This window comes from Gossypium arboreum, chromosome 5 (assembly GCF_025698485.1).
Source record: "Gossypium arboreum isolate Shixiya-1 chromosome 5, ASM2569848v2, whole genome shotgun sequence".
Taxonomy (NCBI): Eukaryota; Viridiplantae; Streptophyta; class Magnoliopsida; order Malvales; family Malvaceae; genus Gossypium; species Gossypium arboreum.
In genome coordinates, this window is record NC_069074.1 from 43,490,097 (window position 1) to 43,562,185 (window position 72,089).

The 72,089-nt window shown below is 35.0% G+C and overlaps 1 non-coding gene across 1 annotated transcript; it reads right to left on the minus strand.

Annotated features, from left to right (window-relative positions):
- Positions 1-32,797: 32,797 nt before the first annotated feature.
- Positions 32,798-32,903, minus strand: LOC128293371 (small nucleolar RNA R71). The gene has a single exon (XR_008283555.1). It is a non-coding gene; the product is annotated as a small nucleolar RNA R71 (small nucleolar RNA).
- Between the last annotated feature and the right edge of the window lie 39,186 nt (positions 32,904-72,089).

Genomic DNA, 72,089 nt, shown 5'->3' on the forward strand with positions numbered 1-72,089 from the left:
AATACTTGTAAATTATTTGAAATGAAAGTATAATTGAGCAAATTGTACTACTGATTTCGAATGCCTAATTGATGAGAATTATTGAATACCGAGTTCCGTTTGAACCGTAGAAAGTCGTAGGATATGAGTGACATATTACTAGGGTTACTGATTTGGTCGAGATCCTACACGTGTTGCGGACTCACCACAGCTCGTATGAGCTGACTGATATATCAGCTCGTAAAACCTTACTGTTTCAGCTTAATAGAGCTTACTGTCCATCAGCTTAGGAGGAGCTTATTGATCATATCTTGAAAGAGCGGAAATGATAATAGATGATTGCATGTACTTATGTGACTAACTTGTTGATGAATGTTTTTGTTTAGGTATTTGGTAATTGAATTGAGTATACCTTATTTATTGTCTTGATTATGTATAAATGGTAAGTTTAATTCTGAATTATACGGGCTTACTAAGCTATAAAGCTTACTCTGTTTCATTTTCGTGTTTTATAGAGGTTCGATAGCTTGCTCGTTTCGGATAAAGTCGGAGATACGCATCACACTATCCAGTTGCTGATTAGTACCTTTGAACTCATAGATATATGTAAATATGGCACGTATAGGCTAGTTATAAAGATGATAGTTATGGTTACTTGAGCTAGTGATTTTGATACATGTTGTGGTATAAGATAAAACCATGTGATTTGGCTTAACTTGGTATAATGCTATGGTTGTGTAAAAATATTCAATATGGTATGTTTTGGCAAGTAGTAAATGATATGGAAATATACAAATGTTGTCTTGATATGTGATAGGCGTAAGAATGGAAAATGCTTGATTATAATTTAGGTATTTGAATACCATGTTTGTTTGGTTATATTGTTTGAGTATTGAATTTAAAAATGATTGTAGTTGAATTAGTATAATATGTGTATGAGATATTATGGATTAGCTGCCTATTAAGTTATAGATTGTTGCAAATTATGCTTGTGCAGGTATTTAAAAATAGGGTGGCAAATTGGCTTAGTAAATAGCCTGTTTTTGTCCACATGGGTAGAGGCACGAGCGTGTGTCCCAGTCGTATGTGACACACAGTTATGTTAGACGGCCGTGTGTCCTCTGGTGTTGAAATTAAAATCAAGTTAGTATGCTCCACACGGCCTCACACACGAGCGTGTGACTTGGCTGTGTGACATAAGTCAGTATACTCTACAGGTTTGACACGGCCTAGCACACGGTCTGGCACACGAACGTGTATGGCCATTTTTAGGGCACATGGGCTATCCACAGAGGCATGTGTGTTGGCCGTGTGACCCAATTCAGAGAGTTACACGGGGTCAGACACGGGCTGAGACACGACCATAAGCTTCCGTTTTGAATGTCCACACAGCCTGTGATACGGGTATGTCTGGTGGCCACATGAGACACACGGCCTGGCCACATGGGTGTATGTCCCTTATTTTAAGAAAAATTTTCAAAGTTTTGTGAAAGTTTCTTAAGATACCAGTTTAGTCCCGAATCATAAGGGACAAATTGATTGAGATTGAGTGATGAATGCTTGAATTGAGAAAATGTTTGCTAAATGGATGATTAATTGTTTTGTAAGTCCCATAATGCTCCGTAACCCTATTTTGGCGATGAATATGGGTGAGAGGTGTTACAATCACTTATTCGATTAAATTTCAGAGTTTTTGACCGACTCATGATGCTGCTCACACAAGCTGTAGAGAATCCTCAACACATGTAGGATCTCAAGCCATCGCTACGATCTGTATCACTGGTACATTGTACCTGCTAAATAATCATCGGCTCACGATGCTACTCACACAAGTTGTAGAGAATCCACAACACATGCAGTATCTCAGCCATCGTTACGACTTGTATCACCAGCTTAAGGCTTGATAGTTAATATCCATATTCATTCATCATGTATGCTCCAATCAATCCATAGTTAAGTATAACATTGGATATATTCATAACAAACATAAAATATATATAGTTATAATATAGAAATAATGAAACAAAACTTATAGGACTAATTTGCAATAACTACTCAAGTACAAGGACTATTCCGCAACTTTTTCTTTTCTGCGATTGCCAACACGTTCTTGATATGAAATAATTATCGAAACCTTTTTTGAAAATCGATTTTTTATTTTAAAAAGAAAAAGGGAGTCGCCACCAATCTTTTTTAATTAGGTGTGATTGAATCACCTAAAGGCTTTGTCATTTTAATAAAATGTTAGATTTATTAAAATTATTTTCGGTCTACAAAAATCCAAGAAATGGATTCGGGAGTCGGTTACGTATGAGGAAGGATTACCACCCTCATAACACCCAAAATTGGTACCTAATTGATTACTTGATGTCTTATTGTCGAGAATTGAAAATTCAAAGAAAATTTAAGATACGATCCCCTTCTTGCATGATTGCAAACTAAATTGAATTTTATAAAAAGAGACTTCTTATTTCGAGTCAATCAAGAAATGTATCATGTCCCGTAAGTTAGGGCACGATATCTCGAATCCTCGAAAATAAGGATTCTCATTATTTGATTATTACCTAAGTCTTATATATTTTGAATTTTAAAAAGGATGCTCGTTTATCTTGTTTCAAGGAGAAAGTCATACCCGTAAGTTAGGGCACTATTTCTCGATTTCCTAAACAAAAAACATTGCCTTTATTTAAAAAATTCATTTTTTATGCATCGGGTAAAAAAGAATATAATGTTTAATGCAACATGCGATTAATTTATTCAAGTGTTGGTACAAAAATAAATGAATATTTAAACATGTTGCATAATATGGAAATGGCAAAAATAATATAGAATAGCTTACATGGTCAAAAATGATAACAAAATAATAATCGGTGGTAGTTGGAATAATGACAATAATAGTAAAATAATAAGTGGAACATTAGTAATGACAAAAATTGGTATAATAATGAAAAAGTATGATAATGCTATGATCATGGTTGTGTAATATTAGTGATGACAAAATAAAATATTAATTAGCAAAAATAATCATTTAACAATAATGTCAACATTAAAAAATCAAAAATAAAAACTAAAATGAACTAAAATGAGATGATTAAGAAACGTAAAGATAAAAATGCAAGTTATGTAAATTAAAGGAGAAAATATAAATAAGGAATTAAAAATGCTGAAATTTAAATAAATAAATAAAGGCAAGATTAAATAAAAAGATTAAATCAAAACCATAATAAAATTTTAGGGATAAAATAATAAAAACAGTACATAAAGAGATAGAATTAAATAAAGAGGATTAAATTGAAATTTAAACGAACTTAAAGTATAAATTGTGAAATAAATAAGAAAAGAGAAGTAAAGGACTAAATTGAAAATATAACAAAATTAACGCCTAAATTACAAGGAAACATAATATAAAGGATTAAATTAAAATGGAATACAATATTTTAAGGATTTAGAGGGCAATGAATCCAATCTGTGTCATTCCCATTGGTTGATAGTAGGTCAATGGACCAAATTGCAAGGGAATTAAAATAACGGGGTAAAAATGAAATAAAATAAAAAATGTGCAAGACTAATTTAAAAACATGATAAAAAGCGGAATGACCGATGTAGCAACTAGCCCCTCCCTTTAAAAACACACGGATCTTGGGTGGATCCAGATCGGGTCATTGGGTTATGCGTTAAAACAATGCCGTTTTGGGAATTTTGAAGCCAAACCAAAACAACGTCATTTTAGGGGGCCTATTTAAGTTTAAAAAAAAAACCTAAAAAAATCATTTTAACAACACCTTTTTTTTAAAAAAAAAAAAACTCATCCTACTTTCTCTCAACTCCCCTTTTCTGATCAGCCAGGGGACGTCGCAAGCCCACCGTGGCCACCGGTCATCAGTGACGGTGATTGTCACCTTCGGTGGCTGGAAAACCCAAAAGCCCCTCTTTTGAACCATTTTTTCCTGGAGAACAAAGTTTTGGGGTCAAAACACCGAGAGCCTTTTTGGTTTTTCCCCCTTTCGACGCCGCTTTAGACAAATCCCTAGGGATTTGGGAACCTATCGAGCCAGAAGGGACCACCTCAGACGGTGATGCTGCGAGATATGTAAAAATCTAGCCTTTTTTTTTTATTCTTTTTCTGTTTATATTTTCGCTAAATTAAAAAAAAACAACTAGCTTTTTGTTAAACTCTTTTTTTTTTTGTATTTGGTTTCTTCCCTTCTTAAATATTACAAGGGTTTGACTTTTATGGCCATTTTAATTACAATATTTCATTTTTTTTGTTTCTGCTTTACTTTCTACTTTCTGCTTTTCGCTTCTGTGGTTTTGCTGATCTTTTTTTTTTTTTCCTATTTTGCAGGTGGTGGTGGCAAGGTCAATGGCGCTAGAGAGCCATGCATTTGCCATTTTGGTGCAATGGTGGCAGAGGAGGCGTCAAGTTTCGAGTGGTGGGCCTATCGACGTTGCATGAGGAGCAGCGCTAAAGGGATTAAGGTTTTGCTATTAGTTTAAGATAGTGGACCATTAGGCTTTAGATTTTTGGGCTTTTAAGGTTTTTTTTTTGTATTTGTAAATGGACTTTTAATGGATTCTTTATTTATTTGTTTATTATTTGGTTGGGCCGGACAACATTGGGCTACTACAGCTGCCCCTCTTTGCTCATTGCCATGTGACAGGAATGGAATAAAGACTTTAAAGGAGGACCAATTTTGTTTGATCCTACTGAATCTCGACTTTTTTAGTGCTTCTCTTTTTCAAGTAACCCATTCTTTCAATTCATTGGTTACTCTACTTCATAGTATCTACTTCACTACAACTTTAGGAAGGCAGAATTTAGTGTTGTAGTTTTATCTTGCTCCAGTGTAACTTCAAGGAGATAAGGTTTGTTGTTATAGTTTCAATCCAACCCACTGCAACTTCAAGTGTATAAGATTTGTAGCTTCGTCTTGCTCCATTGCAACTTTAGGGAGATAAGCTTCACCATTATAGTTTCATTTCGACTCACTGTCACTTCAGAGAGATAAGATTTGCTATGATAACTTCAATCCAACCCATTGCAACTTTAGGGGTATAGGACTTGTAGTTTTATCTTGCTCCGCTGCAACTTCAGGGAGATAAGATTCCCCATGGTAACTTCAATCTAACCCACTGCAACTTTAGGGGTATAGGATTTGTAGCTTTTTCTTGCCCTACTGCAACTTCATAGAGATAAGAATCGTTATGGTAACTTCAATCTGATCCACTACAACTTTAAGGATACAGGATTTGTAGCTTTATCTTGCTCCACTCCAACTTCAAAGAGATAAGATTCACTATGGTAACTTCAATCTGACCCACTGCAACTTCAGGGGTATAGGATTTGTCACTTTATCTTTCTCCACTGCAACTTCAGGGAGGTAAGATTCACTATGGTAACTTCAATCTGACCCACTGCAACTTCAGGGGTATAGGATTAGCTATGGCAACTTCAATCTGACCTACTGTAACTTTAGGGGTATAGGATTTGTAGCTTCATCTTGCTCCACTGTAACTTTAAGGAGATAAGATTAGCTATGGTAACTTCAATCTGACCAACTACAACTTCAGGGAGATAAGATTTGTAGCTTCATCTTGCTCCACTGCAACTTCAAGGAGATAAGATTTGCCCTCGTAGTTTCATTCTGACCCACTGCAACTTCAAAGGTATAAGAATTGTAGCTTTAATCCAATCCACTGCGAGGGATATAGGATTTGTAGCTTCATCTTACTCTACAGCAACTTCAGGGATATAAGATTCACTATGGTAGGTTCAATCCAACCCATTACAACTTCAAGGGTATAGGATCTGTGGTTTCACTGATCTGTTACACTGTTCTCTGGGGAACATTACATGGAGAATCCATTTCATAAGCATATATTTATGCCAAACGATTATGATGTTATGATCAGAATGAATCAAATGCTCTTAACTAGATATATATGAATGATATTTGTATGAATACAAAATGTCATTTTCGAGAATGATCCCTTCTTTAGTGCTTAGCTTGACATTGCTCGTTGCTCGTCAAGGTTCTATCACTGATGTGTTCCTAAGCCTTCTTTTTCAGATCTAGTATTTTGACAGGAAACCCGAAGAGGTGATCATTATTTGGACTATTCGTTCCAAGATATTTCCAACCCTTAAATTTGGTTATTTCTGACTAGTGGTCCTGTTTCAAGTCCTTGTACTATTTAGAAATTTTCAGAGCGATATGTAGAAATCCTTTTATATTTTGACATTGTTAGTCCACCAACCGTTATTTCAATGCAAAATTCTTGAACAAGGTTGTAAAAAAGTATGCGGTTTGGCGAGTTGTCGAATGCGTGGTTCCCCGCGTATGTCGTTGACTCTCCCCGAGCACGTATGTGCTTGTGCTCCCTTAGAGAACTGGTTTTCTGGAAAACCATTTTTCAAGTTTGCTTTTCTTTCTTCTAAGAGCAGTCTATCTGATCAAATAAGGGCGGAGTTCCGTGTTCCAGAAATAGCGCTGTTAGTTACAGCGGATCGAGTCTAAGGCTCTGTGACTAACAGCGTCTTTATGGATAAGACTGAAATTTATTTGGGGTAAAGCCCTTAATAAAAAGATTACTCAAAGTGGGAAACGTTGCAGAAAAACAAGTGAGTAAAAATGAGACTGGGTGCCCCAGATATCGCAATATGAGCTTTTTCGCACAAACTTCTTGAGGACCGTTTTGAGCCTGATATGTGTCTAGGAGGTCTAGAGTATTTCGTTGATGCTTCAATCTGTAAAGTTTTTCCTTCTTGGTACCTTTGAGGGGAAACAACTATTATATGGCCATTCTTGGGCCCAATGTTGAGCCACCCTTTTTGAATTTTCAACTCATTTTGGTCTCAAGATGCCTATTACGGGTTTTCGTCTTGGCCTCTCCTTTTTTTAGGTGAAATACCTCTTGACTGAATCTGAATTCATAGGGTTGGGCAAATCTTTGCCATCCATCTCGGTGAAAATCAATGCTCCTTCAGAAAAGACCATTTTTTATCACATAAGGTCCTTCTCAATTCGACATCCATTTTCTTCTAAAGTCCTTTTATATGGGAAGGATCTTTTTCAACACCATGTTCCCCTCATGGAATTCTCTAGGACGAACCTTTTTGTCATAAGCCTACATCATTTTTTTTGTACATCTAACCATGACGAATATCTTTTAGCCTCTTCTCTTCGATTAAGCTCAACTGATCATATCGAGCTTAGATCCATTCTACTTCATCTAACTTCAACTCTGATAAAACTCAGAGAGAAGGAATCTCGACTTCAATATGCAAAACTACCTCTATTCTATAAACCAAAGAGAAAGGCATTGCCCCAGATGTTCGATAAGCATAAAGGGCAAATGGTAACTTCTTATGCCAATCTTTATACGTCTCTGTTATTTTCCCCCATGATCTTTTTAATGTTCTTATTGGCATTCATTTTTTGGCATTATGGTGACGAGTTGTGATGTTCAATCTTGAATTGACTACAGATGTGACACCCCTATCCCGTAACCGTTGTTGGAATAGGAAAGGGGTATTACCAGACTTGTAACTCATGTCAGAACAGTAAAATTTTTAACTTTTTCTTGAAATAAAGATCATTCATTTAGATGAATGCTAAATACGACCAGGATAAAATTAAACTTCTATAAGTACACATTCAAAAGATGCCATTTTCGCATGGCTTATATACATTAACCAGAATATTATTCCGCTACTAGTTTATTCTATACATGCCATAAAATAATCCAAAACATAGCAGTACCAAACAGTGGATAGTGATAGTGTGACGAGTTGTTGACGATCCCCGAGCAAAGGCCAAATTTGATAATCTATAAAACAGAGAAACGTAACAACAGAGTAAGCTTTCAAGGCTTAGTAAGCTTTCAAGGCTTAGTAAGTCTTAAGTAAAACAATTAACTTTGCTGGATTAAATACATTTATAACTTACACAAAATCCAAGTGAAATCTCGATGGGCTTAATAAGCCTACACAAGTACACAATACATACCTGGCCAACTTAATGTGCTGATCATCCGTAATTGTTGATTTATTACTAAGTCGCTTAAGATTAGGCCTTACACAAATCACGTTTTGAAATGTCAAGATATATCACCATTGTAATTCATTAACCTCATTCGAATATAAGCGTATAGCATCTACCTTAACTTCATGTCATAATAGCATTCGACTTTAACACATATTTATATATATATATAGATCCCTTTCAATAAACTTCCAACTAAATAAGAAAATACACACATGACTTACATTCTTCTCATGACAACCATTCGGCTAAACAACATATAAGTCACCACACATTCAATTTATAAAACTATCAACACATATTACATATACATTGCTTACGTTTATAAAATAGCCATTCGGATAACTTGCACACATTTATATTTTAGCCATTTTGGCCTCACCACCTATATATTTATCTTGTACATCAATTCAGCAATAGCTTATAAGCAACTCAATTAGTTTCATCAATGTTTACAACAAAATCACAGATTCACTACAAGCTGTTTTCTTGAGCAACAATCATTAAACTATTTGTAACTGGAGCTATGAAACTCCAAATGAAGCACCGTAAATTTTCCCCGAAAATAGACTCATATATCTTCTATCCATAAAATTTTCAGGATTTTTGGTTTGGCCAATCAAAACCAAAATTTTCTTAAAGTTTCCCCTATTTCACTGTTTGACTATACTGACAACTCCTCACTACGAATCAAATTTATCATTGTAAAGATTTCAAAATATGTTCTTGTTTATTTTATTTGAAACTAGACTCATTAAGGAGTCTACGAATATAAATTTTATCTTATAAAAATTTTTGTACTATTTATAATGATTTTCTAAAAACAGAACAGGGGATTTTAGATTCATTCTGACACTGTCACACACAACTTTAAATATCTCTCTATAGGAAATTCCTTTGCTTGCACTGTTTATTTTATAAGAAACTAGACTCATTGATCTTGGATTACATATTTTATTCAGTCTCTAATTCCACTCCAATAATTTATGGTGATTTTCAAAATTCACGCTACTGCTGCTGTCCTAAGCAGATTATTACAATTTGCTCTTAAATTTTCAAGTCCAAACACTTAAGAACTTACCATTTGAGTTTAAAACATATCATCATATATAAGTACTTCTTATTATCACATACAAATCATAATTTAGATATCACTTTTCTAATAACCAATCGGCTAAGGCTCATAGAAGTAACTTATTCCTTATCATTTTACTATAGGTAATTACACCAATTCATAGTCCCATCTTTACCCGTATTCCATATCATTCTTCATTATAACTAAAATTATATGCTAGAAACTTATTTATTTCAATATGTAATTCAAGTAGAACCATTAGGTCACATTTTATTTATTATGTTCATATAAATATATATCATCGTTTATCAAATCTTAAGCTAAGTTCCATTACTCAAAGACTTACTTTATGTCGGATGAAACAGTTCCAAACGACTACTCGATACACTTTGTTTTGCCCTTGCTTGATTCTCCTCCTTTGGGTTCTTGAGCTTAAATAAATAAATTAACTAGTTTAATTACCTTGCTAGTTATTTATATCCCATAACATTAATAGTTTCATATCAAAAGAATCATACGACAACATTTGATTTTTATTCACCTTATGCTTTTTACTAACTTTAAGCCATTCGGCTATTGATCACCTAAGATCCAATTACTATAATTAACCCAATAAATATTTCAATAAAACACACATAAATATTATATACACGGCAACCACCCTTGTTAATTACTCATATATATTTTAATAATTTTCGTTTCATCTTACAACCATTCTTGTTCAAAACATTAGAACCTTAACTAATACTTATAAATTGTCTCAAGGCCGAATGCATTCTTACTTCCAAAGTAACATAGTCTATGATATATTTTATTTCAAGGTACATATTCATAAATCAAATTCAACCATATAAACCAATATCACCCACTTGATCAATTATAGAGAATTAAAGTTAATATCACAATGTGTACCCTATATGGCCCATTATACATAATCAAATTTAACATCATCTATATATTTACTCATATGGCCGAATATACATACCCCCATATAATATCATTTTCATTTCATTTAACACTTAATTTCCACCACATAAACACTTGGCCGAATAATCCTAAACTAGCAAAACTCCACATTTGTTCATACCATCTTTTAAATTCACATATATCTATTTAGGTAGCTCATATTTTCCCCTTTCTAATATTTCTATCCAAACATCAAAACACCATCCTTTTAGCATTTATCCAATAATACCGTATGCACAATTTGTCACCAAAACTAAAGAAAAAATCAACATATGGGTTACAATAAGAGCTTGACTACTACTAGATTCTCATAAAAATCAATAGAAATAACATGAATTCCTACCTTATTTAACCTCCAAGATAGCCGAATGCCCTAGACAAATTCCTTCCTCTTTCCCCTTTTGTTTCGGCTTTGCAAGAAGGTAAGGAAGATGAACACACTCTTACCTTTATTTCTTATTTTATTCATCTTTTTCTTATAAATTTATTACATCATTTGCCAATTAAAATTGTTTTTAATTTGACTTAGTGGAATAGCATCATTTCATGGCTGGCCACTACATGCTTTAAGCGTAAATTGACATGCAAACCCAAGCTTTCTCACCTCATTGTTTTTGGATCCTTACAAATTACCTACTATCTTTTCTAAATTTTTCAACTAAGTCCTTTCAAGAAAAATTTACATTCCTAAGACTAAATTGAGACTTTTAATTTTTCCTACATACACTATCACACATAAATATATGCAATTAAAATTAAAATGAATTTTTGTGACTCGGTTTTGTGGTCCCGAAACCACATCTCGACTAGGGTCAAATTAGGGATGTCACAACAGACCTCCGCTATCGTGATGTTGTACAAATTTAATGCATTGTCAGATATGATCCTTTTTAGCTTTCCATATCGACATATGATCTCTTTCTTTAAGAATTTTCTAACTTCAAACTTTGTGAAATTAACATAAGAAGCGGCTTTTACCCATTTGGTGAAGTAATTGATGACCACAAAGATGAATCGATGTCCATTAGAAGCTTTTGGCAAGACTGGCCTAATGATATCCATGCCCCACATAAAGAAAGGTCATGCTGAAGTCATAACATGAAGAGGTGAAGGCGACACATGAATTTTGTCTTCATAAATTTGACATTTATGACATTTCTTGGCATAATTAATACAATCCCCCTCCATGGTGGCTAATAATAGCCGAATCTCATGATTTGTTTGGTCATTGTAAAACCATTAGAATATGTTCCACAAACACCCTCATGGATTTCTTCCAGGATTTTCTTGGCCTCAACATCATCTATACACCTTAGTAACACTTGATCCTTTCTTATTTTGTATAGAACCTCCCCATCTAGGACATACTCGTTGTCCAGCCTTCTTAGCATCCTTTTATCATTCTCGGTTGCTTGCTTAAGGTATTCATAGTTCTTTATGTATTGCAATATGTTGTGGTACCAAGGGTGATTGATGTATGCGTGATAAGTTTTATATTTATGATTGATCGTACTTGAAAACTAACTATTATCACGATGAAGGCAAGTGCACCTATCGAACAATAGTATAGTTTATAGCAAGACTTGAATGTCAAACCCACAGGAACTAAAAGTACTAGTATTAACTTTCTTTTTATTATCTAGCCTAAAAATAAGGGGATTTACTTAATCTAAACTAATTAACTAAACTAAGAATGCACGAGAAGAAAATTGGGGAAATACTTTTGGGAAAACTGATTGATTTGGACAATACCCAAGGAAAAATCCACCTAGACTTCACTTGTTACTTGATTCTGAATTAGACGATTTATTCACTTGACTTGATTCGTAGAAATCCCTAATTTATATTATTATCTCTCTCAAGACTAACAACGTCTAACCCTAGGTTGATTAATTGAAATCTCTTTCTAATTAAAACCCTTAGTATTGTATTAACTCGATCTATGGATTCCCTTATTAGGTCTGACCCTAATCCGACAAATTTATGTCGCCCTATGTCTAGGGGTGCAATCAACTCCACTTAATTATGCTAGATCTACTCTTAGAAATGGACTTTTGCTCCTCTGAATAAGCACATCAAAACTTGAATCAATATCCTGGAATATTAAAACAAGAATTAAGAACAAATCAAGTATTTATCATATAATTCAGAAAATAATAACAAGATCCATCTTAGGTTTCATTCCCCTTAGGTATTTAGAAGACTTAGTTCATAAGTGTAAAAGGAAACATCTCAGAAGAATAATAATAACAAAACATAAAGAAAACCCAAAAACCCCTGAAGGAAATTGAAGGGAGATCTATAGTCTTGAAGGAGAATCCGGCTTCTGAGATGGATCAATCGGCTTTCTTCGACTAATTCCTTGCCTCCTACTCCGTGTGTCCTTTCTAGGTACCTCCTGGGGTGTTTATATAGGCTTTAGAATGCTTCAAAACCCTCAAGAGTGGCCTTTTCCGAATAGGACTAGACTTGGGCTAGACTTGGGCTCGACAGAGACACGTCCGTGTGACACGCTCGTGTGAGGTGGCTTAGGCCGTGTTTAGAGTCTGCTAACTAGACACGGCTGTGTTGTCTGTGTGAGGAAGTCCAGGCCGTGTTGATTTCCCATGTTGACCCATTTTCTCCGTTTTTGGTCTATTTCTCGCTCTTTTTACTCTCCTATGCTCACCTAAGTATAAAACATGAAATTAAAGGATTAGGAGCATCGAATTCCACAAATCTAATGATAATTCATCCAAAAATATGCTAAGCATGAGATAAAAATATGTATAAATTACGACTTATCAAATACCCCCACACTTAAGCGTTTGCTTGTCCTCAAGCAAAATCCTCAACTCACAACCAAAATAAATTCTTCTCAACTTATAATTCTTATTAATAATGTCTCAAAATAATCCACAAGTAGTCATGCATTGAAAATTTAACTAAAAGAACATTAAAGTTTCAAATAGTCAAAGTCGAGCATTTTAATCATAAAAATTATAGGCATTCCCCTTTATCTAAGTAATTATCTTTGATTCCAAATTGACGATGGTTGACATCCTCACTAAAGGTTCACTCAAATCACTCGATGTGTTTAAGGTTCAAATTAAGCACTTATTAGTCAAATATGAAGTGTTGTTACCATAGGCTTGCATGAAAATCAAATCTCCACCACTATAGATGAGGTGATACACAAATCAAAAGGTCTTCGACGGGTTGTAACGGGGCTTTATGTTAAAGGTTTGGATAAAGGCTAAAAAGAAACGGTTAGAATCGAGATTAACTTGATGAATTACCTAATTGGAAAATCAACTAACATCAATTGAATAAACATGAGCTTCATCTCAGAATATGGAATTAAATACTTAAGCTCAAAAACAAAGAATTACTACTAATATGTATGTATATATATATTTTTTTAAGAACAAATCAATAAATGTAGAAAGTACATAATAAGAAATAATTCAGGGACTAAAAAGAGCGAACCTAGCTAGGTAATAATTCAAATTAAATCTCGATAAAAAGGGAATTAATAAACATGGGAAAAATTCTTAATGAATTAAAAAGGGTTAAGTTATGGGTTAAAATTTAGGTAAATTAAAAAAAAAAATAGTTTGTTAAGCTCAAAGGGGTTCACTAAAGGTCAATTGTGTAGGTAGGCTTTTTGTGAGGAAAAAAATGGGTTAAAACCTAAGTGCCTTTATCATTTTAGTATATCAAATCAATGGTGTGGTCTCGACATGTATAATCGATGTAAGTTCTAGAATAAAAAATTAATGTTGACACACTTATGATTAATAAAATCAGTGAGCAAGAAGAATATATGCTCTAAAAGGCTCAAAATCTCATAGAAATTATAGATATTTGATGTCAATCTTGTAAATTCAGAATTTCAAGATAATACCTCAAATCAGGGAAATAACCTAGTAATTTTAATTCTCAAAAGTTTCAACTAATCATACTCAATTCTCTAATGTCTTAAAGTTTAAACAATCAATGTACAGTTACCTATAATTTGATTTAGAACATATCAATAAGAATCATAAATCAATCAAAATTTACTCCAATAATGATATGAGAAAATTATTTGAGAACAAGATAAAAATTCAGGGATTTTTTGATAATCACATAAATAACCTCCCCACACTTATGATGTACATTGTCCTCAATGTACAAAGATATATAATATCAATATTAAGATAATATCAAAAGAAGGAGAGAAGCGAAACTGCCTTGAAATTGTGGATGAAATCCTTGAATTAGCGAGAGTGAGAATTGTAGGTAAAGCTTATGAAAGGCATAATTCTAAGGAAGTAAACACCACTGTGAAGGAGAATTAAGGGATAATTCGATAATAATCATAAGGATAAGCAGAGTTTGTAATATAACATAGAAGTCTTCAAAAATAAATAAAAGACAATGGAATTTTAAATGAAATAGAAATAAAAAGAAAAAGAAAAATAATAGTAAAATAAGTACGCCCATTTCCCTTATTTCGGCCCGTGTGTTTCGTGGTTTTTTTTTTGTATTTGTAAATAGACTTTTAATGGACTCTATTTATTTTTATTTATTTTCTTTTTTTTGTTGGGCTGGATGAAATTGGGCTACTACAATTTTAACTCATTCAATTTACTAAATCAACAACAAAATTCAATCATTTTATGCAATTTAGTCTTTTATTACCATTTTACAAAATTACCCTCAACTTTTCCCTTTTATTCAATTAGTCCCTAAGCCTTAAACAGGCAAATCAACCATTTTTAGCTAATTCTAAGCTTAGTTGAACCCTCTAGAGTCTTACCACAGCCCCTATTACTTTGACCATTTTAACAATTTAGTCCTATTACGTTAAAACCATCGAAAACTACTTTATAAAATAGTCCAATCTAAGAACAAAACTTAATAATCTTTCATAAACTTCAAAGAACAACTTAACTCATTAATGGAAACATTTATAATGTTTGATAATTTTAAAAATTAGTCCTCGGGTTAGCTAGGTTAAGCTAATATGAGCTCAAAAACATAGTAATTTCAAAAAACGGGATCAAAGATCACTTACATGCTTAAACCTTATCCTAGCCGAACTTAGCACTTTAGCAATGGCTGCTTCTTTTTCTAATTTTGATTGAAGCATGAAGAAAGTTATGATTTTGTTTTATTTTAGGTTATCTTTTACTTTAAGTCCTTTTTATAACTTAATTACCATTATACCCTTATTAAGTCTATTCAAGTATTAACAATTATATGTCCATAATCATCAACCACCACTCCTTATGGTCTAATTACTATATTAATCGACCATTACTCTATTCTATGACTAATTAGTACCTTTTAAAATATGAGCTAACTATCGCATTTGAAATGATATGTGATTTTGTGCAAGTATACAAGTTGGTTCAAGTAATAAAGTGATGAGTGAGTATCGTTCCCACGAGGATTGGATTGAGACACAAAAGTGGTCAAGTTATTATGATAACATGCTATTAATGTTATGGTAAAGCTATGATAAGTATGCAGTGGCAATTAGTGGAGTAATAATGTAAGCAATACGTGATATTAATGAATAACTGGAAATGCTATGGCAAAAGTGAAAGTAGAAATGTAATGGAAATAACTAGAGTGATTATCCAAATAGATTATAAATAAAGAAATAGACAACTAAATATGCTTTGACAAAGATACTATGACAAATAATAACGATAGAGAAATGTTGATTTGGAAAGGTTGTGATTACCTAGAATTGAACCTTACTGTCAATAATGCCTTGGAAAAATCATATCTACTTTACTGCACAGAAGAGTTCTAAAATGGCCTGCCTCTCGTGAGGAAAAAAACCTCAAGTTACCTTGCTTGTGTCTATAGGCTTTTTAGATATCTTGCATGGGTTCCTTCAATATGATCGCGACTCTATGTCTAGAGTCGATTACAAGTGTCAAACGAATACTTGCTCATTTCATTTAACTTTAATCCAACCAATCCAACCCTTTTTGGAATTAGACTTAGTTTTTAGCATGCAAACAACCTTCTATGTCTAGAGATCATTGCATTTTAGTTAAGAAATAAGAAAAATAAAATGAAATAGTAAAGTAAATGAGATATATACGACATTCATAAACAACTTAAGATTTCATTGAAAGTAATCCCAACCCTATGAGATTTAGTTAATGGGCTGGGGATTAAAATTCCAAACCAAAATATTATCCGACATCATGTTCAACTACTACAATTTAATATTTTGAAGAAAATAATGGAAGAACTTTGGGAAGCAGCTCTTGCTTGCCCAGTCCACACTTTGGCAGCACAATGTCCTTGTGATGGCTAAGAAGGATTGCCTTTGACTTCCTATTTTTTACGCAGTCGAACCCTTATTCACGCCTAAGGATCTCTCTCACTTTTTCTTCGTTGTTTGTGAGATCTCCTTCATTGGTTTTTATAGATAGATTAGGATAGGGTTGGCTAACAGCTCATGATTATCTTCTCCTCTTTTAGGGGGTTTATCTAGTACAAGTTTGAATTTGAATTTGAACTGCTGCGCGAAAAATGTTAACTTGGTATTCCCAGCATTGCCACGGCATTCGTGCTGGCAAACTGTCTGCACTTTGCCCTGACAAAACTTCACTCCTTTATTTCCTCGTTCTAAAACATGTTCCTGCCACACCAACACAAAAAACTCCACCACAAGCGATTAAAAGCACTTAGTTCTAGCACATTCCAAGTCCTAATGCAATATTAAAAATGCTAACTAAAATGTTCTAAAATGTAAAAAATGTACTTAAGTATAAGAAATTAGCTAGGTCTAAAGGTATGAAATATAACTCTTTTCAAGATTTATCACTAAAATTTATGTCTTTTACGATGTAGTCCTTTTTCCTTAATTAGCTATCCAAATGATAAAATTTCTTAACCAAATTTAAATATGGCACTAATGACCTCGTAAATATTTAATAATTAATATTTATGGACAAGCACATCAGATTTGTGGTTCCAAAATTACTATTTTTGACACCATTATAAAATGGGTTGTTACAAGGATCAAGTTAAATGTTCAAAGCTTCAACGAACCAGTGGAGTCATGATGTAGAATACAAGATGCTCAAATATTTAATTCAACAAGAGTTGAATTAAATCATGGATGACAATATATATAGGAACTTGTATGAGCAACATATGAGCACTCAAAGATCAAGACGATTGACCGGAGCCTCGATAAACAAATGGAATTATGAGGGAGGATGTAGAGAAAACAAGAATTCTTAAAAAGCACCTTATGATTATCATGACCAAGAAAATGATATACTCAATTATCCAGATGAGTTCTTTTGTGATTCGTATGAGATATCCTCACACGCAACAATTAGGTAACCTATATTCGAATAGTCGAAGGGAGAACACCATCAATGGAAGATTATGTTAAACTAAATATCGCTCATGATAGAACTACTCTAATGAAGATACAAAGAAATGACTCCATTGGAAGAAGTCATGTATTATGTTCCCAACCTTGATCATGTGGACCACGACACTGTCATCGATCACTTTGAATAAGGCAATAATAGTGATAAACATATTAATTTACATGATTCTTGTGTTTAATTTGGTTTATTTCTGAATTAATCCCTACTTAATTGGTGTCTTTATGATTTAATTTTGTCAGGGATGCAATTGGTCAAAAACGAGCAAAAAATGGTCAAATTGAAAAACATATCATTGAATCGAGGCCAAATCAAAAAGATGGAGAAAGCCAAGGATTCATTATATATTTTGACTTTGTAAAAAGCTAAAAATAGAAAGATTTTGTTTTGTTTTATTTTATTTTATTTTATTTTTATTATTTATTTTTATTTTATTTGATTTTATTAATTTAGGTTAAGATATTTTTTGTAAACCCCATGTATATAAATAGGGGCTTTTAGTTCTTAGAAAATCATCCATTAATTTGTATTCCTACTTCTACTTGGAATAGAATTGCTCTCTCTCTTGTATTTCCTTTTTCAATTTGGAGTTGGAATATCATTTTTTTCTCTTCAATTTGACATTTTATTTTGTAGCATTGTCTCCAATTTTTGTTTCTTTTCCATAATTGGGCCAATTGCTCTACAAGTCCTTTCCATTCATTTCTTCACCATAATCCCAAAATTTCTCTCCAAGCTCACAAAGCATGAACAATTTCATGCTTAACTAAATTCTTTCTTAGCTTTAGGCCGGTGTTCTTTCTTAGTAGTGGGAAGGTTTTGGAGCCCGTACCTGACACAAGTCACTGCCACGACACTTGTCGCGCCCACGATGTGAGTCAAGCTAGGGAGAAACTTGACACAGAGGCTCCAGTGGAGTCAGCACCACAAAATTCATTTACAGTACCACCTCCGTTTCCTGGACGACTTGTCCAATGTAAGAAGGAGCGAGATGAGAAAGAGATCCTCGACACTTTCCGAAAGATAGAAATCAACATACCTTTTCTTGACGTGATCAAGCAGATCCCACGATATGCCAAATTCTTGAAAGAATTATGCACAAGTAAAAGGAAACTCCTGGAAATGAAAAGGTAAGTGTCGGAGAGAATGTCTCCGCCGTTCTGCAACAGAAAATACCACCCAAATGTAAGGACCAATGAATGTTTTCCATATCCTGTAAAATAGGTAGTGTTGGTATTAAAAAAGCAATGTGTGACTTAGGCGCATCAATTAATGTTATGCCTTTGTCAATTTATAAACTACTTAACGTGGGTCCTTTAAAGGAAACAGGTGTGATAATCCAGCTTGCAGATAGATCTGTGGTACATCCAGAGGGAGTATTAGAGGACGTTCTTGTCAAGGTAAACGAGCTAATATTTCCTACAGACTTCTACATTATCGATATGGAGGATGACAATTCAGCCAATTCATCTAACATACTTCTCGAGAGTCTATTTTTGAGTACCGCTCAAACAAAGATTGATGTACGAAGTGGGATACTCACTATGGAGTTCGATGGAGATGTGGTGAAATTCAATGTCTATGAGGCCATGAATCGTCCTAGCCTGATTTCTAACATTTCTAACATTGATATAATTGATCCCTTAACTGAATTATGCTTAGAATATCATGATGAGGACGAATTATGAACCGTTCTATGTAGAATTCTGGACTTAGATGCCATTAAGGAACTGGAGGAATGGATAAACTTTGAAGATTCGGTTCATGAAACAGTGGCTCATATGGAGGCACAACAATGGAGGAACCCAGGTAAATTTCTTGAATTAACTCCATTATAGACTAAGCTCGTACCATCTGTTTTGTAAGCTCCAAAGTTGGAACTCAAACCGCTCCCAAGCCACTTGAAGTATGCTTTTCTCGGTGAAAGAAATACACTACCGGTGATAATCTCGAGTAAACTCTCGAGGGTAGAAGAAGAAAATTTGGTACGAGTCCATAGGGACTATAAAGAGGTAATCGAGTGGACAATAGCCGACATCAAGGGATTGAGTCCATCAACTTGCATGCACAAAATTCAGGTTGTCGATAATGTTATTCCCAAAAGAGAGCCTCAAAGGCGTCTCAACCAGCATATGATGGAAGTAGTGAGAAAAGAGGTCCAAAAGCTACTTGACGCCAGTCCACGTAGTCCCAAAAAAGATCGGTGTGACCGTAATTAAGAATTCGACAGGTGAGATGGTTCCCACTCGAGTCCAAAACGGCTGGAGAGTCTGTATTGATTACAGGAAGTTGAATTCCTTAACTCGAAAAGATCACTTTCCACTTCCTTTTATTGACTAGATGTTAGAATGATTAGCTGGAAAGTCTTACTATTGTTGTCTTGATGGTTACTCAGGTTTTTTTCAGATTCCAGTGGCACCGGAGGATCTGGAGAAGACGACGTTTACGTGCCCATTTGGCACATTCACTTACAGATAGATGCCGTTTGGACTCTGTAACACACCAGCCACTTTTCAGAGGTGCATGGTAAGCATATTTTTGGACTACGTTGAGAAAATAATTGAGGTGTTCATGGACGACTTCACTGTATATGGTGAGTCCTTCGAGGTATGTCTGACTAATCTTGCAAAAATTTTGAAAAGATGCTTAGAATTTAATCTTGTTCTAAATTATGAGAAATGTCATTTTATGGTAGACAAGGGATTAGTTCTAGGTCATATTATTTCTGCTGAGGCAATTTCTGTCGATAAAGCAAAAATCGACATCATTAACTCACTACCATACCCCATAACTATGAGGGAGATTCGATCTTTCCTTGGTCATGCAGGTTTCTACAGATGGTTCATTAAGGACTTTTCAAAACTTGCGCAACCTCTCTACCACCTATTACAGAAAGACAAGGAATTCGAGTTTGATCAATCGTGCAGAGAAGAGTTTGACACACTTAAACATAAGCTCGTTTTGGCACCTATTGTTCAACCACCAAATTGGAGTTATCCTTTCGAGATAATGTGCGATGCTAGTGACCATAGCATGGGAGTAGTCCTTGGACAAAGGATCGAGAAGGAACCACACGTCATCTCCTATGCCTCTAAAACTTTGGTCGCTGCCCAAATCAATTATTCAACCACTGAAAAGGAGTTTCTAGCTATAGTCTTTGCCTTAGAAAAATTTCGTTCATATTTATTAGGAACTAAGATTGTGGTTTTTTCTGATCATGTAGCCCTCAAATATCTGATCGGGAAGAAGGAAGCAAAACCGAGACTTATAAGGTGGATACTACTTCTGCTAGAATTCAATCTCGAAATAAAAGATAAAAAAAGACGTGAAAATTTGGTGGCTGACCATCTGAGCCAAATTCCTCCATCAACGGAAGTAACACCACTTAAAGATGATTTTTCGGATGAAAACTTACTTGTTGCCCAGACGATTTTTCCTTGGTATGCAGACATGGTGAATTATCTTGCTATAGGTATGGTCTCTCCTAACCTTTAACGATTTGAAAAAGACAAGATCAAACATGAGTCTCGATACTATATTTGGGACGACCCCTATCTTTGGAAGTACTGTTCTGACAAGGTAATTCGTCGATGCATTCCTGAAACTGAGGTAACATCAATTTTATCCTTTTGTCATTCTTATGCATGCGGTGGACATTTTGGCCCCAAACAAACTGCGCATAAATACTTGAATGTGGACTATATTGGCCAAATATTTTTCGTGACGCATATCTGTTTTGTAAAACTTGTGAAAAGTGTCAAAAGGTAGGAAACTTGAGCCAAAAAAATGAAATGCCTCTAAACCCTGTACATGTCTGTGAAATTTTCGATATATGGGGAATTGATTTTATGGGCCCTTTTGTCTCATCGTTCTGTAATGTTTATATTTTACTTGCTGTTGACTATGTGTCAAAATGGATAGAAGCAAAAGCCACTCGTCGTGCTGATGCCAAAAAAGTAGTCGATTTTCTAAAAAGTTATATTTTTTCCAGGTTTGGCACACCATGAGCTTTGATCAGCGATCGAGGGATGCATTTTTGCAACAAAGTAATTAATACCTCTTGAAAAAATATGGAGTGGTGCAACGAGTCGCTACAGCTTATCACCCACAATCGAACGGTCAGGCGGAAGTGTCGAATCGAGAAATCAAGTTGATTCTAGAGAAGACCGTTAAGCCAAATAGAAAAGACTGGAGTTTGTGACTTAACGATGCATTGTGGGCATACCGAACAACTTATAAAGGACCCATAGGTATGTCTTCTTATCGACTAATTTTTGGTAAACCGTGTCATCTTCCTGTTGAGCTGGAACATAAGGCGTTTTGGGTGGTCAAACTATGCAACATGGAATTGGAAGCTGCAGGTAAGCATCGTAAATTAAATATCCATGAACTTGAGGAAATTCGACGAGAAGCGTATTAGAGTGCCCAAATTTACAAAGATAAGGTCAAAGCGTACCATGACCAAAAGATAAACCGCAAACAATTTATGGTAGGACAGAAAGTATTACTTTATGACCCTACGTTGAGAATTTTTACAGGTAAGCTTCGGACTAAGTGGTTAGGGCTTTTTATTGTTACTCACGTATTTTCGCATGGCGCAGTCGAGGTTAAAAGCGAAAAATCCAAAAAAAATTTCAAAGTCAACGGGCAGCGATTAAAGCATTTTTATGAAAACTTTCAAGTCCACTTGGTTAAGGAATTAGTATTCAAGGAGCCGACTGAATAAATTTCCAGGTCGTCGAGCTAACGATGTTAAAAAAGCGCTTTTTGGGAGGCAACCCAAATTTATCTTCATTTATTTTTATTTATTTATTTATTAGTTTAAGTAGAATTTAGGGTGTAAATAAGTAAATTTTTATTTAATTTAGTTCAAATTGATGTTTTTAGGAACTCTATGGAGGTCATGAATTTTCAAGACGACGAACAATGATGGTGGTGTGGGCATGACTTGCTAATTTGGTAATAGTGAAAAGAAAAAAAATCCTAACCCTCATAAATCCCAACCCAAGTCCAATTACCCACTTCCCTTAAACCCAATTACCAAATCACCCACCAATACCCACATCCATCAACCTAACCCAATTAAATCACTTACCCAAACAAACCAACCACACCCAATACTTACATAAACCCAATACCGAAAGGTTGGCCCAAAAACCAACACCTAACTCAATTACCCCACCCAACCTAAAATAAACCAAATAAAAAAATTAAAAATAAAATTAGAACACCCCAATCCCTAATTCCCCATCTTCTCCATCTTTTTCATCTTCTTCAAAACAAATACCTAAGCCCAACACCAAGCCATGCCGCCCCCGTCACACTCCTCATCGCCGACCACCACCGTCGCACCCCTTAGCCGACCTCACCCCATGCCTTCGCCGATCCAGCCGCTACTGCCGTCGAGAGAACCAACATCCCACCCCCATTTCCTTTTTTCTCTTTCGTAACCTTCTCCTAAACCCAACACCACCGTTCGCCAGCCCCCTTCTACGCCGAAGCACCGTCAAACAAGTCCCTACGCTGTCGTCACAACCCGTATCCGACCTTGCACTGTGCCACCATCGACGAACCACACCCACGCCGCACCTCCATTTTTATTTCATTTTTCCTCTTACCCTACACTGTCCAATGACTTGCCTACTGCCGAACCACGGCTGAATAGCAACTTTACTCCCACGTTGCACCATCATCGCTGACCGAGACCCCCAACGCCGTGTGCCGCTGCACATTCTTTTGGCTTTTTTTTCTTTGAAACGCCCACCCAGCACATTAACCGACACCAACATCGATAACCCCACCATCAACATTTAAAAAAAATCGACCAAAATCGCACTACCTACCGTCACTGTCGCCGTACGCGCCGTCGTCATTGAATGGCCGAAACCGTCTGAAACGTCTATTTTTTACGCTACGACCGGGACCATGGTTCAAACACGGAACCAAATGGCCAAAAACTTTTCAATCTCCCTCAATCGAAATCGACATCGATTTTCGGAACCTCCAGTCGTCGAGATAGCCGATGATGAACCTCCTCTACCTTCTCCTAGACGAACGGCCCTACCGATGAGAGCACGTTACCAATAACGTTCGACTCCGGTTGAACCAGAACACTCAGAAAGCAGCTCCGATAGTCCTGAAAGGTCGACCCCTAACCCTAAATCGACTTTACCTTTACTTACATATCATGCAGGTAATTCAGACGAGGCCCGAACGTCTAGCGACCATGTCGACCCATCTGCGAATGAACGTGCTTCCCTATGCCAAACACGATCGTCTGCTACTTGAAATCGTCGACAACAGGCACGTGAACCAACGACACCACCAGACAGCAGTACTGACGCTGCTAAAAATTTAAGTCCACCCGACTCTCCCAACGAATACGTTTGACCAACACGAAATGGTCAGCGTAATAGATGAGGTTGTGCAAACGTTATTCCCACCGAAGGACGATTGCGAGGTTTTTTGGATTTTTCGGCCATAGAGCATCACACACGATACGACGACATTCGATAACGTCCAATCTCGGTCTGTAAGCAAATCGATTCCACCACTCTTAATATGTTGATATTTATGATGCTGTGATTAATTATTTTGATGCTATTGGTTGGAGCTCCTTTACAAATATTTCTTGTCATGCATATTATGAGTTGATCTATGAGTTTTACACCACATTTAGCTTCAATATTAATGCATTACAGACAATTGAAACACAAAGCATTGTCTGTTCTCGTCTGCTTGGAAAGGACTTTCGAATATTGATATCTGATTTTAATATTGCCATGGGTTTCGTTGACCCTAACAATATTCAGTCCGATTCCTATCATACTGCTCTGTTAGACATTCTAAACAACTTTAATGCTCAAGATGCTTATTGTGTTTTAACCAATTCTAATCAACTTTATAATCCGAAAACCACAAAAGACTTATTGGTGCATGAACCTGCTTTAAGATTTATTCACCGATTCTTGGCATTTAGTTTTTCAGGATGAAACAATTCATCCTCTATTTTAACGAGAACTGAATTGTTTTTCTTGTGGTGTATGCATTCCGGTTATAAATTTAATTTAGGATATTGGTTTGCACGAAATTTTAATGCTGTTTTGCGTTGTAATTGTCCTCTAATACTTGGGTCGTATATTACGAACTTAACCTTTATACTTTTTCCTTCTGAAATCGATTTCTCATCCTTGACATGTGCGTATCATATGGATAGTCTAGATAAATATTGTTTGAATTCTATGGGTTTGCTTGCCGGCACCCCTACTGCGTGTTATTTTGTTCCTCCAAGTACACGGACTACTCGTGGGAATATGGTTTTTTGCCAACGCCCACATTTTGCTACTCGAGAACAAGAGGAAAAACCTCTGACTGTAGAAGCCCGTTTAAGCCGAATCGAAGCTCGATTTGGAACAATGGAAACCTAAGTTTCCACAATTCTCGACATCCTGCAGAATCGTTACTCTCAACATCAACCACGTCATTAACTATATGGGGGAGTGTTCTTTAACTTTTTCTTTTTTTATTTGGGCTGCTGACTTTTATTTCATATAATATATGCTTGAGGACAAGCATTAATTAAGCAGGGGGGATGGATGGTAAATATGCATGATTTTTGCTGCATGTCTCTCTTTTGCATGTGTTCAATCTTACGTTAAATTCATTCAATAGTTTTTTTAAACATTGAACCTTTAATCTCATACTTAGTTAATTGGAACAATTGGGAAAATTTTGAATTAAAATGTTCATATATATAGATTAGTCGATATTTGTGTTTTAAAGTTGATATATATAGCTAAGTTTTTCGTATAAATTGATTGTTTGGAAAATATATTCGCTTGTGCATGAATAAATAAGTAAATTAATAAAGGTTCAAGTTATGAGTGAAGTTTCAAAAATGTGACCGGATTGAGTAACCGGGGTAAGTTGCTTGGGTTGTCATCTTATCTTGCGTAAAAAGGTTCGAGTGACAAGTCGATAACTTATAAACATTCCGCTAACTGAGCCTTTACAAAAATAAATAAATAAATAAAATTTTAAGACTATTTAGGGTGCTTGGGTTGTCATCCTAGTTCGCGTAAAAAGGTTTGACCAGGTCAATAATTTTATTTTTCTAATGCGTAGTTAATTAATAAAAGCCTTGCAAATTATTGGATTCAAACTCAATTTAATGAAATTATTTAGTTCACATATTTCAACCTTATGACACTTGTTGATCAAACTTTATATCTTGAGCATTTATTTATTTTTGCCTAAGTTGTTTACATTGATTTTATATGCGGAAAGAGGCTCGATTTTTAATAAATTGTAGAACAAATTTAATGTTTGAAAGAACAAACATGCTTGAGGGCAAGCATGAGCTAAGTAGGGGGAGTTGATAAACATATTAATTTACATGATTCTTGTGTTTAATTTGGTTTATTTCTGAATTAATCCCTTCTTAATTGGTGTTTTTATGATTTAATTTTGTCAGGGATGCAATTGGTCAAAAACGAGCAAAAAGAGGTCAAATTGAAAGACATATCATTGAATCGGGGCCAAATCAAAAAGATGGAGAAAGCCAAGGATTTATTATATATTTTGACTTTGTAAAAAGCTAAAAATAGAAAGATTTTATTTTGTTTTATTTTATTTTATTTTATTTTATTTTATTATTTATTTTTATTTTATTTTATTTTATTAATTTAGGTTAAGCTATTTTTAGTAAACCCCATGTATATAAATAGGGGCTTTTAGTTCTTAGAAAATCATCCATTAATTTGTATTCCTACTTCTACTTGGAATAGAATTACTCTCTCTCTTGTATTTCCTTTTTCAATTTGGAATTGGAATATCATTTTTTTTCTCTTCAATTTGACGTTTTATTTTGTAGCATTGTCTCCAATTTTTGTTTCTTTTCCATAATTGGGCCAATTGCTCTACAAGTCCTTTCCATTCATTTCTTCACCATAATCCCCAAATTTCTCTCCAAGCTCACAAAGCATGAACAATTTCATGCTTAACTAAATTCTTTCTTAGCTTTAGGCCGGTGTTCTTTCCGGTCTAGAATTGTGAGATTCGTACTCACGCCTAAAATCCTTCCAATCTGTATTCACCTTTTTCCTAAGTATCGGGATAGTCCAATCATCCCTTAAAGTTGAATTTGATTTCAAGTCAAAGTGCACGTTGGGTTGGAGTCGTGTTTGCTTACAGTTGGAGATTCGAGTCGGCCGTGCTGTATTTGGATTTTTGAGAAAAAATCGAGGAAGAGGTGATCGGGTTTAAACGACCCACGCGCTTGAGGTCGTTAATTCGAGTTGGGTTCTTCAGAACGGAAGGCTGCAGGAATCTTGAATCGGGAACACGTGTATCTCGGTTAGATAATCGGTAAAGGTTGGTTTGCAGGTCGTACCATAACCAGCTACTAGAGGAAGAATTGGTGGTTAGGACGTTCTTAACTGCTATAATCATCTTATCGATTGGAGGAGAAGATTAATTTTCGAGGATCGATTCTTAACACGGAATTGACCGAGTCTAAGGCTAAGGCTTATTTTATCTGTTGCAAAATTTTGAATTTATTTTCAAATTTATTTAATTAATTGTTTATGCTGTTTCAGTTATCTACTTTCTAAACATTTCAAAAATCCCGATTTACTTTTATTTCTAATTTTTGCAGGTACGATTGGAGTCGTGGGCATGACTATTGCCACGACCTTCAACACGACAGACAATCTGATCATAAGCTATACACAGAAGTCGATTATCGCATCCAATCCTTGTGGACTCGACCCTACTACCACTCTACTACTAATTAGAGTTATTTTGTAGGAATTATATTTGGTGGTTCGACGCCCATCAAATAGTCAACAAGTGTTTGGATCTGGAGACCATAAAGATGAATTACAAATAATAGATGATGCCTTCAATCCAATTGACTTAGTTGTGCGTAGTAGTAGATGTTGAAGTAGAATTGACCACTAACATTGAGCTTAAACCAAGTCTGAATGAAAGTGTCGATGAGTCGAGACACTTTCCGGCCATACTAGAGGGGATGTCATCTAAAGTATTTGAGGAGTTCATATCATTCTCATTTGATGATAACGACAAAGATCAGGTTAACAGATCCTCATGCGACATTGAGGTAAAAATGCTCGAGGTAATAATACCTCAAAACAGGCTCAAATTTAACGTCAAATGGCTCATAATGTGAATGTCATGTCAATAAAAATAAGGCGATATTGATAGAACCTATTGAAACTACTGGTTTGAATACATCGAAAGTGGAACAAACATTGAATAAAGTGTCAAGAACCAGCTGAAGTTTTTTTCAGTGGTGATACAAATCGTCTCGATTTTGAAAAAAGAGCTTATCATTTGAATTTCTTCTTATTTTAAATTTTAATTTGATTGCTTTTAATTTGTTTATTTAAAATTCATATTTAGATCATTTTACGTATTTTACAAAGTGGTGGTTGAGCTTATGAAGGGGGAAAACTAACGAATCGATAAGTTGAAATTATGTGTATGGGAAAGGCCGAAATATATGGTGATGTCGTAATGAGGAAATGTGCTTTGTCACGACGAGCATCCCCCACATCTTAATGTGACCATCCAATGTCATGACGAGTTGGCCCAATGAGGTGCAAATAAATGCTGATGTCATGACAAGAATTATCACATCGTCACAATGAGGATCGCATATCACAATGTCGGGAAGGATCATGTAGCAATAAGTCGTGACGTAACGGCTTTGGAACTTGAACGAGCAGGAGACGTGGACAAGTTGAACCCCCACGTTAAGACGAGACCAAAAAAAATAAAATGACCTTGTCACGACGAGCCTTAGTCAAAACACCCAAAATAACTTTCTCTTTCTTTTCCACTATTTTCCATTCTTCAAAGCCTCGAGCAGTCATTGCTATTCAAATTTTCTTGTTTCTAAACATCAATTTTTCTTAGGTTCTTGAGGAATTATTTAGAATTTAGTTTTATAAATTAAAAGCCTCTTCCAAAGTGCAGCAAACCAACTTCTCCAATGAGTGATAACAGTGGCCGATAGGGAAGCACCACAACCTAGTCGTGGCGACAATAACGGATACTTGGTGATATTATTTCTCTTTCTAATTTTCATTGGTAGAGTTGTGAAAAAATTCGAGAATTAGATTAGAGAATCAAATTTAAATTGATTATAGTGTGATTATTGGTTGTAGGATCATAATTTGAAAATTAGTCATGGGTCCTCATAAACGAACGTCGTCTTAGAGAACTGAAGAGTGTAATACTCCTAGCAATCGAAGGGGACGATTTGTCTCCAATAATGTTGTTAAAAGATTTGGCAATTTTTTGGATAAACCACTAATCCCCGAATGTGGATTTGATTTTTCCATGCAATTATTTCATGACCTGGTCATAATTAGAGTCGACTGTCTAAAGTGGTCAACTTTTTTTTGGCAACCCCCTAAACCCATTGTTATCTCGAAAGTTTAGAAATTTTACGTAAATTTCCTGAAGCAGAAGACTGAAGGGTCTTCGTGAAAGGCATTTTCGTAGATGCCTATCTAGCCGCAATCGAAACAATTCATAGGACACCTCATTATGACTCAGATTTTATGAAAATTTACAAGATGATGAGATGGACTATGAAGTAATTATAAATTTTCTAACTAGAGCTATAACACCTAAAAGTATATAGGGTTAAAATTAATAATTAATCAAGAAAAGAGCCTTAGTCTTAATTGGTTAAGAGCATTCAAACTAGGATATATATTAGTTTTGGTAGAAAAAGAACAAGAGTAGGCTGTAGCCCAAATGGTTAAGCATTTACTCCCCCTTACTTCTGAAGTTTGAACCATGCCAAACACCTTCCTATTTCCATTTTTCTTTTCTAATTTCGATAAGATGAGATAAATACCCAAACAACCCCTCAAATTCAGAAAAACCTAGGTATTTATTCTCTTCTCCAAATCAAAATAGAACTCTAGTTTTCTTTTTCCAATTGAACTAGAATTACACTTTCTTTTCCCCATTTCATCCCCATTTTCTTTTTTATCTTCTCATTTGCAAATATTCTTCCTTCATTGCTAAAAACGTTATTTTAATCTCAAATATGAAATCGATCTCTATTTAATCATTCTTCTTATTGGTTTAGCATAATACCATCAAATCTCATTTGTAATGTTGCCAAGAATAGATAAGAACATTCGAATCCGAATGTTTAAAACTCAAAAATCCCGTAAAATTTCTATTCACAATAATTTTAAGATTGATTAAGCCATCTTTTATGAATATTGCTGATATTTTTCGAAAATCTTGATAAATCTTGAAATTCAGTATTGATTCATGTGTAAATATCATGTGAAGGACTTGATTAAAGTATTCTAGAATAGATTTGAACGATAGGGATGTCACTCGACCTCTCGATAACAGGTGTGTGTTTCTTTACATGCAGATCAGGGCAAATCGAGCCTTGAAATAGGGCTATACGGGCATGTAGGCCACCTGTGTGGACCACATGACCCCTATACACAACCATGTCCACCTTGAAACCCTAGGTGTTCAAATCGCACATGGCCTAGAGCTCTTTACACAACTTGCCATATGGTCATATCTCCCTTTTAGGTTAAATTTTGAATACCACACGGCCACAGTCTGTCACATGGTCTAGCCACAATGCTATGTACCCCCTCCACACGGTCTAACGATTCTCACATGGTCCAGTCACACGACCATGTGTCTTTTATAACTCAAATTTTACAACTTTGACCCAAAATTTTATGATTTATTCAGATTAGTCCCTGATTGATACCAGAACTATTTTATTATCTAATTTTATTTAATTAAGTCCCTGATAGTATGAGTCCATGATTTAATTGACTGAATTAATATTATATATGTATATATATCTGCATGAATTGTGATTAATTATGTTTATTGTATCGGTACTTGTGAGTGTTCTCATAACATGGCTTATGTCACTACTAAATAGGAACCTTGAAAAGCATATGTTTTAGCTTTTGTACCGATTAGTTTAGAACATAATAAATGTTGACATATTTGATCTATTATAAGTATGTTATTCTTTTTCATTTTAATCTAATATATGCATGCCATATTTTGTTGCATAGGATGGGACGTTTTGAAAGAAGGAAGATCTATTAGATACGTAATCTTCAATTTTGGATATTTATCCACATATTATCTAGAAACTATTATCTGCAATTATGTTGTGTATTCACAACCTTCCGGCAGCTTATTAACCTGCAACACTGGTGGTTTGTCCACCTATTATCTGGCAGCTTCTATATGTAATCATGTTGTGTATTTGATAAACCGTAATTTATACATATTTTTACCCCATGTTTAACGCATTTTATGGATGATTTCCATTAGAATTGGTGAATTCGATGCTCCTAATGCTTTAATTTCATGTTTTATACTTAGGAGAGCATAAGAGAGTGAAAGGAAAGAGAAAAGGGCCAAAAACGGAGAAAATGAGCCAAAGTACGAATCAACATGGCCTGGACCTCCTCACACAGGCAGACCATACGGCCGTGTCAATTTGGCAGGCTTGAGCAGAGCTAAAGTAATCATACACGGGTGTGTCCCTGCCAAGCCCAAGTTGAGTCCAATTCGAAAAAGGCTAATTTTGAGGGCTCTTAAGCATTCCGAAGCCTATAAATACAACCCTAGAGGAGGAAGAAAAGGGGGCACACAGGGAGGAAGGAAGGAATTACTCGAAGGAAGCCGATTGATCCATCTCAGAAGCCGAATTCATCATCAAGACTGAAGATCCCCCCTCAATTTCCCTTCAGGAGTTTTGGGTTTTCTTTATGTTTTGTATTCTTTATTATTCTGAGATATTTTCTTATTTAGTTATGAATTAAAACCCCTAAATACCTAAGGGGAATAAAACTTAAGACGAATCTTGTTATTATTTTCTGAATTGTATGATAAATATTTAACTTGTTCTTAATTATGTGTTCTTAATTCTTGTTTTGATATCCCAGGATACTGATTCAAGATAAGCTCTTATTTAGAGGAGGAATAGACCCTGTCTAAGAGTACTTTTGTCATAATTAAGCGGAGTTGATTGTGCGCCTAGAGATAGGGTGATAATATTTTGCTAGATTAGGGTGAAACCTAATAAGGGGATCCATAGATCGAGTTAATGCAACCTTAGGGTGTTAATTAGAGAAAGGTCTCAATTATTCAATCGAGGGATTAGACGTTATTAGTCTTGAATAGGGATAATAGCATAACTTAAAGATCTCTACGGAACAAGTTGAATGAATAAATCGTCCGATCCGGAGCCATAATAACAAGTAAAGTCTAGGTGGATTTTTTCTTTAGGTATTGTCTTAATTCAATCGATTTTCCCAAAAGCAATTCCCCAATTCTATTCTGTATGATTTCTTAGTTCAGATAATTAGTTAGTTAAAACAAAACCTATTTATTCTTAGGCTAGATAACAAAAAGACAGTCATTACTAGTACTTTTAGTTCCTTTGGGTTCGACATTCCGGTCTTGCTAAAACTATACTGCTGTTTGATAGGTACACTTGCCTATATCGTGATAATAGTTAGTTTCAAAAATGATTAATTATAAATATTTAAAACCTATCACGAAATCATGCGATCAAGTTTTTGGCGCCGTTGCCGGGGAACTAAGATATTAGGAATGCTCAATTTTTATTACTTTAGCCATTTATTTTTCTTGCAATTTAATTTAATTTTTTTATTATTATATATTAATTTACTTTTTCTTTCTCTTGGCAGGCTTTTATAGTTTATGACTAAAAAAAACCCGTCAGGACCACTACTTTTTGACGAAGAAATCGATCGCACAATTCGTAAAAACCAAAGAGAAATAAGGCGAAGCTTAAGATACATGGAGAACGAGCAAGAGGACGATACTCAACCCCCAACCGAATAGATGGCTGAAAACCAAGACAATCAGCTACCTCCTGTAATTGCAGTTAATCAAAATCCTGCTCCACGCACTATGTATGATTATGCTAAACCTTCTTTAACAGAAACTGAATCAAGCATAGTTAGACCTGCTATAGCTGCAAATATTTTTGAACTGAAACCTAACACAATTCAAATGATACAACAGTTTGTTCAGTTTGATGGTTTGCAGGATGAAGATCCTAACGCTCACTTAGCAACCTTTTAAACTATGCGGTACATTTAAAATCAATGACGTTTCTGATGATTCCATACGTCTTCGATTGTTTCCCTTTTCGCCGAGGAAAAAAACTAAGCAGTGGTTGAAATCGTTACCACGAGGGTCAATCACTACTTAGGAACAAATGATTGAAAAATTTCTATTAAAATATTTCCCGTCATCTAAAACGGCCAAATTACATAATGATATCTCTTTGTTTGTGCAGATGGATTTAGAAACTCTTTACGATGCATGGGAGAGATACAAGGACTTATTGAGAAGGTGCCCTCACCATGGGTTACCGCTTTGGCTACAGGTTCAAACGTTCCACAATGGCTTGAATCTTTCGACTCGGCAAATGGTTGACGTAGCTGCTAGCGGAACCATCAACAATAAAACACCTGAAGATGCTTATGAGTTTATAGAGGAGATGTCACTGAATAACTATCAGTCGCAAGTCATGAGGACTAAGCCAACTAAAACAGTAGGTGTTTATAAAGTCGATTTGGTTACTATGCTGTCAAACAAGGTAGAACTTCTAAATGAAAAGATTGATGGTTTTCTTAGTTCTTCACAGGTTTACCCAGTAATGCAGTGCGAAGCGAGTGGAGGTGGAACAAGCCATTCAGAATACCAACTTTATGGCCACAACATGGATAACGAGCAGTTAAATTACATGGGTAATAATTCTCGATCTCAAAACAATCCATATAGTAACACTTATAATGCAGGTTGGAGGAACCACCCAAATTTCTCATGGGAAGGTCAAGGAAATCAGAGACCACCTCCAATCTACCAACAACCACCCTACCAACAAGAGAAGAAACCGAACCTTGAAGAGATACTATCTAAATTTATCTCAGTATCAGAAACCCATTTCCAGAACACCGAGACAGCACTTAAAAATAAAAAAGCATCGATCAGAGGGCTCAAAACTCAGATAGGTCAACTTTCTAAACTAATCTCCGAATGACCACAAGGTAGCTGGCCAAGTAATACTGAACCCAACCCAAGGGAACAGCTCAATGCAATTAATATTCAAGATGACGAAGGAGCCGTTAAGCCTGAGCCAGAACCGAGGCAAAATACTATGGTAAGCAATGGTCAAGGTGAGGTAGATCATAATAAAAACAAATCAGTGAATGTCGAATATAAACCTCGTGTGCCGTACCCCAACGCGACAAGGAAAGGCTGCTCAGATGAACAATTTGATAAATTCCTTAAACTCTTAAAAAAATTACATATTAACTTACCGTTTATTGAAGCCCTATTGCAGATGCAAAACGTAATGAAATTTTTAAATGAGCTTTTAACAAATAAGTGAAAGTTGGATGAAGCGTCGCATGTGAAGCTAACTGCAGTTTGCTCAGCTATTCTCCAGAATAAACTACCCAACTAACTAAAAGATCCAAGGAGTTTTATGATTCCTTGCTTAATTGGTAGTTTAGATGTTAATAATGCATTAGCTGATTTAGGGGCTAGTATCAACGTCATGCCTTACAAAATGTTTAAGCAACTAGGTCTTGGGAAACCTAAGCAAACTAGGATGAGCATTCAATTGGCAGATAAAACTATAAGATTTCCTAGGGGTATTATTGAAGATGTACTAGTTAAAATAGATTAATTTATAGTTCCTGTTGACTTCGTTGTTCTAAACATAGAAGAGGATAGCAATACTCCTTTGATCTTAGGAAGGCCCTTTTTAGCAACTGCTAAAACGATTATTGATGTTGGCATAGGTGAACTTACACTCCGTGTGGGAGACAAAACAATCACTCTTCAAGCACGCAATTCTGGCAACACATCGGAAATTGAAGGTGATCGTTTCACCCATGCTACTAAAACTGACAATATGGTACAACCTACTTTGTAGGAAATGAGTCTAAAGAAAGCACATGAGTCATTCTCAAGCAATAGTAGAGGACCTGTTCATAAAGATCGTAGGTTAAAAATCGAGGAGCTAGATGAATAGCGGACGCATAAATCGAAAACACACGATAAACCAAAACTACGCCAGGACGAGCCCAATACCTTTCCAAATCAACTTAAGGCTGGAGATAGAGTCTTATTAGATGCCGCAGATCCTCACATTGTCACTACCACACTGAATGAAGAAATCCCTCTTACGGCACTCAGCATTTTCCCATTTGATACAGTCGAGGTGAGTCATCCCAAGTTCGACACTTTTAAGGTAAACAAGACTTGTTTAAAACCTTATTTTGATGAGATTGATAGCAGGAATGAGGAGTATAAACTCCTCAAACCACCATGATCATTCAACGGAGAGGTAAGTCGAGCTTAGACTATAAATAAGCGCTTCTCGGGAGGCAACCCAAGCACTAACTGTAATAACTTCTTTAAAATTTAGTCTTCAACACCTAACTTACTAACGGAGCTCTTGAATACAGGTTTTCTACAGAGACATAGCCAAGAGCATGGGCGTGCTTAGGCCGTGTGAAAATAGGGCAACGATTTTCCCAAACATAGGCTACTATAAAGTATCACGACCGTACGACATGGTCGTGGTCGAACCTACTAAAACAACACGGGTGTACGACACGCCCGTATGGAAGAACCATGGGTGAACCTATTAAAATAGCACGGACGCGCGACACACCCAAGTCTAGAACCCATGGTCAAACCTGTTAAATTGAGACGAGCATGGGTCTACATACATGGGCGTGGGAGAAGCGAACAACATCAGACAGGACCGTGCGACACGGCCGTGTGCACCCACACGCCCAAGGAACATGGGCGTGTACTAAATGTCAGACGCGCCCAAATTCAAAATTCGCGAATCACACGGGCTGAAATTGGTGAACACGGGCATGTTACCTGGCCGTGTACCCCAAAATCTATAAATACCCTGCACTATTCATTGTCTTCCCCACTCAAAAACCCTAATCCTAGCCGCTGCAAGTCCACACGGCCTTCTTGCCACGCCCGTGCGCCACTTCCAACTTTATTCCTGACGGTTATTCTTCCATTCTTTGGCGTTTGTTCACTCTTTTCCCTTTAACTCTACTCATTTTTAATGCTATAATCTTCATGTATCTCACACTATGCTATCATTCAAGTTTCATTTCTTTTACATTAGTTATCATTCTTTCCACATGACATATTTTTATGAAACTCTTCATGCCTTATTCACTTTTTCTAAATCAATATTCATAATTTTCAATTTCTTCTTGTCATTTACCATTACAACCCATGCCATGTGCTAACTCTATGCTCTTTATATTTCCATTAAATTCTTTACCATTTTTACTCATATCACCATGCTAGTGCCACAAAAGTATGTCATTGAACTTATTGTTTTAGTTAGTTTTAGTAGTTGTGGCCTGAAATTATTATTTTTATTTAAAATTTGTCTTCGTTTTACTTTAACCACTCATCAAGATGACTTGATGATTCTAATCGCAGGTACCATGTTATCTTCACGTGGTAAAAAGGCCGTTGTCCCTGCTTCAAAGAAAAGAAAAGGAGCGTCATCTTTCTCGGGTCTTACCGTGGAAGTTTGTCACATTTTTCTGAGGTTCCCCATCAGGCCCCAAGAAGAACTATTCCAAATACTCCAGGCCTGACCTTTAATTACGGGCCACTGCATCGACTGGGCTACGGTAGAATAAGTTCAGTTGCTGAAGTGATTCGGGCCCTCCTAACCACCGACCCTTGTAAGCTCTTCTTTGGGATCATCGAGCCAACATACCTCGAGATCACGATGGACCTACGCTTGACGTTCCATCTTCAGACCGTAATGACGAGCTACGATGATCCCGACACGGTCCAATTTTGCCTAGGCGGGTTAGTCCGCCAGCTCAACATCCCAGAATTCAGTATGGCGCTGGGTTTATATACAGAGGAATTCAAGGAGGAGAATGACTTACATGCTCTCAACAGCTACATCCATCGTTCTCCTTTACGGTGATGGGACACACTAGTACCAGGTGGGGCCACCTACAATCCTAGCCGCTCCAAGGCATCGTCTCTCCCTCCATCTCTAAGGTACCTACACGCCATTTTGGCTTACACAATTACAGGACGACGAGAGAGCACTGGCGTAGTCAACACTCACGACGCATACTTTTTATGGTGTATGTCGCACAGGCATGTCATCGACCTTGCCTATTTCATCGCCCTCATGATTCAGCACCAGATGGAGCGGCATCGGAAGGAGGTCATCTCCATTGGCCCCTACTTTACTCGTTTGGCTCGACATTTCGGACTCCTCAACACCGCGGCCCAAGAATCATCCCTTACCCTCATCGGCCAGATGTCTCCACAAGGCATCTCGAGCATGCTTAGCATGAGGATGATCGAGAGGCACCGAGGAACCTACCCTCTCCAATATTATCTCGCCCAATCTACCGAGGAGGAGGCTCCAAAGGACATTCCTGATGATGTCCCTCCACAGCACGATGACCCATCGACTCAGCCACCACCACCCTCTCGTCCAGTTCATGCGGTGGCTTCATATGCTAACATCTCTGAGTGCCTCACTCGATTCGAGCAACAGTGTTTTCAACGATTTGACAACATTGATGCTACTCTACAGCAAATTTGTCAACACCTCCACATCTCATCGCCAGTCCCACATTGCGAACCATCCAGCGATGAAGATGTTTAAAAACATTTATTTATTATTTTATGTTTTTAATTTTTATTAAAACTACTTTTTACTTTTTATTAGATTTTAGAATTTTATTTTTTAATTATCAATTTTGGTTATTTCTTTATGAGTAATTATTCTTCCTAATATCCCCTAAAAAGTTCATGATTTTATCACAGTTATATAAAGCTCCTAAGCTCATCATGGCATAGAAACTAAAAACTCCACCGGGAAAGGTTCTCCACGACTGTCATGTCCTGATCGACCACAACCATAGCTACCACTAGATATAATAGTCTTTTGGTGCAGGACTTATGGACTAATGAACCTCTACCACCGCCGGAGTATCCTCCTCCACTCCCGCACAGATTACTCTCCAAAACTCCAGTTCGAGGAATTCATCATACAGGAAGTTTCACTTCTCCCCCTATCTTATGATTACAAATTTATCTTTTCCTATTTATCTTTGTACATTGAGGGCAATGTACATCTCAAGTGTGGGGGGTATTTATTTCATTATCAGAAAAATCCCTGAATAACTGTCTTGTTCTCTTGAAAAGCTATCATATCATATTTAGGATAAAATTTGATTGATTTATGATTTTGATTGATATATCTTGAATTAAAACACTGGCATTTATGCATTGATTGTTTAAACTTTAGGACATTAGAAAATCAAGCATGATAAGTTGATTTTTAAGAATTTAAAATCTTAGGTTGTTTCCCCAAATTTTAGGTATTACCTTGAGTTGGAATTCACAAGTTTTAAACATCAAAAAGCCATAATTTTTGTGAGATTTTTGAGCCTTTTGAGCATTTATTAATTCTTTCATGCTCACTTTTATTATTGCTTTGAGTGCATCAGTATTGAACTGTTATTCTAGAACTTGCTTGATTATGCATGTCAAGACCACACCATTTGATTTGATATGTCAAAATGATTAAGACACTTAGGATTAACCCACTCATACCATGAAAAGCCTACCTCCACGATTAACCCTTAGTAAACCCCTTGAGCCTAACAAACCATTTCTTATATTACCCTTAATATTAACCCTTAACCCATTATTGTTGAAATCCTCTAAATTAATTTGATCCCTATTTTTGTCGAGATTTGAATTGAAATAGTTACTTAACTATGTTTTATTCTATTTTGTAATTTAACTTGTTCTTAAAAAAAATGTATACATATTAGTAGTAGTAATCTTTTGTTTGTAAGCTTCAGTATTCAAATTCCATAGTTAGAAAAGGAATTATGTTGTATGTAAGTGATGATTAAATCTTTTTCTAGTTAAGTGATTTTTTAATTCAATCTCGATTCTAACTTTTGCTTTCAGCCTGTGACCACACCCCTAACCAAGCCTCATTACAACCCTCTAAAGACCTTTTGATTGATGTATCATCTCAATTTATAGTGGTGGAGATTTGATTTTCATGCAAGCTTATGGTAATAATTTTTCATTATTGACTATTGAGTGCTTCAATTATTGTCCTTAAACACCTCGAGTGATTTGAGTGAATCTTTAGTGAGGATGTGAAACTCTGTGATACTTTGAATCAAAAGTAATTACTTAAACGAGGGAAGACACCTATGTTTGCATGATTAAATACTCAACTTGGAATGTTTGAAACTTTTATGTTCTTTTAGTTGAATTCTCAATGTATGATTACCTATGGATTATTTTGAGATATTATTAATAGAAATCGTAAATTGAGAAGAATTTATTTTGATTATGAGTTGAGAATTTTGCTTAAGGACGAGCAAATACTTAAGTGTGGGGGTATTTGATAAATCGTAATTTATACATATTTTTACCCCATTTTAACCCATTTTATGGATGATTTCCATTAGAATTGGTGAATTCGATGCTCCTAATGCTTTAATTTCATGTTTTATACTTACGAGAGCATAAGAGAGTGAAAGGAACGAGAAACGGGCCAAAAATAAAGAAAATGGGCCAAAGTACGAAATCAACACGGCCTGGACCTTCTCACACGGGCAGACCACACGGCCATGTCAATTTGGCAGGCTCGAGCATAGCCTGAAGTAATCGCACACGGGCATGTCCCTGCCGAGCCCAAGTTGAGTCCAATTCGAAAAAGGCTAATTTTGAGGGCTTTTAGGCATTCCAAAGCCTATAAATACACCCTAGAGGAGGAAGAAAAGGAGGCACACAGGGAGGAAGGAAGGAATTACTCGAAAGAAACCGATTGATCCATCTCAGAAGCCGGATTCATTATCAAGACTGAAGATCTCCCCTCAATTTCCCTTCAAGCGTTTTGGGTTTTCTTTATGTTTTGTATTCTTTATTATTATGAGATGTTTTCTTATTTAGTTATGAACTAAAACCCCTAAATACCTAAGGGGAATGAAACCTAAGACGAATCTTGTTATTATTTTCTGAATTGTATGATAAATATTTAACTTATTCTTAATTATGTGTTCTTAATTCTTGTTTTGATATCCCAGGATACTGATTCAAGATAAGCTCTTATTCAGAGGAGGAATAGACCCTGTCTAGGAGTACATTTTTCATAATTAAGCAGAGTTGATTGCGCGCCTAGAGATAGGGTGACAAGATTTTGCCGGATTAGGGTGAAACCTAATAAGGGGATCTATATATCGAGTTAATGCAACCCTAGGGTGTTAATTAGAGAAAGGTCTCAATTATTCAATCTAGGGATTAGACGTTGTTAGTCTTGAATAGGGATAATAACATAACTTAAGGATCTCTACGGAACAAGTTGAATGGACAAATCGTCCGATCCAGAGCCAGAATAACAAGTAAAGTCTAGTTGGATTTTTACCTTAAGTATTGTCTTAATTCAATCGATTTTCCCAAAAGCAATTCCCCAATTCTATTCTCTGTGAGTTCTTAGTTTAGATAATTAGTTAGTTAAAACAAAACCTCTTTATTCTTAGGCTAGATAATAAAAAGACAGTCATTACTAGTACTTTTAGTTCCTTTAGGTTCGACGATCCGGTTGTGACAGCCCAAAATAGACCCTAGCCGGAATGTGGTTTCGGGACCACAAAACCGAGGCATAACAATAATTTAAAATTTATTTCGATGCCTATAATATGTGTGTATTCATGTATGACATTTTTTTGATGATTGATTTAGTGTTATAAAGGTGAATTCCACTAGAAAGGACTTAGTAGTGAACTTTGAAAATACGATAGGGAAAGGGGTGATGACTAATTAAAGCATGCATGCAAAATAATGGACTTGCATGTCAAATTCCCCCTTTTTACAAGTAATGGCCGGCCATGACAAAGAGATATGGGTTAAACATGTCATGAAACATGTTTTGTTGGGCATTAGGGAGAAATAGTAAACAAATAAGCATGGGTAAGAAAAGAATGAAAAAAAAATGTGTGTGAGAGAGTAGCATACCCCATTGCCGTGCAACCAAGAAGAGAAAAACAAAAAAATTTGTTCATGCTTGCTCTCTCCCTTTTTGGCCGAAAATACTAAGAGGAAGAAGGAATTTTTGCTTCATTTCCTTTGTTTAGAAGAGATCTAGAAGGTGATTTGGCTAAATTTGCATCAAGATTAAGGTATGTATGAGGTTGTGTTGGGAGTTTCATGCATGTTTTGGTTGCTAACTTGATGTGCATGTTAGCCATGGCTCAAATCTTTGTTATGCCATGGAAATGGTATTTGGCCAAAGTTGTTATAGTGATAAAGCCATTGCATGCTAAGTGTGAAGCTTGATGATGATGCATGCAAAGATGGATTGCCTACTCTTGAGTAAGACTTTGAGTTTTCTCTTTGTTTTATCATGATTGAAGTTGAAAAGGAGCATGATTGTCATATTCGCCATGATGCATTCTTGAGCATGATTCATGCTTCTTGCATGTTAGTTAAAATTTGTGTTTTGGATGGCTATGGACACCTTGAAAATTCGCCATGCTCATATATGCATATATATGATTGCACATTATGTTTGGTTATGAACTAAGTGATGAATATATTGGTTTAAAGAAGAAAATGTGGAAGAATGCTTGTGAAATTGCAAGCACAATTCGCCTAGCACACATATAAGTGCTTGATGCTATATTATAAGTTTTGGGCCACAATGTGCAAAGCATTAATTAGTAAATTGCATGCTGTTTTTGTGAGGTATTAAGTGCAAATTTGACCTCAACATGTACATGAATATTCGCCTTGGGTAGCCTATTGAAGGCCTTAGCATTTCCTTGATGCTCAAATAAATTGTATTGAATTGCTTGATGTAGTATAAAATGTGCATGACCATTGTGTATTCAAGCTAAAGAGTGGCCATATGACCATTTAAAATCCTTGTCATATTCGGCCATAAGCAAGCACAATGAGGTTTTAATAAATTGAATTTGTTTGAATTAGCTCAAGAGCTAAGAGGGCCACAATTGGACAAGGGGAAGGAAAAGGTGATCGAATAGCCGAAAAAGCCGTTCGACAACATCCGAGGTAAGTCCTCAAGAAGTGACCGTACTTGAATTGTGTGAAATAAAGTATGGATGTGTATTGATTATTGATTGTGTATGCATGAGTATTTGAATTCTACCCGGGCTAAGTCCCGAAGGCAAATATGCTTGTGACTATAATTGCGTTTGAGCCTTAGTAACGAAAATGAATTATGTATGTCCAATGATAATTGATGTATGTGTTCATGGGAAATTGAATGATATCCGGGCTAAATCCCGAAGACAATTATGCTGGAAATTATATCCGGGTTAAGACCCGAAGGCAATTGCGCTAGTGGCTACATCCGGCTAAGACCAAGGCATTCGTGCGAGACATTTTATCCGGCTAAGACCAAGGCATTTGTGCACGTGATTATATCCGGTTATATTCGAAGAATCTTGGGCTGGAGGTGAGTGTTGGTTGCTGTAATGAATTCAATTAGCACACTCGAAAAGCCCAAAGGATAAGGTACGTTATATGTGCATTGGAAAGTCGACATGTTTGAGCAACATTCGCTCAATCGACTAATGAATTTCAGTTATTGAATTGATTGATACTTTGTGAAATTATATAATGATGAAGTGTGAAGTAGGAATGTGTACAAATGAAATGATGCATTTGGCTATGTGAATGTATTGCTGTAATTAGAGTTGATTATATTCCTTGAGACTTACTAAGCATAAAAATGCTTACCCGTTGCTTTGGCTCTCGGTTTTTTTAGATTTCGTCAAGCAATCGGATTTGGGATCGTTGAAGTCGAAGTCATCCACACTATCAAGCCTCCATTTTGGTATAAATTTTGGTTGAACTTGAGATGGCATGTATAGGACTACCTCATGTTTGTTAAATATGTTGTAATGTAAGTATGTACGGCCATGCGAAAATGGCTCGAAAAGGGAAGCATGAACTTAGACTAATTGTGGTTTGTATATATATATTTGGTGTCATGATGTGGCTATGGCTTGGAAATAGGAATGTTGGCCATATGATCAGCCATTGGCATGGTTAAAATGATCATATATGAACCTATGTATGGCAAGACTAGTTGATTCATGGAGACTACCAAATAGGTAAGCCCTACCTTAAAAACAGATGCTGCCAGCTGCAGTGTCGTGAATGTGAAAAATCACCAAAATTCATAGGAATGGAATTAAATAGTTAATAAGCTATGTAAATGAACCTTGATGAGTCTATTTTCTTATGGAAGAAACGAAATGGTCATAGGAGTTACAGGTTAAGAGATATTAAAGTTATTGTGAGACAGGGCCAGAATGGTTTCTGGGTTCCCTGTCGCAACTTTAAAAATTCACTATAAATTATCCAAAAATAATTAGGAGACATACCATATATTTCCAGATTCCATTTTGAGTCTAGTTTCATTAGAAACAAACGGCATCAGCATTAAAGCCCTGTACAGAGAGATATTCAAGTTATACCACGCGAAGGTCAGAGCAGTCGATCCCTGTAACATGGGTGACTTTAACTAATAAACTGTACCAATTGGCCCGACCAAAAATTCTAGAAATAAATCCATGGATGGATATATGAGTCTAAATTCAGGGAAAATTTACGAAACCAGTTTCCGAGTTTTGAAACTCGAGATATGATTTTTAAGGCGACAGTGATGCAGTTTTTCCAGCCTGACTGGAAATGTCCAATGGATGGGCAAAACAAGTGAACTTGGCTTGCTAACCCCTCGTGTCCGACACCGGCGATGGTCTCGGGTTCGGGGTGTTACACCGGTCTTGCTAAAACTATACTACTGTTCGATAGGTACACTTTCCTACATCGCGATAATAGTTAGTTTCAAGAAAGATTAATTATAAATATTTAAAACCTATCACGAAATCACGTGATTAGTATTCGTAACCATCTCGCAACGTATTAACCTACAAATTTTGTGGTTTATCCACAACCCGATATGTAGGGATGGGCAAATTTTGGGGAACTTTTATGGTGTGTAGCTGTAGGGTAGAATCTTATCTGTTAAATTGAGTCTGTTTGCATTCGTAAAACATGTATTTGAAATAATGATATGATATGATATGATATGAAATATATGTGTATTTGTTTATACATTATTAAAAAATTTTGTTAGCTCGATATACTGAAATTGCTAATGACAATTATGCCATGTGACGTGATTTATATGGTAATCAATTGCCCTGGTTTTCTTGTGATGGAACTCACAGTGAGCTTCATAGCTCACTCCCTTTTATTTTTCATCTTTTCATATAACCTACTAGGTTAAGACGCGGACGCAGTATCCGGAGGGAATCAACTTAGTTTCATTTTTCTTAGTATTTTAAGTTTTATTATTATTCGTTATATCCTTTAATAGATTGTATTAGTTATTTTGAATAGTGACATGGGAATTAGGATTTAGGTTTGGTTTTATTTTGCATGACATTTTATTTAAATTTTTAAGACATTATGCTATGATTATTAATTAGTATGCATGAACCCCCAGTTTTCCTTAAAACCAATAGATATCACTTTTCTGTTGCCAAATTAAAATTAAGATTTTAAGGAATAATAAAACAACATGTAACTAAGTTTTCTACTAAATTAAAACAAATGATTGTTTTCAGAACTCCATTAGTTCTCTAGGTCACTTTAGTGACTAATGTAATCTTCTGAATTCGAGTCTAACGTCTAGGTTGGGTTGGAGAGGTTACAGGATGTTGAGGTACTTGGGTTTGTAAAGGGGAACAAATAACCTGATATGATTTCAACAATCCATAATGCTCCCCAAAGCTAAAATGTGGATGTACTTTATTAATGCAAATTTTTTTCCTATTCAGCACGTCGCGAAAGTTACCCATGATCGTGCTTTTCTCTCATATGCGATTTCGCAGGGTTAGAAGATAAATATGGAAGACCAAATCCACCACAGCATGCGATAATGTGTCAAAAGGTACACACGAGGGCTTCCATACCTGCATTTGATTACGGAGATGCGTAGGAGGGTCGGTGTTGAGATAGACTAAGTGGAACCGACCTGTCCACCGAAGGGCATATTAAATGATGTTATTTTTTAGTGGTTATACAATCAACATGCAAGTGGGTTGGAGAGGACAAATAAGCAAGTGACAGAACATCGGGAGTACACGCACAATCACAAGCTCTCAGAACCAATGGAAGATCCACAACTTGTACCACCAAGGGTTTGTTACAAAAAGGGAATTCTGACGGATCCAATGAGTAAAGATATATTTATGCAAATCCTTACCCACACCGAGTACCACACACAGTGCTACGAGGAACAAGGGAAATTCATGGTTTGATTCGTTGAGTAGTTGAGCGTCGGAGACTTTCGGTGGCCACAACCACCTCCGTCCTGGACCACCCTGGTAAATGTTGATCCATTCGACACTAACCAGCCTGCACAAGAAGGACTATCCACATCAAGAGGGAAGGAGACAAGGATCGACTCAGATGAGAATGATAGTAGCTTGGACAAGTTCGATGACGACACTTTTGCAAACTTATGATGGGAATTTTCAGTTTATAACTTCTTTTTTATTTTTCTACTGTTAGTTAAATTTTTATTAAAAAAAACAACATTTTTTTTTATTTTCATGCGTTGTTAGATTTTTTTTTTAATTGTAAAAAAATGTGTTTTTCTGTGTAGGAACCCTATAGTTTACACAAATTTTTTAGAGCTAAATCGAAAAGGACGTGACAACCCAACAACAATCGAGGCACTAGCATGCTAAAATGGGTAATTTCGTTCCTTAATTTTTTTTAGCACATTAAGGACAATGTGCTAAATAAAGTGTGGGGGTAACATAGAATTTTTAAATTTTTTTGAGGTTAATTCTTGTTAATTCAGCAATTTTTAGTGTTAAAATATATGTTCGGTGTGTGCTTGAGCTTGTAGGAATACAAGTGATTGGTTAGGAGCATGTACATAGGTTGTTTGCTTAAGCTGTAAATTTAGCCTAAGAATAAACGATTTTAGATTATTTGCATTTAGACTAGTTAGTTCAATTTGTTAAACTGTGAAAAGGAAAAATGAGTTAAATGTACCAAATGACATAGGTATATACGAGTAGTTATATATGTTTGTTGAATTCTAGGTTGTTTAAATTTGAATACTCAGTGATTAAATTCATGGTTATTGAAACTATATAATATAATAAGTATAAAATCCTTTCAAGTATGTGCCTTAAAAATGAAAATTAATGAGCGAACAAAATCACGGCGAGGGTTAAAAGCAAAGCGAGTGTGATAAAAGCATAAGACGGATAAAAGTCAAGAGAGTGAAAGTGATCACAGTTATAAATATTGTAGTAGAGTTCAAAACATGGATAAAAAACTGAGTAATTAGAATTCGAACTGCCTGTATTCTTCAACCATAAATGCTATACTCATGCATATCTTTTGATGGAGTTATATGTTTTATTTGCTTTGTATTATATTGACCTAGCATGTTTGAATGTGAGAATTGTAAGTCATTTAAATATCTAGCTAGAATGATTTGTTTAGCAAATTTTCCTATTATCATCGCTCCAACCCAAGCTCATGTACAAAGTATGCTCAAGTACTTTAGTTTTAGTTGTGCGTTTTCTTTTTGTTTTATTTTTATCTTACCTATTTTTGTTTTCTTTTCCATTTGCTTGAGGACAAGAAACAACTTAAGTGTGGGGGCATTTGACTTGCCACAAATTGTAGTGGTAGTTTAGGTATGTTTCAGCAATTAATGAGCTTATTTTTAAGCCATTTTGTGTTTAATTATTGCATTTTCGGTTTTTATAACTTAAATTCAAATTTTTACAAAATAAGTATTTTACGCATGTTTTAAGTGTTTCAATGACCCGTTATGCCAACTTGAGCCTTGAGAATGACTAATGGGTTAATTGAATGTGCAGGGTGTCATTTCAAGCCAAAGAATACAAAGAATGACGATTATGTCGTAACATAGACATGTCGTGTCACGACACAGAACTTTGAAACCAAAAAATGAAATCTTGACATGAAACAGGGTGTACGTGTTGCAACACTGGTGTGGGCGTGTCACCACACAGACACCTGTGTTGCAACATAGGACCCCCAGTGTTGTGACACAGGCTGCTGCACAGCCTAAAAATTTCTACGTGCGACGGTTGTGATTTTTAAGGCAATTAAAGGTATTTTTCCAACCTAAAACCCTAATTAACATTATAGTTGGAAGGGCACTTTAGTATTTTGGATTTTTACCTAGTTTTTTCCTATACAAACAATATTATAACTTCATTAGAGGGGGAGTCGACCTAGGGAATCTCCCTAGATCCGTCAAACAACTTTTCATATTTTTAATTTAAGTTTTTAGTTTTCATTAGTTTTCATTATAGTTTCTTTTATGTTCGCTTAAACCTGTTCTTTTATTCCAATGTGAAGATGATCGCGAGTAGAGATTGCTTCGAAACCACGCTTATATATTTATTCATGAGCAATTTCCTTATCCTTTTCTTTTATTCTTTTATTTATACTTCGTTAACCTGATCAATAAACTGTTGTATGAATTATTAGGATAAATTCTTGTACTTTATTTATATCTTGCATGATTGGGTTATGGAACTGATTAAATGATTAGAGAGTAATTAAAAGGTGAATGAGGGTTTCCCATATGAATTAATTGGCTTAAATTTACGTGTTCTTAAATCCTACGATTGCCAACCCTAAGAAGTAATCTAGGTAAACGAGGTCGAGAGATAAGGTTACCGAGTAAATCATGATTTATCTCGATCAAGAATGTGAGGTCGAGAGATAAGTGAGTATTGATCAATTAATTAATTAGTAGAGGCTAAGAGGTAATACTGATTAGTTAATAATTAATTCACTAAAAACAACCCGATCTCTAAAGTTAATTACAACCGCTGAAGCACGTCCATCTTCTGCTTGTGAATCGATCATAGGCCAGGAGCTCACATCGCTAAAAGTAGGAATAGAAAACTTCATTAGGTTAATTTAGGTTAAGTAATTTAATTAGTTTAATTAATACTTTAATTTGCAATCCCTTGAGTATGATCCTAGGAATACTTACCAGTGTTCCATTGTAACACAAAAATATATTACAATTTGACATGTTTGCTTGCAGATACCGCACTTAATTTTATATATTTTATTTGCACAATTTTTACTCTAAACGTTCGCACGTTTTGAGGTGGTCAAGAAGGTCGGCGCCGAAAAAGCATTGACACAAGTTTTAAAAAATTTGAATCGGTACCGAAACGTGAATACTGACACCTATTAAAATATTATTTTTTATATCCCAAAATACCAATTTTTTTATTGTGTATTTGAAAAAAAAATACATATAGGTGTTGGCAAACACAGTGCTGACACAAAAAAAAAATTATTTTTATAGACAGGAAAATCATCAATAATCATTAGGGGATGATAGAAGGTGGTACCGATAGTGAGATGGTCGACACCAACATACACTATAAAAAACAAGTCATTTTCGTACAAAATTTCACACCTAAATTATTTTCGTAAATAATCAATTTTTTTAGATTAATTTTGTAAAGAAAAAAAGACTAGATTTGAAGGTAGATTTATTGTTAAAATACTGCAAGTAGCATTTTTATTACCGTTAGATTGTTATAAAATCAATTTCCTTTCCTTTACTCTCTATTTCATGCCCTTACTTTCTACTATATCTTTTGTTTCTTTTACCTAGTTTATCAGTTTGGGTTTACATATTAAATTTTATCACATTCACGCTATTTTATATATTTTGAAAATTTTTGTTTTAAAATTTATTCAATAATAAATATAGATCGCAATAAAGTTGTATTTTAATAATATTGAATACATATTTGATTTTTACATTTGTAATTTTTAATTATTTTATTTAAAGATGGATATAAAAAGTATAAAAAATAAAAGTGTTATTATAATAATATTAATTATAATTTTAAAAATAATATTTGTACAACTTCATATCTGAATCAATGACTTGATTAAGAGTGACACTAACTCAGTAAAATGCTTAAATAGTATGTAGGAATTGACCATTTGACCAAAAATGTGTAGGACACCCCTAATTAGTAGGAAATAATTGTCGATATTTATAATTTTTTATATTTAAAATTTTTATCACTATGGTGTGTTTGAATTAGACCTGATCAATGCTAAACTCAAGCTTGATCTGGCTCATCCAGATTAATTTTTATATTTTTATATAAAAATAAATTTAAAAATATAATACATTAAATATACTAAAATATTAAAATAAATATTTCTCAACAAATTAAAAATACATTAAAAAATCTTTATATTTAAATAACACTAAGATAGTTGTAACTTAACAAGCAAATGCCTCTAAAATAGTATCAAAATTAACAATAAAACAAGAATTATACAATATTCAAACAGTAACAATAAAATAGTAGCAATATAATAGCAAAATGACGTCAAAACAGTAGCAAACAACAACAAAAACAAAAATATAGGCTGATTCAGGCTAGGTTGGGCCTGGGCCAAAAAAATCCTACTCGAGGCTCAGCACGTTTAGAAAATGAACCTTATTTTTTTTTTGTCTATATCCTTTTTTCGGGTCTATATTTTTGCCTAAACCCTCCCACCTTTCAAGTTGACCTTCGAGCCTAGATGGGTGGCTCAGCCCATGATCAAGTCTAAGCTTAAATGAGAACCAACTACAACGCATCAAAAGTCACTAAATTTAGGTTCGAATTTTTTTCCCTTTGGAAAAATAAAACATTATAAATTATTAACGGAATGTTTGTCTGATTTTTTTATTTGTTATACCCTCATCTGTATCAGAACATGTGGAAGCCAATAAAGACAACCAAACAGTAAGGTAGCTACTAGCAGATTGGGAAGCCACCACTCTCTCCTCCATATCATATCATTGTCGTATCACTATCTCAACAATGTTTATAAATTTTATTAATTTGAATCTAATTTTAAAAATTTTAGCTCTCAACTTAAATTTTAATAACGTTAATGATTAAGATAAAAAAAATTTAAATTTAAATGACCAAATCAAAAACATACTATTAGATTAATAATATTTATATAATTTACCATATTTTCTATATTTTTATCTTTCACCACTAGGATGTGTTTGATTGGAGGAGCCTCCTACAACACTCCAAAGTCACATGAATTTAGATTCCAATTTTGTCCCTTTGAAAGGAAAAACAAGACATCATAAATCCCCAAAAATAATTGATACTCCTTTAATCCCACCTTGTCTCATCTCCCAAGGTAGTTTGAATTTGATTTTTAAAATTATTTATAATTAATATACAGTATTTTGATTTTAACAATTTAAACCAAACTTGAAATGACTATGATAGATGAATGAACTGATCGGAATCAAATTCCTAACAATTTTTGGGAAGAAATGCTTATAATATGGTATTCTAAGTATTTTCATTAATTTAAAATGAATTTTATTTTACATTAAAATTTTAAATTTAAAAATTAAACTTTTGCTTTGATTCCAATAATATGATGGTTTATAAGTTAATTACTATTTGAATCAAAATTCAAATCGATTTTTAATTTAATTTTTTTTAAATTAATCTCTTGTAAAATGGAGTAACTTATAATAATAGATATGAGATTTAAATTTAATATACCGTGATCATTTCAATTTTCCTTCTCATCTTAAATATTTTAGTCTCACTCTATATAAATTATTTATGGACTCAATCCAAATTTATTCTAACTCATCATACATGGATTTTATCTAGAATCAAATTATAAATTATGAAAAGGAAAATTACATAAATAGAATTTAAACTTCCTACAACATACCTTGATCATTATTACATTCTTTTTTTTTTAACATAAGAACAATCTAAGACCGTTTTAATTAATAATTGCCCTAAGTCTAGCTACACTAATCATGTCCTCTTGGATAAACTTTGGTAAGATTCCCGAAAGGTGAACAATGCTTAATCAATATTTCTTTTACCAACTTTAGATGTTAGGCAAAGGGCACACTCAAGTTCAGAAGTTACTGGTTCTTCTCTTTTAGCCTTTTTGTTTTTTAATAGAAGAGAAAAGAAAAGAGTTAGGCTAAATAGAATAAATTCCCTTCCCAAAGTCAACCTTTAAAAGCTTAGGATGCCTCACATACAAGCCTTACAATTTTTTTCCCCCTTTTATGGTGCAAAGATGACCTCTTTATTCTTAATTCTCTCTCTCTCTCTCCTCCAAAATAATAATAAATCAAACAAAACCAGTAAGCTCCCCTCGTGTGGTGACTTGGAATGTGCCTATTTACGCATAAAGTAATTAGTGTTGTTACTATAATCTTTTCAACTAAGTTCCTCACAGATTAATATATTGTGGTATATATGAATGTGTATAGACGTACATATAGCAATTATGTGACAGTGTTGAGTCAAATCTAAGTTACAGCTGCTTACTTGAGTTCAATTTGAAAAATAAGGGATGCAATGGAAAGATTGTTTTTGGTTGATGGGATTTAAAGAGAAATCAGTTGTTGACAAAAACAGTGAAAGTAGGAACTGAGAAAATTTGGGTGATTGACACCTAAGACTCTGATTGGAAACAAACATATAGTTTTTGTTTTTATGAGATTAATGATTGATTGATGGAGTGTGAAAAATGATTGTGGATAGTCACAATTCAGCTGGATTCGTGTTTCGTCTTGATATATTTTAATTTAAAAGTGGTTGTTTATAGGCGAATTCATATTCTTTCTCATGAATTAATGTGATGCCTATGGTTCCCGCCCGAGAGGGATTGAATTAAATTTAATACGATTGGAACGATATCACCTAATAATAGTAATGTTTCGATTGGAAGGGTACTTAGAGATCTGGATGTTATATAGTTATGTGATTATTCTCTCTTGTTCGGTAATGACAGTCTTTAAGATCGAGGCTAAATTTGTAGTGGAGGGACTACACTTAACATGGGAGAGGGGTTTTAGTTAAGTGAAACTCAAGTATGGTAATGCGTTGCTGGTTAAAACACTCTTGGCTGGCAGAGCAGTAAATAGCGGAATAGCGGAACTACAGTTAATTTATGGCCCTATATGTAGGAGGTGGAAAGCGCGTATCAAGCATGTACCAAGAGTACGGAACAAAATGACCACTCATAAGGCTAAATTGATTAGAGCTAGACCCCAATGATTACAAATATTTGAAAAGCTTCGTAAGTAGATGCAATATTTACTACTGTTGGATTATAATAGTATTATATTGGTTTAAAGTGTGATTTTTAATATATTCCCTTAAAACCGCCGAGAAAAATGAAAAAGAAAAATGTTTGAGGTTGACTTAAAATGGAATAACATGTATGTTTTGTGAAGCTCCGACGATGAGCCTAGTGTGCCAACTCTGTTTTTAGACATCAAATTCAAAACACATGATTTATCATAGAGGTGTGCATGGGCCGCGTCAGGTTAGGCTTAGATAAAATTTTAGGCCCGTTTTCTGCACCCAGGTTCAGCTCAGCCCGAAATATGAGCCTAAAAATTTGTCCAAATCTGACCCGAAATAAAAGTGTTAAGCCCGAGCTTAGCTCATATTAAATTTTTTAGCTTATTTTATTAAATAAAAAAATTTAAAATTAATAAATCAAATACATTTAAAACAACTATTAAAACAAGAAACAAATAAAAATGATACTAAAACAATTATTAAAACAATACACAAATTGAAAATATAATAAAAAGTGATTATATTAAAATTGAAAATAAAATGTAAATATGATTAAAAATAAAAAAAAATATATTTAGTATATAATTCGGGCCGGGCTCGGCTAAAAAAGTTTTACCCGAGCCCGGCCAGTTTTCTAAACGGGCTTCATTTTTTTTACCCAAACCCATATTTCGGACCTATATTTTTACCCGAACCCTCCCATCTTTTAAGCTGACCTTCGGGCTGGGTCGAACCAAGTAGCCCGGCCCATAGACACCTCTAATGTATCACTCTTATTCTTGAATTCTAGTTTTCAGACAAGGGATTAATTATAGATTGTACCTAAATATGCTTCCTTCTTTTTTAAATATAAATGAACTGATGATTATAATTGAATTAAAGTTTAATATTCACATAATGTTTTCTCCTTTTATTTTTAGAGAAAGCTTGAAACTTTTGAGTCTAAATTGCTTTCTTTTTCTATATCATATATAGGTTATTATACCTATGAAATATCAAATCTCATCAAAACTTCCCTATACTTTATGGGAGCAAAAATATATTAAGCTATGCTTAGATAAGGAAAAAAAAAAAGAAATGGAAAGGGGGCTTCGTCTTCTTCTTTTGGGCCCCCTGGATCTTTCTCCCAAGCAATTCATGAACCTACTTTTCACCATACCTCACTAACCACCGTCAGCTCTCCGCCTTGTCTTAAAGGGGTGAATCGACTAACTCCACTGCCAACCAAATCTAGCATCAACATAAGTTAAAATATGTTACAAGTTTTTGTAATCTTTGAAATTTTGAAATTTAGTTGTTGTATTTTTATTTTTAGGAATTTAGTTCGTTTATTTTTTAAAATCTCGAAATTAAAGTTCAACTATTAACAGTGTTAAAATTATTTTGTTAAATTTAAGTTCATTGTAATATCATTTTTTAGTTGCATGGCTACTAAATGAATTTTTTCTTTTTTACTTCAAAATATCACAATAACAAATTTAACAAAAAAATAATACTAACAATTAGACTTAAATTTTGAAATCTAAAAACTAGAGAGACTAAATTCCTAAAATAAAGTATATAGATTAAATTTTAAATTTGTAAAAATAGATATTTTTAACCACATATCATATCAAGGTTCTTAAGTTTTTATGTGTTTACACTCTAAAAGTTTGAAATGTGGCAAGAAAAAAAGCATATGTGGAGGAGAAAATTGAAACATAAACCCTCTGCATTTTTATATAATTTTTAATGGTATTTTGCAAGTTGTATTTTCATAACAAGTCCTTTCAATTTGTTTATATTCAATAATTCAACTTACAATTTTACATAATAAGCTACTATAAAATTTAAAATCATTTTAAAAAATAGTCTTTTTAAGTTATCACTATATTTACAAATTAAATACACTATTAAGATTAAAATTGATATATAAAATATAACTTCACAATAAATTGTTTGGTGCTCACACTGTTTAACTTTAATTAATAACCTATATTTTCTAATTAATAATTAAAATTAAATTACAAATTATATATAAAAATAAAATTCACACAATATACTATTATAATATCTATATTTTAAATATTATTTATTTAAATTCAATTTAATATTAATTATCATATTTTTAAATTTAAATTATATATTATTATGGTTTAATTTCGTAACTATATTGTTAATGAAACTTTAGAAATTTTATGAAAATTTTAAGAAATAATTAAATATAACCAAATTAATACATACAAGTACAAGTAAAATAAACTATATATATATATATATATATATAAAATAAGGTATGCAAGTATGATATTACCACAAGTGGGACTTCTAATTTACTAACATGCCATTGATAGCAATAGATAATATTATTTTAATTACAATTTTAAATATAAATAACAATAATATTTAAACAAATATTTTATCTCTAGCCAAAAAATTATTTTATCCTAAAATTTAGTTACCTTTGTTACTTTTGTTCTTGTCAAGATAAATCTGGTTATTTCCCCTGTTTCCACCTACATATATGGAATATTTTAAGAAATGAACATCTTTATTACTAGCAAGGTCTAGAGAAAGAATAGGAAAAGTGATTTCACTATATTTTTTTTTCCAGTAATAAGACCTATCACAAGAATTTTTTCTTAGTGGAGTGGTAGTTCTGGAAAGACAGATTGCGTATCTTTTCGTTTATATCGAGTGAAATACGATCCGGCGGGGCTAACTCAAACCCTTCTGGTAAAATAAGAACAACACCCACATTCAAAACCTCTTTCTTACCATTAGTAAGAACTTGTTTCAATTGCATATCAGAAGGAATTCTATCAACCGCAATTGTATGAATTTTAAAATTTACTATTAAGGTAAATTATTTATATATTAAGAAAATTTTAAAAATTTTGAGATAAAATTAATTGTTTAAACTATATCATTCAAAATTGTTGAAGTAAATCTTTAAAAAAATTGAGATAAGTTTTCTATTCTAAAATTAATGATTAAAATTTATGTTATCCTAATATTTTTATATTTCTCAAATTTTTATCTAATATTTAAATAATTAGATTTAAATTTTAAAATTAATTATATTATCTGTAATGTACTCGCTTTTTAGTGATGTTGAAAATAATGATTTCAATGTCATAATTTCGACTAGTGAGTTAGTAAATATTATTTATTGAGTAAATCATAAAACTTACAAAAGTTAATCACTATTAATTTATATGTGCTTAATGGTTATAAAATCATGGTTAGAAGGCTTTATGTGGCAACTAGACCTATTTACCTTACAGTGGACGGTTGTGGTGGGTTTAATAAGGAAATTTTGATTAGAATTAAAGGCAAAATACTAAATTAGTAGTTATTAAACATAAACAAATTTCAAAAAACATCATCTTCCTCGTTTTAACTCTCACCACCGATTCTTCCATGCTTAAAAGAACACTAAGTTTCGGTCAAGCTTTTACTCGCTTGCATGGTATGTTTTTGAAATCATTGTAACTTAATTTAACTAACCTAGGGATTATTTTATAAAATTGCTAAAGGTTTTGAAATTTTCCATTTATTATTTTTATGTTCTTGAAGTTAAATGATAAATTTATAAGCTCGTTGTTAAATAGGACTATTTTGTAAAGTAAATTTAGTTAGTTTTAAGTTTAGGGAGTAAATTGATAATATATTGAATTTAGCATGAAATTATTGTAAAATTTCATTAATTATGGGTTGTAAAAGGCTCAAAGAGAATTTGGCTAACTTGGATTGGGTGTAATTGTGATAAATATGTAAGTTTTAGTATTAGGGACTAAATTGAATAAAAGGTAAAAGTTTAGAATAATAATATAAAATGTTATTAAAGGGTTAAATACATGTATTTAGATATTTTAAGATAAATGAAATGGTTAATTGAGTTAAATTATTATATAGATCAAGAAACATATCAAACATATTGACAACAACAAAAAGGGGAAAATCGTCAAGTAGTCCTCGGTGTAATGTTTATTGTTGTTTTATTTAGGTAAGTTTGTATTAGGTTTATTTCGTTTATAAACTATTTTGAATTGAATTATGAATGTGTATAAATGTATAAATGTTGATATTATTATTTGAGATTGGTATTGATGTTGAATCAAGGATTGAAATGTAAAGTATAGAAATTATATGTATTTGAAATGAATTATATTATTATAAGGTATGCAAATGACCATGTTGAGTATGGTGCTATATTGTAAAGTTGAAAATATTATTTGAGATTGGTATTGATGTTGAATCAAGGGATTGAAATGTAAAGTATAGAAATTATATGTATTTGAAATGAATTATATTATTATAAGGTATGCTAATGACCATGTTAAGTATAGCGCTATATTGTAAAGTTGAAAAGAATATGGGAAATGAGTTAAGGCCCGTGTGAGCTTAGTGAATGATTAAGATACAAATGACATGTTATTAGAGTTTATCAGGCACTATGTGCTGGTGATTACTGTTAACAGGCATTTTGTACCAATGTTACAGTTATTTGGCACTCTGTGTCGGTGTTATATTTATCAGGTACTATGTATCGGTGGTGGATACCATATCGATGGCTAGAATCTAGTGTTTATTGCAGACTCTCAACAGCTTGCATCAGCAACATCAAGTAATGATAAATGTCTCAATTGTCAGCTTGTGTGAGCATTATTTCCCCCTATATCCAAAGTTAATTTACTATAGTTCTCCAGTAGTTAATGAAATGAATAGAAATGGAATCCTATGGCTTAAAAGGTTATGCAATTATTAATTGTGAATTGGCATGTCAATTATGCTTTCTTGAGATCTTGATAATGTTATATGTTCATGTCTAACCATTTGGTATGGTAGGAAATGTAAAACATGGAAAGGAATACTAGTTATATGTTAATTTCAAATTGTATACTTTAAATGAAAAGTACGTGGTGTTTAATTTTATGAACTTACTAAGCTTTAAGTAAGCTTATCTGGTTTTGTTTTCTTCCTTGTAGATTATTGAATACGAGATGTCGATTGGATCATCTTTAGAGATCACACTATCCGTAAATTCTTTTGGTAGTTATTTACTTATTTTGGCCCGATTATAAGTGGCATGTAAATAAGGTTATGGTAATTTATGTATATGAGAACTTTGGTTAAGTATTATGTATGAATCATGTATTTGGATGTAAATCTTTTATGGTTATTTTGGTTTGTTGTGGTGTTTGATGGCATAGGCATGATTTGGTACATATAATGCATTTTGGCTTGTTGAATTGGCATTTATGTTTTAGGTATCTTGGTGAACTTTGGTTGGTGATATTTTAGCAATAAAAAAAAATGATATTATGCGATTGATTAGGTATTAACTTTATGGTATTAATGGTACTAAATGCTTAATGGTAAATTGTTGGATTGTGGTGCCAATGTTGGTTTATTGGTTAGGCACTTAGGTTGGATGTTTCATGTTGTGATTTGGTATATTTATGATTTTTTTGAACAGGTTAATAAATGGTCAATTGATTACTTGTAACATAAGTGAACTAGGTGGTATTGCTTGGTTTAAAAGGCATGTTTAGGTGCACATGGTGTGCCACACAATCATGTGCCATACACGAGTGCAAGGCATGACCATGTGCTTTGTTAAATTTAGGGGCAGGTTGTGTAACACCCCACACCTGTACCCTACACCGGGACGGAATACGGGGCGTTACCTATCTTGAACTCATGCATTCCTACGTTTTTGAATCATCAAAACATGGTCAAATTTAAAACTTCATCGAAACTTCTTCAATATGGCCTACGAGACTCCGAACGTTCATTTAAAAACCAATCGGGACCAATTCGGGTCCTTCAACGAACTCTAAAAAATAACGCTAGACACAGGCGCATACATCCCTGTGACCACTTCGACATGGTCATGCTGTTGGCCTGTGTGGCTCACACGGCCTAAGCATACAGGGACACGCTTGTGTCCTTTACCCTTGTGGAATTAATTTCAATTTCGAAGCTACAGGGGTTTCCACACAGCCTGGCACACGCCTGTCCCATGGCCTGTGTCCCTCACACGGCCATGACATGCCCGTGCCTTAGCCCGTGTGTAAAAATCTATACATTCTATTTTTGATGTCAGTAATTCCTAAAGGTCACACGGCCAAGGCACACGCTCGTGTGCTAGGCCGTGTCCTTCACACGGCAGAGACACACTTCCGTGTCTTTGCCCGTGTGTTTACTACCATGCATACTGACTTGAAAATTTTACGTGCAAGGGACACACGGCCAAACATCACGCCCGTGGGGCTGACCATGTGTCACACATGGCCTAGACATACGCCCGTGTGTCTACCCGTGTGGACAATATAGGGCTATCTACCAAGCCCTTTTGCCACCCTGAAACACAACATAACAACAACCATAATCAAGACCTATATACATTACATATATTCAACCATGCCAACATTTTCACATTCATGAAAGATTAACTTACATTCGCATAATAACTTTCAATATTAGCCATCTTTCCATGGCCTTATACAAAATGAATCAAAAGATAAAGTAAGCCAACACATTTGGCCAATTAATAATGACACAAAACTCAAAAGTCAGGGTCCTATACATGCCGTAATCAAAATAAAAAATCTAACTATACCAAGTGCTTTGGTTGATAGTGTGAGTGGTTTCTCCGACGTAGAGACGATCCTTGAACTACTATGGTGGCACTATAAGAAAATGGAAAGAAATAGGGTAAGCATGAAGCTTAGTAAGTTGCATGAAAATAAATATAACGATAATTTTACTATTCATCATTATGCTCATAACACTAAAATAGGCATAAGCATAACTTACTCATCACTATCCAACACAATTCACATAGCATATACTAAGCTCACATCTCAGGCATTTCATTTAGGTACCTGTATCACTCACGACATGGTTATACTTTTCTTGTTTAACTTGAACTGTAACTCTCACCGTTGAACCATTTGGAACGCTATCAGATATTCACTACGCCTCAAACATAGGGTATAATGCCGATGCCATGCCCCAGACATGGTCTTACACTGACTTTAACATATCCGTGCCGATGCATGTCTCAAACATTTCTTACACTGGCTTACATCTCGAGGCCGATGCATGTCCCAGACATGTCTTACACTAGCTCTCGTTTCCATGCCAATGCCATGTCCCAGACATGGTCTTATATTGGCTCTCGTAATGTGGTCGATGCATGTCCCAGACATGTCTTACACTAGCATAGAATTAACCTGAATGTCATGGCATGAATATCTGATTTGTTCCTAAGGTTCACCTGGAAGTTCTACTATCCCAAGATTCATCATACATGATCATTTCCACAAATAAGCAATTTATACTATATCAATTCAAATACATATAATAACAATTTAATTGTATTAATTATATACAACTTACCGCGGTATACAAAATGCAGGCTACTTGTTCGACTTAGTCCACTTGCTTTGCTTTTCCTCGGTCTAGGCCCAGATTTTGCAATTCTTGCTCTATAATGATAAAAATTCACAATTAATCATTTTAATGATTTAGGTACTCAAAATTTATAATTGGGCAAAATGACCATTTTTCCCTATACTTTTGCAAAATAACCATTTTACCCCTAGGTCCGAAAATCGATTTTTATCGAATTTCTTCATATTTTAACCCTAGCTGAACCCTTTTTACTCTTACAGCAACCCAAAATTTCCATTATTTCTCACATCTATCATCTAATTTTCTACTTATGCAAAAGGGTCCCTAGTTAAGGTTTTCTTGAAAATTGCTTTACAAAACTTGTTTATTACACAACCATAACTCATATTATTTCATAAAATTTCAGAAAAAAACATGTTTACTATCATGGAAAAACCCTAAACTTTCAACCATTTAGCAAAATAGTCCCTTCATTTGAAAGCTCATGCTACAAGGGGTCCAAAAATACAAAACTTGTCAAGAAAAACTATCAAAATCACTTACTTGTGAAGGTAAAGAGTGGCTGAAATTTTTCAAGCTTCTAAACCCCTATTTTTTCTGGTATTTTCGGTGGTGAAGAAGGTGAGAAGAAGATGACACCTTTTCTTCTTTATTTTATTTCCTTTTGGTCAAATAATTTACCAAATTTCTACCTAATTTTGACTTTCTCCATTTTTTTGTCTCCTATGACCGGCCATCACCTATCCAAGGGTCTATTTGCCCTTTAAAGACTCCCAATTTTGGTTATTTAGCTATTTAACACCTTTAGCTATCAAAATAGGACTTTTACACTTTATGCGATTTAATCCTTTTTCACAATTAAGCGTGAAACCGTTAAAATTAACTTACCAAAATTTTTTTACTCTCATATAATCATGCCACAACACATAAAATAATATTAAAAATAATTTCTTCACCCTCGGATCAGTGGTCCTGAAACCACTGTTCTGACTAAGCCCAAAATCGGGCTGTTATAGGTTGATCCACATGGCCACAATCTGTTACTTGTGTGACCCTAGTATACATGGAAACAATATATTACACAATTTAGGGACATGGTTGTGTGATAGTGTAACACTCCTAACCCGTATTCGTCATCAAAATAGGGTTTTGAAGCATTACCAAATAAACGTAACATAAATCATTCATTTCGAAACATTTCAATAATCATAACATAATCCATCATTAAACATGCATATCATCCCTTATTCAAGCCCTCAAGGCCTTACAATCACTTCAAAAACGATTCGGGCTAAATTGGGAACATTTGAAAATTTTGGGAAAAAGTTAAAAAAATTCAACTAAAGGTGTCACACACCCGTGTGGCCAAGCCATGTAACTCTCTAACATGGGTCACACGCCTATGTGTGACACACGCTCGTGTGGTCAGGCCATGTGCACCAAAAAGCACCTTAAATGCAACACCCCTTACACGTACCCTAGACCGGGACCAAGTACGAGGCGTTACCAGACATGTACTCGAACATTTTAGGGAGATACAGGTTATAAAATTTCGTTCCAATTTGAACCCAATCAAACAACATCTTAGTGTCCCTATTATGGGCCTACGGGGCCAAAAACATACATTGAGAAAGGTCCGAGACTAAACCGATGACCGAAGAAAGTTCGTGAAAAATTTTCTAAGTTAAGCCTCACACGCCCGTGTAGAGGTCGGATGCTTTGGGACACGCCTGTGTCCCCTACCCGTGTGGAATTAATTGAATTTATTTTCTATTTCGAACCTACAGGGGTTTTCACACGACCAAGCACATGCCTGTGTCCCTGGCCCGTATCCTTCACACGGCCTAGACACGCCCGTTTGGTCGCCCGTGTCCAAAAACTTGAGCATTCTGTTTATGACGTCAGTATACATTTAGGAGCACACGGCCAAGACACACGCCTGTGTGCTAGGCCATGCCCTCCACACGGTTGAGACACACGGCTGTGTCTCTACCCGTGTGTTTACTACCATACATTCTGACTTAATGTTTTTAGGTACAGGGGACACATGGCCATTTCACAAGCCCATGGGGTGGACCGTGTGTCACACACAGCCTAGACACACGCCCGTGTGTCCACTCGTGTAAACCTTGTTAGGCTATTTTCCAAGCCTTTGGTCACCCTCTAATATGAATATCCACTTATAGTTTTCAATAACACTTGACTTTGTCTAATTATACTCTTAAATGACCTTAATATGCTTCATTGCATATAAACATCATCTCATCGGTTTTTATACATGCTAGGTTATCACCTTTATATTAAGGATTTCCATGACTTGTAACTCAATTAAGCTTTACTCATCATCTTAACTCATTGCCAAATTGTGGCCTAACCACTTCATGTGATTTGGTCATATTATATATGACTAATTGTATCACACCATATTTAATCATCACAAGAACATTGGAACATAACATGCACAGTTTGGTAGGTCATAACCTATACCAAAATGAGCCAATTTCTATGGCCCTATACAAGTGAATATGTATACTTTTATAAGCCTTCATATTGGCTAATCAAATGACACATATAACAAAATAACAAAAGCCCTATACATGCCATTGAACAAAATAAGAGTATCTATATACCAAAGCTAGACAAGATGATAGTATGTTGACTCTCCAACCGTCTCCCAATCTTTGCGAGTCCACGAGCTCCGTAAGACATGGAAAAGAGAGGGGTAAGCATTTACATGCTTAGTAAACCCGAATAACTGGAAAGTAAACTTACCAATTAATTAGCATGCATCCATGTTAAGCAATAAAAACAACAAGCATGAAATAGTTTCCCTATCACATGCACTTAAACAGACAAGTTAGTTCCATAACGATACACCATGTAATTTGTCTTAGATGAGCTCATCATCCAACATTTTCATTTTCATATCTCATGTTAATCCCGTTGAGTTTCTTGGAAAACTCAATGTATTATCCATTTACCGTCAAGTCATAAGAGCGATCATCTCAAGTACGCACTCCAACGAACCTGACATTTTACGGCGGGATTATCAGTCCAAGCTAAATCCCCCATAATGTAAACTCATAGGGTGATGTCAGGACTACCAGTCCAAGCTAAATCCCTTTTAGCTACAAACACCCATAATGAGCTCGGATCTGAATTACTAGTCCAGGTTAAATTCAAACCCTAGTCGGATTACCCGTCCGGGCTAAATCCACAATGCACACATATTCTTCAGGAGGCTCAATCACTCAAAGAGCACCCATTTAGGCTAGATCCTTTCTCTATTTGAGATCAACGGATTACCCGTCCGGGATAAATCCTTTTTTGCAACACATGCAGGATATCAAGTCATGTAAGCCATGGTTTGTCCATCGAATTCGCCTATTGACTTCAACCGGGACATTTATTATCATATCATTATTATTAACACATTTCATGGATTTTCATGCCATCATTATAACCAATTATCATACATTCATAACACAGGTAATTAGGCATATTAATAGTTTACTTAAAGTTATTCAAAATTACCTGGTATCTGTTTCGGTTTTGCGTCTCGGTTATCCCGAAACCTTTCGTTTTCCTCAATCAACCTTTGAAATTTGTTCCTCAGGGTCTATAATAATAAAAATATATCATTAATACCTCACATTATTCTTTTCGAGTCTAAATTTCACCCTGGACTAAATGACCATTTTTCCCCTAACCTTTCACATTATTTATGATTTAGTCCCTAGGCTCGTATGATGAAATGCATGAATTTTATACATTACCCAAGCCTAGCCAAATGTTATTTCCTCTTATGGCAGCCACATTTTTCCATTATTTCACATTTTTACCACATATTTTACACCCTTTGCAAAAAGGTCCTTTTAGGGGTTTTTCATGAAAATCACCTAGAAAAAGATGTTTAACACACATCCAACTTTCATATTCCTCCATAAATCATCAAATAATAAACAAGTCACACATGGGTAACTTTACATACATGAAACCTAACTCAAAATATGGGTAGAAATGGAGAGAGTAAGTTACCAGGATTTCAAAAATATGAAGAATATTAAAAACGGGGCTTGGGAGCACTTACTATTGAGCTTGAAAAGTGAAGAAACCCTAGCTATGGAGTGTGACAGCCCTAAAGTGACCCTAGTCGGAAAGCGGTTTCGGGACCGCTAAACTGAGTCACCAAATTATTTGAATATGATATTTATTGTCTAAAATATGCGATTATGAATGTGTGAAAGTTTTAAGCTTCGATTTAGTAAATTGCATGTGAATTTAGTCAATAGGACTTATGTGTGACACTTTTGAAATGTGATAGGTTAATCTATAAGGATCTATTAGTGCATGTAATCAAAGGGGTGGACTTGCATGTCAATTTCCCCCATTTAATTACTAGTGGCCGGCCATGACAAAGGGTGATGGGCAAAACATGTCATAAAACATGTTGTGTTAATGGTTTATGTTAGAAATGATAAAATAATAATGGTTAGTAGCATGATGAAAGAAAAAAAAAAGAGATCATCATCCATGTTTCTTCCTAGCTGATTCTAAAGAAAAAAAAAAGAGAGAACAAGAGCACTCGGTGATGAAAACAAGTTGTGTTCTTTGATTATTCTTAGCCGAATTGAAAGGAGGAAGAAAGGAGTGAAGCAATCGGTCATCTTAGGTCAATATTAAGGCTCGTTCTTGAAATCCTAGTTGATATTGAGTGAGATATCAAGTTATTGTTGGTAACCCATGTTGAAATTGTGATTTTGGAATAAGTAAGGTTTTCGGCTATGGAGATTAATAAGGGTGATGGTTGTGTTTCATGCTAAATCTAGATGAACAGTGGTAGTTGCTTACATCTTGATATTTATGAGTTCCTTTCTTGGTTCTACCTTAGGTCCATAAGTATGATTTATGTTTGTTATGTTACTCATGGTTAAAATGATTCGCTATGGTTCATGTAAAAATAAAATATACATGATTTGGTATTAAATGATATTAGGTTATATTCGAACATAGAAAGAGTTTAGTTTGGTATGCTTATTACATGGTAGGTAAGATTTGTGTTTTGGATATATGTTTATATTTGGTTAATGATTTGTTCTTGTGAAGTATAAATTTGTAACATGAATTGAGTTGGAAGTTATTATAATGTACTTGTGCATTCGGGTATATGATGAAAATATATGAGGTGGTTATAATCAACTTTGTGATTCGGCTCTTGCACATATATATATTTGCACATGATGTATTGGTATAACATATATATTATCTCAAGGTATATATTTATATATGATGGTGTTTCAGTTATGGAGTAAACGATGGATGCGTATTGAGTTATAATATATAATGCATTAGTTAGTAAAATGTATGCCATTTATATGTGGTATTAAGTATATAATTGGCCTCAACATAGACTTGCATATTCGGCCACATGAGATGGATTGGTGTTGCATGTATTCGGTTAGAGGCAAGCATATTGATGCTTTTATCTTGGCTTAGATAAGCGGCTAAAAGAGAGCGTGGGCTAATATGTTGAGTTTGATTCATGATTTCATACACATGCGACTCTAATGTCTAATGTATATATGGGTTAAGTACCTTGAGTTTCTCTTCTTGATGTTCAAGTGATTAAATCAATTTATTTGTTAAATTAAGCTCAAGAGCAAAGGGGAACTAAATCCGATAAAGGGAAGGAAAAAGTGGTCGAATAGCCATCGAAATCGTTCGACAACATCCGAAGTAAGTTTTCGAGTAACGAGACTTAGTTTACGATTTGATTAAGTCATGACGTATGAGCATAACAAATATACGGTGATATGATGATTCTACTTGAATTATATGTTGAGATAATTAGTCTATACGTATGACGGTAGCCGTATGTGCATAGAGATCGTGTCATAAAGCAAACTAAACCATGTTGTTTGTATGTGGCTAGTGAGCCAAAATGGGATTGCTTAATCGTGACTTGTGTTTGAACTCTAATTATGAAAATGAAATATAGATGTGTCATGATTTATTGGTATGTGCATGAATATTTGGATGATAACCGGGCTAAGTCCCAAGGCATTTGCGCTTAGTGACTAGTTCCGGCTAAGTCCCAAGGCATTTGTGCGAGTTACCATATCCGAGATAAGTCCCAAGGCATTTGTGCGAGTTACTAGTTCGGGCTAAGTCCGAAGGCATTTGTGCGAGTTACTATATCCGGCTATGTCCCAAGGTATTCGAGCGAGTAGCTATATCCGTTAAATCCGAAGGTACTTGGCTTGGGAATAAGCGACCTTGCTGTAATAGTTTCAATTAATACGCTCGTAAAATCCCAAAGATGAGGTATGTTTCAGATATGCTTTGAATTAGTTGATCCCTTACAAATAGTATTCGCCGATCGATAAATGAGCTACCGGCCTTTGGCTAAGTTGATCTTTTGTGTATGAATATAAGGGTTGGTAATGTGAAGTAAGTATGATATTGAGAATTTGTGCATATGAAATTATCCGTTTAGCCATATGAATGTTACACTTTAGTTGTGTCAAATTTTATGGCTCAAAACTTACTAAGCATTAAATGCTTACTCCGTTTCTTTGAATCTCTGTTTTATAGATTTTGGTTCGTCAGCTATCGGACTCGGGATTGTCGAAGTCGAAGTCGTCCACACTATCAAACCCCCTTTTGGTACACTTTTGGTTGAACTTTGAAATGGCATGTATAGGACTACCCTTTTTGTTGTGGGTCATGTACCCTTCAGTTTTGTATAAATTTGGATAGCCATGCGAAAATGGCTTATATATATTTTTGAGCATAATGTTATAATCATTTTGTATGTATATGGTTGTTGAGAGGTGTGGATATGCTTGGCAATGATTGGCCATTGGAATGGTTAATCACGATCATACTTTGTGCTATATATGCAAAAGGGTTAGTTGAATCATGGAATCTGTGTAATAGGTAAAGTCTACCTTAAAGGCAGATGCTGACAGCAGCAGTAGTGTGAATTTGAAAAATCACTAAAAATAGTAGGAATGGAATTAAATAGTGAATAAATTATGTAATCAAACCTTGATGAATCTACTTCCATATGGAAGAAACGAAACGTTCATATGAGTCGTATTTTAAGATATATTCAAGTTTTCGTGGGACAGGGCTAGAACGATTTCTGGATCCCCTGATCTGACTTTGGAAATTCATTATAAATTAACCAGAGATAATTAGAAGTCATTCCATATATTTATAGATTCCTTTTTGAGTCTAGTTTCATTAGAAACAAATGGAATAAGTATTGAAGCCCTGTATAAGGAGTTATCTAAGTCGCAATGCAGGAAGGTCAGGGTAGTCGAACCCTGTAACAGGGGAGACTTTAACTAATAAACTGTACTAATTGGCTTGAGCAAAAATTCTAGAAAAAAATTTTTGGATGGATATATGAGTCTAGTTTCAGGGAAAAATTACGAAACTGATTTTCGAGTTTTGGAACTTAAGATATGATTTTTAAGGTGACAGTGATGCAGTTAGTAAGCTGTCTGGAAATTTTTAAAATGGACTGTGAAAATAAATGAACTATGTCTGTTAGCACCTCGTGGTCGACTCCGACAACGGTCTCGGGTACGGGGTGTTACATGGAGGCTCTCAAATTTCGGCAGCAAGGTGGAGAAGATGAGCTGATTTTTGGCTTATTTTCCCATTTTATTTCATTAATTAGCCAAATGACCAAAATACCCTTAAGCCTTTTCTTTAAAATTTTATCCATACATGCCCATTTTTGTCCAAAAACTTAAAAATTGGGAAAATTTCTCTTTAAGAACTTCTAATTAATAATCTAAAGCAATTTCATACAAAATACTTCTAGAATCCAAGTTTTTCACTTTATTCAATTTGGCCCTTATTTTCCAATTGGACACCTTACTCGTAGAATTTCTTCATGAAACTTTAACACATGCATATTCTCATATTCTAGACCTCATAATAATCATAAAATAAATATTCCAATGTCAGATTTGTGGTCCCGAAACCACTAGTTTAATTAGGCCCTATTTCGGGATGTTACATTTCTCCCCCCATTTAGTGACTTTCGTCCTCGAAAGTCTTACTTGTAAACAGGTTCTAATATTGGCTTCTCATGGTTTCTTCTGGCTCCCATGTAGCCTCTTCCGCACCGTGTTGATGCCATAAGACTTTTACCACAGCCACATCTTTATTTTTCAGCTGTTTAACTTCATGAGCCAAAATCTTTACCGGTTCTTCACCATAGGTAATGTTCGGTCTAATTTCGATCTCTGTTGGTGAAATCACATGAGAGGGGTCTGATCGATATCGCCTTAACATAGATACATGGAATACATCATAAATATTTTCCAGTTTTGGTGGCAATGCCAAGCGATAGGCTAATGGTCCAACTCTTTAAGTGATCTCATATGGTCCGATAAATTGCGGACTTAGTTTGCCTTTCCGGCCAAATCTCAATACCTTTTTCTATGGAGATACTTTCAAGAATACTTTATCTCCGACTTGGAACTTAATCTCTTTTTTTTTCAGATCAGCATATGACTTTTGTCTATCCGATGCCGCTTTTAAGCAATTACATAACACTTTAACCTTTTCTTCAGTTTCCTTGATTAGATTAATTCCGTGAATTTGTCTCTCCTTGAGTTCTGTCCAATACAATGGAGTTCGACACTTTTTGCCATACAAGGCCTCATAAGTCGCCATCTTCAAACTCAATTGAAAACTGTTGTTGTAGGTGAACTCTACCAATGGCAGGTGTTTTTCCCAGCTGCCCTGAAATTCAAGGATCCAACATCGCAACATATCCTCAAGAATATGAATCATCCGTTCAGACTGACCATCAGTCTGTGGGTGAAAAGTTGTACTAAAACTCAACCTAGTACCCAAGGCTTCTTGTAACTTCTTTCAAAATCTCGAAGTGAATCTCGGGTCTCTGTCTAAAATAATCGATAATGGTACCCCATGTAATCTCACAATCTCAAATATATACAAATTGGCCGACTTTTCAAGTGAATAATCTGTCCTTACCGGAATAAAATGAGCTGACTTTTTCAACTTATCAACCACAACCCATATAGCATCTTTCTTTTTTGGGCTTAATGATAATCCTATCACGAAGTCCATAGTGATTCTATCCCACTTCTATTCAGGGACCATCACGGGCTGTAGTAAACCAGAAGGTACTTGATATTCAGCTTTGACTTGCTGACATATCAAACATTTCGATACAAATTTGGAGATATCTCTTTTCATGCCATCCCATCAGTACATTTTTTTCAAATCATTATATATCTTGGTACTTCCCAGATGAATAGAAAAACGGCTATCATGTGCCTCTTGCAAGATTTTTTGAATAATTTCATCGTCCCCCGGTACGGAAACTCTGTCTCTGAACATCAAGCATCCATCAGGACTAATCTGAAAATTTGATTCATTGCCCGACTCACATTGAGCTCTTTTAGCTTGCAGGACACTATCATTAGTCTGAGCATCATAAATTTCCTGAAGAAATGTAGGTCTAGCCCTTAGCTCTGCCAAAACCGAACCATCATTAAACAGTGCCAATCGAGCGTTCATGGCCCTCAATGCAAACAAAGATTTTCTGCTTAACGCGTGGGCGACCACATTTACCTTTCCCAGGTGATAATCAATAATCAGCTCGTAATCTTTAATTAGTTCTAACCATCTCCGCTGTCTCAGATTCAATTCTTTTTGAGTCATTAAATACTTCAAACTCTTGTTGTCTGCGAATATATGGCAAGTCTCACCATATAAGTAATGCCTCCAGATTTTCAAGGTAAAAAAATGGCGGCAAGCTCTAAGTCGTGTGTCGGATAATTCTTCTCGTGTGGCTTTAACTGCCGCAAAGCATAGGCTATCACCTTGCCATCTTGCATAAGTACACAACCCAGTCTATTTAAGGACGCATCACTATAAACCACAAACTCTTTTCCTGACTCGGGCAATACTAGAACATGAGCTTTCAGTCAGCAATGTCTTCAACTTCTCGAAACTCTGCTGACACTTTTTTGTCCATTCAAACTTCACGTCTTTCTGTAGTATGCTATCATGTAGAATCCTTTCACAAATCTTCGGTAGTAACCGGCTAAGCCCAAAAAGCTTCTAACCTCGGTTACATTTTTTGGTGGTTTCCATTCAGCTTTGGTAAAGATCTTACTTGGATCAACTCGCATGCCATCACCCAAAACAATATGACCTAAGAACCCTACTTCTTGGAGCCAAAATTCACTCTTGCTAAAGTCCGTTTAAAGATGCATTGCTATAAACCACAAACTCTTTTCCCGACTCAGGCAGTACTAGAACAGGAGCTTCAGTCAGCAATGTCTTCAACTTCTCAAAACTCTGTTGACACTTTTCTGTCCATTCAAACTTCACGTCTTTCTATAGTAACCTTGTTATTAAAGTCACTATCATGGAGAATCCTTTTACAAATCTTCGGTAGTAACCGACTAAGCCCAAAAAGCTTCTAACCTCGGTTACATTTTTAGGTGGTTTCCATTCAACGATGGCAGAGATCTTACTTTGATGAACTTGGATGCCATCACCTGAAACAATATGACCCAAGACCCTTACTTCTTAGAGCCAAAATTCACTCTTGCTAAACTTAGCATACAATTGTTTTTCCTATTAAGTCTGCAACACAGTTCTCAGATGCTTCGCATGCTCTATCTCATCCTTGAAATAAATCAAAATGTTGTCACTGAACAAGACAACGAACTTGTCCAGGTATGGTCAAAATGTCCTATTCTTTAGGTCCATAAATACGGTCGGTGCATTCGTTAACCCAAATGGCATGACAAGGAATTCATAGTGACCATACCTCGTTCTGAAAGCTATTTTAGGCACATTCGGTTCCTTAACTCGCAACTGATAGAAGCCTGATCTCAGGTTTATCTTAGAGAACATAGTGGCTCCCCTCAACTGGTCGAACAAATCATTGATTCTTGGCAAAGGATACTTATTCTTAATAGTCACCTTGTTTAGTTGCCGATAATCTATGCACAGCCTCATTGAACTATCCTTCTTATTTACAAACAATACAGGAGCACTCCAAGGCGAAAAGCTCGGCTTTGCAAAACCTTTATCCATCAGTTCTTGCAACTGTGCTTTTAACTCTTTCAACTCGATTGGTGCCATCCTGTACGGAGCAATAGAAATAGGAGTTGTTCCTGGCACTAGTTCAATACCAAACTTTTCCAGGAACACGTCTGGATATTTACATACTATTGGTACAAACTCAATTTTCAACTCTGTTTCCTTAGTGTTCAATACAAAAGCAAGGTAGGTTTCGTGCCCCTTTCTCATATGTCTTTGAGCATTTATTGATGTAATTACATCCGATGGAGTATCCAACTATCTTGAATCAACCCGTAGAATCTCATCATCTAGGCATTTCAGTTCAATATACTTACTACCACCGTTTACAATTACATCATGTAGGGCTAACCAATCCATACCAAGTATTACATCAAACTCTTCAAATGGCAATAACATAAGGTTAGCCAGAAAGCAATAACCCTGAATCGTCAAAGGACAATTCTTACAGACTTTATAAACCAAGACTGACTTGCCTAATGGGTTCGACACTCTAATTATAAATTTCGTAGGTTCAATGGCTATATTCATACTAGACACCAATCTCATGCAAATATATGAATGCGTCGACCTCAGATCAATTAAGGCAACAACACTAGTATTTAAAAGAGAAAAAGTACCCATGATGACGTTAGGAGCAGAGGCTTCCTCTCGAGCGCGTATTGCATACGTTCTTGCCGGGGCTCAAGCCTCTAATTTCGCAATGTCTTTGGCCACAACTCGACTGCCACTAGCACTTCCAGGATATCTCAGAGGTCTAACTCGTGAAATAGGAGCACTCGATTTTAGGGCTACTTCCACCTATTTATCGGTTCGCTCTGAGCAGTCTCTGAGGAAGTGGTCAAGAGATCCAAATCTATAGCACGCACAGCTCTTCATCTGGCACTCTCCGAAGTGAAATTTATTGTTTCTTTAACACTTCGGCTTTTGGTCATCTATACTCCGCATACTGGTCAACATCGGAGAGGAAGACTTCTGATTACGTCGTTTGGAGCCTCTCGCTCTACCCGAATATCCTACCGATGAAGTGGAGCATTCATATTGGCTCTTTCATTTCTTTGTGGGAATTGAAAGTGTCTTACCACTGGATCTCTTGCTCACAACTCGAGCTTCTCTCTTAGATCGCTTCCTTTCATTATTGAGTTCCTCGGCCTTCTTCGCCCGATTAGCTAATGCAGCAAACTCTTGTATCTCAAGAATCCCAATCAATAGCTTGATTTCCTCATTCAAACCTTGCTCAAAGCGTTTACACATTTCTGGCTCTGTTTGAACCCATTCAGTTGCATACTGACTTAGTCTCACGAATTTTCTTTCGTATTTTGATACCGTCTTATTTCCTTATTTGAGTTCCAGGAACTCCTTTCGCTTCGAGTCTAAGAACCTTTGACTGATGTATTTCTTCTTAAACTCCGCTTGGAAAAATTCCCAAGTAATGTTTTCCTTTAGTACCACTGAAGATACGTTCTTCCACCAGTGGTATGCAGTATCCTTTAAAACAGATATAGCATACTTTAAACACCCCTCAGGTGTGCACGATAATTTATTCAACACTCGTGTATTATTCTCGAGCTAGAACTTGGCTCGTTCATCATCATCATCAATCATAGCTTTAAATTCTTCAGCCCCATACTTTCTAAGCTTGTCCACCAGGGCTTTACCAACGCTTACAGGTGCCATACCTCGTGGAGCTTCCTCATTAGGTCGGTTAGGGGGCAGGGGAGGTCGTGGTATATTGGGGCGATTCCTCAAATAATCTCCA